Genomic DNA, 71,248 nt, shown 5'->3' on the forward strand with positions numbered 1-71,248 from the left:
CTTTATGATAATGATCACATGATTATCTACATCCGTGATGATATGAACTGGAGTTGGACTATAATATATGATAGTCGTGGGTTTTATAAGTCGTAAGACGTAGAAAGTTTTTCTTTTTTCTTCTGGATTATACAGACATTTCTGGTCTCCGCAGAAATAGGTCCAGACTAGTCACGTATTTACAGCCTACATTTTTAATTCATGTGTTGATTTTTTGTCCTTGACGATGCCGAAATATTAATGCCTCCATTTTTAGCCCACGTGTTCGTACAAGGTTTTCTTTACGAAGAGAAACAAAATAAGTACGTAAAAAGGTCTCGTCAAACTTCCGGATTTTCGGTATGTTCGTAGTTGTACAACTTTATTAATCTTTAGCTGCGATTGGTGACCATGTTTTAAGAGAAAAACTAGATTTTGACCCGCGGTTTTAAACCGCGGGATAATTTTTCGAAACAATCTAAATTTATTTAATATAAATTTGTATTTTTTATTGTATCTAAGTTTAGATGTTATAAATGAAACATTATATTGAGTATTTTAAAATCCGTCCCGACACGCTGTTAAATCGAAAAATTTTGTGGTCTCATATATAATCCGGTTTAGTTTTTAATAAAAAATATTTAAAGTTCCTATAAAACCCATAATAACAGCTAATACCCAGGATCTACCTATCGGTTGAACTAATAAATGACCCAATATGCAATCCGGTTTGACTTAAGTTATTATAGTTAGAGTATTCTAATATATATTCATGAATGTTTAGATGAATGATGGATATATAATGAAAGTGATGTTCCAATTTTAATACTATTTTTAGTCAAACTAAATTTTCATCTTGTTGTAAGCGTAATGGATCAATATTTGAGAGGATGCATATTAAAAATAAAATATATTTGAGCATCAACAATTTATATAGGTATATTACAATTTACTGATTTATGTTTGTAAATATAATTTTCATTTATTTAGTAAGTTTACTTTTATTAATCACATGTTATTAGATTTTTTTGATGTTTTGTTTATGACTTATGTTAAATTTAAAAGTTAATTTCATTAATCGCATTAATTTTGATTTATATTCGTATTATATATTAATTTTTATTTATATTTTTTCTTATATATATAATTATATTTTACAACTAATTAAACTATTGACACATACTCTCTTGCATCAATTTATATTTTATAAGTATATTGCATGTGTTTGAATAACCCGTAAAACTATGTTCGTAAAAATATAAATAATAACATGTTTCATCGTATACTAAATATTAATAGTATCAAACTATTACTATTTTTATCACATATATATATATTTATATATATATATATAATTTTAATACTCTAAATATATGAATTATATTTTTATATATTTAGTGAGGGTTTTGAAGAAATTGTTTTTTTTGCATTTGGATTAATATATAGCTGTATATATACAAATTAATAGATATATATCATTACTTATCACATTAATAATTAAAATATAATTAATTTATTATTAAATTTCGTATTAACTAAATTATATTCATTAGTTTAAAAATAATAAATTAGTTAGTTAGCTCCTTACTTTTAGGCATGATGTATATTTAATATTAATTAAGTTAAATATAACTAATTTAAAGTTACAAATAATTATTTTTCAAAAATAAAAAGATCAAATTATCATGTGGATTATAAATATATTAACAAAATTAGTTGATGTGATTTAACATTATTTTATTTTGTTATAATTTATTACAATTTATATATTACTTTTGGTTTATTTTGAATAAATTTTATCTTTAGTTTTCACATTATACATTCAAATACACATACATTTTAAGTCTTGATATGTTTTTATTTTATATCATAACTCTTAACTTGTTTAAAATTGTTTAAAAACTTGTTTTTAATATATTTTGTATGCGGAATGATAATGAAAACAAAAAAAACAAAGTTAAGTATTTTTTCAAATGTTTTTAAAACATAAAACATTTCTTATATAAATATTTAATCAAACCGATTTTCTTTTGCACGTATGTAGGAATCGGTTACATATCGAATAATATCCATTATTAATAGATACTTGTTAGATTAAAAAAAAACATTATGTGATAATAATTAATGTATTTATTTTAGTTGGACTGTTATAACTTTTTTGTAGTCCAAAACATAGTCGATAAATATTGCTCCAGTTTTAATAGTATTGATATGATAAATTTGTTATTCCTTAGGATTGATACCAAGTTGAATTTTTTGTCGAACTAGTAGCATGGGGACTCCCTTTCATTCCTCACTTTTCCTCATATAATTTTGATATGCAACGTTTGTTCCTCTCTTTTCATTTTTTTTTCCAATTCATTTCTTCAAATGAAATTTTATTCAACATTTTTTTCATTCATTCCATTCAATAAATGGTTACCAATTAGAGTCTTTAGTTTGCCCATAGCTGTTCATATATTTTGTTATAAATATATGAAAATTTAATGCATAAACATATGACAAACGAGAAATTAGATGCTAATTCACCAATTGGTTTAGTTCACAGACAAATATATATATATATATAAACAAAATAAATATATATTTTCAGATATATTAGTTAGAAAATAAGGTATTCTCAGCTGGAAAAAAACTAACATAAGAGAGGATGAGGATCCAAATGATCTCCAGTTCGTGGTGTTGATGCAACCTTTCTAGATATCCCAAATTTTGATTTGTCAAATCAGTTTCTAATGGATTGATCATTGCTTACTTAATGGCTTAGGGTTGAATTATAATGACCAAATTAATGTTTAATCATTTGAGATCCGATGATGCCACATAACCCTCTCTTGATTTTACATTGCCGAGATAGAAGGATTACTTTTAGCTATGATATGTTCGAAAAATTTAATTTTTTTTGGTTCGAATCGAAACTAACTGGTCATAGGTGGACATAAATACAAATCCAGCAGACTTACTTTCGACCTTCAAACTGGTTAACTAGATCCCCATATATCCTAGGGGATTATATTAGATTTCAATACCATATAAACATTTTAATCTAGATGAATGGGGATTAATACTTTCTCTCAATCAAAAAGGGTAAAATGTTTGTTGCATTAGTGCATATATACATGATTAGCAGTTACTCGGTGTATCATGTATTATATACAAAAGCTACAAATACTTTCTTTCTTTGAGAGTCTAAGAATTTAGCCACATCCCTGATTACCTTCTTGGCTAATTGTATTACTTAATTAGGCTATAATGTTGCACACTGACAGCAACAGCAAAAAGACTGCGAGTTTCAAACTATATTGTATGTTAATCGCAAGTGGCGAGACAAATGATGAAGGAACCTGTCTTTATTATTTGACTGAAGATACATCTCTCAATTTTGTAAACCTAAATACGTATAGAGGTCCTTCCTCTTTTCTTGCTCCTTCGATTATTGGGTCCACTTTTTATCAGAATTTTAGGCAACTTTTGGAATTAGCATTTTTTGTCCATACCTATAAATTTTGTAGCTAGATCTAGGCCATAACAAACATACAAATAAAGAAAAGAGAATCAATTCTAGCTAGGTCCAAAGCTATAGTTTGTTTAACGTATAATCAATGTCAAAAGTAATGGCATTGGTCAGTGTTTGTATTAAGTATTGCAAAACAAATTAATTAGATTACAGTTTACACATGTGTTCTATGCAGCATCGACTGCTAATATAATGTTAGTTATGATTTCACATAACTTATCCATTGAGGTCAAATACTTTTTCTTTAGTACATATAGACTGGTATCCAATGTTTTATCTTCCATAGCCATTGATTTAAGACAAGACATGATTAAATTTTCTGTATACCTAAATCAGCATGAATTTTATTTTTGACATCATTTAGCATTATTTTAACGGCCCTAGTACTTTATATATTTCCAAAACTCAAAACAAGAAACCACTACCGAAACATACACAATCATAAACCATCTATTCCACTAATCTAGACATGCACTATAAGTATACCTTACATATTTAGACCTTTTTTCCATCCTAGTCCTAGCTATTTAAGATCCAAGCTTTTTCGCGAGAAGTTGAGTGAATTCGTGACTGATAATGATCATGAAATTATTTTCATATTTGACCCTCTTTGCCATAGTGTTAGCTCTGTCGTCGAAACTATTTTTAAAACTCTACTATTATTATTATTTATTTTATTTTTGTAAAAGGAAAATACAAGATAGTATACAGATTAGTATATGAAGAGAGACATGTGAGTTCCAAAGAAAAAAAAAAAGAGAGACATGTATGGACGCGGTGCGGGTGAGATTTGGCTTGTAGTACAAACAGTGTATCCCGTGAACCCGTTCCTTATTTTTTTTGGTATACCGTTCCTATATTTTTTTGGTCTCTCAATATATGTTCATATACTTTAAATTGTGATATTTTTTTGTTCTTTTTTAAATAGAATGGGATGATATCACGTAACTATGACGAAGCTTTTAGCAAAACAGAAAAAAAAGAAGGAGAAGAATGAAACGTACATACGTTGTACTATATTATCGACTAAGGCCATTATTATCAGTGTTTTCTCAACTTAAAATTTCCCAAAATTTATTAATACTTAAAAACTGAAAAAATTATGAATCCCCTTCTTATTAATCAAGAAGCATTTTTAAAGAGTAATCTTAAATGTGTAAGTTATTTACATGAGTGTCATGCTTACGTGTTGGCACCATATTCACTCTCAGTCCATATATAGAATCACCCTTGATTCACTAGAGAAATTACAAAGGAATGCAATTGTGGTACCACTCGAATTTCCTCATATACATTATAGTTCAAAATGAATAATTGGACGATTTTGTGTAAAAAGGAAAGTCAAAGATCAGTGCGATTTCATCATTTCATGTTTAAGGAAAGTCAAAGATCATTACTATTTCTTTTAATTCTATTTCCCATTAACTCATTCCATGATTTCCTTTTCTATCAAAATATATTGTCATATATAAGGTTACCATAGATCATTGCCATATAATCTATTACGCAATTATTTAGTATAATGTTGTAAAATCTAATATATTTTTTTAATGCAAGATGTATCAGAAGCCATTTTATTAAGAGTGAACACAAATATCGTAATTCAATTTTTTATATTGATATTGTAATTTTTTTAAAAAAATAATGATGAGCATAACAAATATCAAAACAAGTGAACACAAATATCGTAATTCGATTTTTTATATTGATATCTTAATATCGTAATTTTTATATTAATGTAGGAAACGATGCTTGAAAGATCTTTATAGGAAATGGTTGAATTTACGAGAACCGTTTTGAATTTTCTAAACTATTTTATGATGGTATATTCTCTATAAGATAAGAATGTATATAGCCTAATTACTGGTGGTATACGTCATTTAAATACGACAGATGTGGCCATAATTATTTTAGGTTAGTATATATATAGTTTTGACTATTTTATAAACTCAAAATGCATTATATCACTTTAATATGGTAAAAATTTAAGGTAATTCCACTGATTAATACTCCATTTATATAGAATATAAATCAATGACATATATATGGTAAACATTGTTGTTCTATGCGTTGATATATGAGTGATTGACAAGCTAAATTGAACGTCTTAAAGGCATTATGATACGAATATATTCTCTTTATGACTTTTTTTTCCTTCTATATAAGCCAAGGGGATGTGAGTCATTTCGTCCCATTGCAAACCAAAGCAAAATCATTGATCCATACCCAAAAAAAAATCAACATGACTGCGATGAACCATATTAAAATTTGTTGTCCAATTTGTTTGAATCATGGTAATTTCAAGCCTCTGTTTTTTATGAATTTCTATTTCTTATGCTTACTTAGTTTTCGTTCTTATGTTTATTTGCTTAGGTTGAAATCATATATACAGCCTTTAGAAGTTTTCAAATCACCGTCCTGCAGTTATAATCTAAATTGTCTAATTTTAATGGTTTTTTGGCATGATAATAAACCAGCAGTTTAATCCTAGAGACGCAAGCAACATGAACGACACATTCACTACGAGTTAGCTAGACAGACTTCTATATTTAGACTGAGTTGAATACTAGCCTATGTTCACTGCATTTGATGGTAAATATAAATTTCTTGCTTTTTCCCTTAGTGAATCCATGAATATTGAAGATGATCCATTACAGAGAGATCATCAGTTAACATACATGAAATAAAACAGATCCCCAATTATGTTAGTAATATAAAAAAAACAGTAAATTGCTTGAAATTTACTAACCATGAGATTAATCTGTTTCGGATCAAGACTGTTTTTTTTCCGTGACATCTCTCATGCAAGCTATTTACACTTCTGCAGAGACACCAGTTGACTTCTGCAGAGACACCTGAAGAAGCAGCCGACCAGACTGAATTTGGGAGAAGTATCGGAGCAAGTTGATACGACACACATACTTGAAAAGGCCTGCAACGTTTAAAAAATATACAATCATTCATCTGTCTTGCTGTATTGTGAGATAATAATTTATAAACATAAAATTGAAAGGTTCAGATTGATATTTTACCAATCTCAAATACAAAGACTAAGTTTTCCCAAGAAGCCATTGAAATATTCTGTGTCTGGAAGATATACAATTAGAGAAGGAAAATATATCATCATGAGAAATAAATAAATGATTTTATCAATGAACGAATCCCTAATCGTTAAATATGAAAATTTCTAAACCCAAATTTTGAAAACCAAACCTTTATTTGAGTAGGTTGATTGGCTCCTAGAATAGAGTGAACTGTTTTGATAAACATAAAATCTTCTTTTGGTCTGGTTTTCAAATATGGATCTTCCAAACAAATTTCGGTCTGATAAACATCAAGGAAGAAGACTTAACTAAGACACACCGGGAAAGAAATAAAATACAAAAGCCTTTAATTTTTTTATGGTTTACATTATTTTGTGACTGGAAACAATTAGTTTGTAATGGACTTTATTATTAATACTTTAATGGGCTTTTTCACGTAAATGGTCCTTGCGTATTCAACTTAATTAATTGTCTGCCCAATTTAGAAGATGCTTTGGTTTTTATTAACTTAGAGGTTGGAAACTTTTATTTTGAAACTAAGTTGAAAACGTACATGTATTGATTATTTGATTGATAGTTGTTGTATGTATAGCAAATCGTTTAAAAGATATATACAAAGTAGTTGTTAGTCATATATTGCAACATTGTAGAATTGAGCTGAGTTCTTAAAAAACATTCGAACAGATAAAATTTAATGAGATAAACAAAAGAAGCAAAATTTAAGATGAGAGAAATGTATCTGACAAACCATTGGGACATAGGTTCCGATTGGTAATGTTGTAGTTTCAAAATTATTATTGTAGAAAAAAATCTGTAGACGTTTTACTATAGCTTTAGATTTTAATGCGGTATAATTTTATGGAAAGCAATAAAAATCGATTTGGATATTTGGCTCTGCAGAGCACTTCTACAGCTGTAGGTTATTGGTTTTAAAAAATAAATTAAAATTTGATTGCTCTGATTTTGGTGCTTTAAAAATAAATAGGACTGTGGAGAGCACCCACAACCACTATCAATCACACCCATAATCACCAATATTTTTGATAGAATTGAATAAATTATAATTTTCTAACTCTAATCTCCTTTCACACAAACTTAATGATGTTCCGGAAAAGGAAAATGTATGTTTTGGTTTTAGAAACATATGAAATAATGGAGTTGACTTATCTTTGGCTTTTGTTTAACATGTACATCCACTAAGATATGACATTCAAAAATATAATCCACTAAAATATATATTCATAGGGATTTCCCAATAACTATTTAAAAGTTTATTTGTAAGCATTTGATATTGCTGTCTCTTTGCATTTTTTTCAATTCTATTTATTATATACTTTTTCAATTTAATTATAACTCAAACTATATTACAAATATACAAGAAAAAAGACACCATGCAAACTACAATTTACTACTTTGATTTATCGTGTTTAAATATATAACGCAACATATTAAACATGTTATATAAATAAAATTGATGTAGAATATATACAAAATATTAAGTACATAATAAAACTAAAATCAAACTCTCACACCGCGCAAGGCGCGGATCTCATCTAGTTTTTAAATTAAATATTAATAAAATTATGGCATATATGTTGAGAAATCCCATGGATGTCTTCATACCAAAAATATTATATATTTGCACATATATAATAAAGAACCACATGCAGTTTCACATGCATGGATAATGGATCTCTGTTTGACAAGACCATCATTAATTTGTACTGAAACCAATGACCAAAATGTCAGGATTAGCTTCATTTCAAAATTAGTGTCAACTCTCCAATATTCTTCAATCAAGACAGAAGTGTCGTAAAATTGGTTTCACGAACTTGATAATAGAAACACACGAACATAACTTTGTAATCACACAAGTAAGAAACTCTCTTATTAATCTCTCGAAAAAAATAACTCAAAACTTTAACCTCTCAAACTCATAAAACTCAGTCATATATCATCTCATGATATCTCTATTTACATAAATAAGTTATCTTAATCTTATTAGTAATCATAGATTTAGATAATAAACTCTTAAATCTTTTTTGACTCTTATCTTCATATCTCAAATAGGATTATAATAACTTCTCACTCAAGCTTACTTTAACAATCTCCTTCTTAAACTTGAAGTTTCTTTTATCTACATCGTGGACACCAATCAGTTCACGCATCTCCTTGTATTTTATCCATGCAAGAGCCTTTGTTAGAATGTTTGCTTTCTGTTCAGTGTCTGGTACGTGCTCGGCCTCCAAGAGACCTTTCTCAATACATTCTCTTATAAAATGAAACATGGTATGTATGTTTACTGTGACCATGAAATACCGGGTTCTTCATAAGGGCAATCACTGATCGGTTGTCTATCCTAATAACTGTCTTCGCGAACAAAATGCCAATGACCTCGTACAGTAAGTCTTGAAGCCACATGGCTTGTCTTACTGCTTCAGTTCCTACCATGAATTCAGCTTCACACGATGAGAGGGCCACTGTATCTTGCTTCTGAGAACACCATGATTAGAGTGTTTCCAAAATAAAATATATGACCAGTCTTGCTTATTCCATCGTCCGGATCAACATTATGGCTACTATCACTATAGCCTATCAACCTTGTTGCACTCTTTCTCGTTCTCTCGAATGTTAAGCCGTATGATGTAGTTCCCTTAAGGTACCTTAAGCATTGTTTCATTGCGTTCCCATGTGACTCCTTTGGGTTCTGAATATATCGACTCAAAACGCCTACACAATAGGAGAGATCAGGTCTGGTATGGAGAAAATATCGCAGCCGATGATTTTCCTGTACCCTGTAGCGTCAATGTCCTTTTCCCCCTCAGATTTCTCAAGCTTCAGTCCGGAGTCCATTGATATGTGCAAGGGATTGCAATCCTTCATGCCTACTTCTTCTAATACTTTCAAGGCGTACCGCTTTTGGTTCAGTGTTATACCACCATCATGCTGCAACACTTCGAGCCCTAGATAGTAGCTCAACCTCCCGAGATCACTCATCTCAAGTCGCCATCTCTTGCTTGAATTTGTTTATACTTCTCGTACCTGCTCATGACACGAAGAGATTCCAGATATACCACAACAATAAGAAGACCATCACTCGTCTCTTTTCTGTAAACGGAAGGCTCCTTCAAACATCTTGTAAACCCGAACCCAGTCAGAAACTTGTTGAGCTTATCATTCCATGCATGCCCTGGGTGCTTGTTTTAATTCATACATAGCTTTGTTTCACTTGTAAACTTTATGCTCGCTCCCTTTAACTTCAAATCCTTCAGGCTGCATTACATAGACAGTTTCTTTCAGTTCACCATGGAGAAAGGCGTCTTAAAATCCAGGTGATGTATTTCTCAGCCATTAGTTGCAGCAAGATTAATGAGAAAGCATATCGTTTCTATCCGGGCTACTGGCGCAAACACTTCCTCATAGTCTATCCCATAGCGTTGAACGTATCCCTTTGCAACAAGAAGAGACTTATATTTGTTGATACTGCCATTAGAGTTCCTTTTGATTTTGAAGATCCATTTCAATCCTATGGGATTTGAACCGGGAGGCAGATTAACGAGGCTCCACGACTCAAGCCGTGTAATAGATTCAATCTCGTCTTTGCATGCTCGTAAACATTCCTTGAGCTTCTTGGCTTCCTCAAAAGTCCGAGGTTCATCATTCAAATACATAAGCAGCAATTCTCCTTCTTCTTCCGAGAGTAGTACATAATTGTCTAAGTATTTAGGCTTTGTGGAAACTTTTTCAGATCATCGCAGAGCTGGTGGTTCGTCGTCTTGAGACTCACCATGATCACCTTCGCTTTCTGTCTCGTGATCTTCTTCTAACACGTTCTCATGGCTCTCCTCTGTTTTTTTCTTTGAACCAGCTCAGACTCTGTTTCTTGTATACCGTGGTTACCGAATTCTCCAACTGCAATCCTAAAGCTCCCTGCACCGGTTTTATCATCCTTTCTTAATATTAATTATATTATTTTAATCCTACATAACAGAAAGTAGGCATGTATCAACACTATTGAAACAGAAGTCGTGATTTTTTTCATGTGTGACTTTTTTTAATTTAGATCATCTCTAAAAAATTATTAAATTTTACATATTTTAATTATGATATCTTTTAATATTCTTTATTTTTATTTGAAATACTAATAAATATCTTAAATAAATGTCTAACAAAATCTTCCAAATATGTTTTAGAACCTTTTTAAAATATGTTTTCGAAATTAGTTAATTACAATTTTAAATCAAAAGTATAATTAGAAACTAAATTTTAGTTTAGTTTTGATTGTAAACAAAAAACTAATAACTACGTAGGTTCAACTTAATTTAATCTCCACAGATATTTAAAATTAATAAAATGATATAAATCAGTATTGTTACATAACAATCTTATCAAAATAAATTTTGTTACAAAAATACAAAATTAGTTAAATCCAATTCAGTTTATTACTAGGTGATTTCCCGTGCTCATGCACGGGTATAAATATTTATAAAGTAAATATAATATAATAATTAATTGCTATTTACTTTTAATTTTATATTAATTTATAATTGTATGCATAATTTATATTAATAATGTTATATTACTTTAATTAGACGTACGATTTTAGATATATTATAGGTTGTCAGTTTTGTTGTATTTACAGTCGATTTAGTTATCATTTGAATATATTGGTTTGCATTTATTTATTTGAATTCAATTATAATATTTTTTATTCTAAATAGATTAAAATTTTGATTAATTTTCTTATTTACATTTAGGTTGGTTGGTTGGTTTTCTTATATATGCAAATATATATTATGATGATTATTTATAAATTAAGATATATTGTGCTTAAAATGAAATAAAAGATAACAAAAGTGTCGGATTCCAAATTAAATAAATTAATATAACGATGATATTACTAAGTCTCAAGCCTACATATATAAATTTTACAAAAGAACTAAACTGTAACAGTTGGTTAATATTTTATTTTCATTTGTTAATATATATTGAATCATCCTATAGTTTATGTTTATAAAATTACTTATTACCATAAAATTATATATTCTAATTGTAATTTAATCTATGATATTAGATATAAGTTGGATTAGTCGAGTTATTCATGTTCTGAGTATATTAAGTTGCATATATTTTTTCAAATTCAAACTGAAATATTATTATATTTACTATAGTTAAGTCACATCAAATTATTTTTATTTATCATTTAATGTGGATGTATTTTCATATATTTATCAATGATCAATAGGAAGTTACATACATAAGTAACTGATATATTTTTGGAACCTCATGAACACATATCAATATCTACAATAATTAAAGTATTTTATAAATTCTTAATAATTGTATGCCTTAGTTTATTGGAATGGTAAACTAAATTATTTTAAATAATCTTAAAAATCTGAATTCATATAGTATATTGTATTTTGATTATGGTTATGTTAAGTTCAACAAACATAAAAACAGAAAATTTAAAAGCAAATTTAATATTAAGAAAATATATAATTTTAATAATGATAAAATATACTATATCTACCTTGTTAAAGTATATCTTGTTATTTTAATTTAAAATATTTTGTAATTATTTGATCGAAAGATGTATACTGTTAAAATCTATTTTTTTTTGTTTTCTACTATCTTTTAAAAATAAATAGTAAAAATTTATGATTTTATTTGAGAAATTATATTATATAAGTAAAATATAATTTATCGATATTTTTTTCTATAATTGAAAGATATTATATTTAAATAAATATATGAAAATAATAAACATTTCAATAATACTAATTATAAACTATTTTAGTAAATTAAACATATATTTTTCTATGTTACTTAATTTTTTATGTAATCATCTAAGAAAATAGATAGATATATAAAAAGATTTCTATTATTTTGAAATTGTATTGTTTAAAATTCTGTTTTAAAATAAATAATATTTATTTTCTAATATCAAATTTATCTATGTGAAATTTTCTTTTATGAAATCACATTATATAAAAATATATATTTTCATCTAAGAAAATTTAGATATAAATAAAGTATTTATTACTTCAAAATTATATTTTTATGTTATTTTTAAACGGAATATTACTATTTTGTGAACTTTTGTTTTCAATGAAATCATATTATATAGGCATATATTTCGTTTTTTAATTTTCTTTTAAACTTTATAAATGTTTCCTTTTTATTATATATGTTTTTCGGACAATTTAGAAAAGAAAACTAAATAAACAATCAGTAAAAATATTTAACTGTAGTAATTTAATTCATTAAGGGTATCCATGTAATCAATTATGAAACGCGGCACATATGAAACTGGCTTCTCAAATAATATTATAGAGATTTAAACGTCTATACTAAATTGGTTTAATTAACCACTATATATAAAATTCTCTATTATGTAGGTTCAAATTAATTTACTTTCCCCATATATTTTAAATTAATAAATAATTTTTATGTAAATTAGTATTGTTACATAATAATCTTTTCAACATAAATTTTGTTACAAAAATACAAAATTTATAAATTTTATAGGAACAATATTATAAGCCACACAAATATTATTATAAAATTAGATAATCATAATACCAAATTATATTAATTTATTGATATATTTATTGCATAATCTAAAATATTTTGGTATTAAATAAAATCTACATGGTCGCGAATCAAGATCTAATATATGGTTTATGTTAGAAGTTTTATACTTGTTTGAATATGCTTAATATGGACTAGCTTGATGAAGAGAATCATTGTTGTGGTTACAATGGTCTTATGACTATCTAGTGATATTTTAGTAGTTGTAATAGTAAAATAAGCACATACCAACAAGTAAAAAACACCTAGTACTATGAAAATAAGATAAAATAAAATAAGTAATATTGGCTATTTGTGCATTGAAATTCATAAGTATTTGAAAATCTTGTTATCAGTTTTGCAATATATATATATATATCTATATGTATTTATTTAAAAGAGTGAATATTTAACTTTTTGTTTTTTACCATATATTTTTTATAATTTAAAATATTGAAACATTTTATTTTTAACTGTATCTGTTAATTATAAGTGTTCGCACGGGTACAGAACAATTTTTGGAAAATGGCAGCGTGAAGCTTATTTCGGTGTATGTGACAAAGAGATTTAGGGAGGGATTATTGGAAGATGAATTCATATAGAGTTTGTGAATCGTAAGAATTCATAGATTTTTAAAAATTATCTGGATTACGAAAAATGTATATAAATTGACTTATAAAATTCGATCACAATTTTTTTGGATTAATATAGATTTTCTCGATTACCAAAAAATGTTTCATTAAATAGGAAAACTTGATCTACATATATATAAAGAGTAAATTTTTTTTAAAAAAATTATTGAATTATATGTTTTCAAATTTTAACTTTTTATAAATTTTAGTTTTTTCAAAATTTCTTTTGAAATTTGAAAATGATTTTTCAAACTATTTTTAAAAAACTTATTTTCAAAATTTTAGTATTTCTAAATATAATCATATATTTGAAAATGATAAAACAATATAAATATGATTATATATTCAAAACTGTAAAGGTATATAATATGTAATGAATTATAGTTTTGGACATATAATTTAGATTTAAGGTGTAATAGATATTTTGTAAAAGATATCACATGAATTTTGAAAAGACATGAATACGTATGATATTTTGAAAGTTGAGTATTATTACTAAAAATGAATAGAATTATATGTCTCGATAACACTAGATTTAGTTAGAATTAGAGAATCAATAATAACAAAAAAAATTGAATAACAAGAGATTTGAACGAATTTTGAAAATTCTTAAACAATAATGATGGATTCTAATAAAGGTTTTGAAATCCAAGAACCAATAATAATAAAATTTCAAAATTTTCAAAGTTTACGAGAATTTACTTTATATATATATGTATATATCATCAATTTTCTGGAACGAAAGACGAGTTGAAACTGGATATATCCAGCGTGGCATAGATTGAAGTTTATGTGCACATCGAATTGGCATATAGTTTGTGAAAATATAGGATATGATTATATTAACAAAGTTTCTTTAGTCATTTCACCACCGCCGATATTTAAATTATAAGATTTTTTTTTGGTAAAATTTAAATTATAAGATTTAACGTACAATACTCTCTAAATATTTTATTTTCCAATAGCAGCAAATTAAGCAAACTTGCTAATGCGTTACATGGGTCCAAAGCGTTGCATTGCGTGTGGTGTGGATGAGCGAGCCAATGTGTTCTCGTGTAATCATCAGTTTGATAGTATAAAATATCCATATAAAACATGTAATTGTGGTTTCACAAAAAAAAAAAAAAACATGTAATTGTGAATAGAGGAAAAGTCTAATTGTCCGTGTCTATGACGACTTAACAATATTGTACCGTATGATGAGCCTTATCCGAAAAACTTCTAATCACCACTCTAATATTTCAATCAGTGTTGTCGATGCAAGCAGGACCGACCCAGAAGAAAAACCACCCAAACCATCGATTGGGGCATCCGATTTAAAAGGACATATTTTAAATTTTTTCTTATTAATGTTTATAAATAAAAAAAAATTTGATAAGAATCTTTACTTAATATAATACTAACATTTTCAGTTATAATAATTTGAAATCATAATATTTAAATTTGAAAACTTCAAAATGATATGCATTAAGAAATAATTGATGATAATATGTTTACATGACTAAATTTTTTATGAGAATCAATATAAAAAAAATTACAAAGCCTAGTAAAATATTCTTTTTTGTTAAAAAATGGAAGATTTTTATCAAACACATTAATTGCTTAATGTGTATTGCTAACTATTCTAAAACAGTTGCTGAGATTAAAATTGATATATACTTATTTGTGGTTTACTATGTTACACATGAGATTAAATGGATTAATTAAGACTGATATGATTAACGATTTATTAAATTACTAAATGATTTTGTAAGAAAAATGTAATTATATTTTTGGTTTGTTTACTGTTTTTTTTTTATAAAAATTTGATGTGATTGATTGTTTTACAAAAGCTTAGTTATTTTTATACTAATGTTTGTAATTTTAGATAAAATATGGAAGAGCATAATATAAAAGTTGGATTGGGGCAGTGTAAAATGTTAGACCGGCACTGGATGCAAGCTCAGATCTTATGTTATGGCCTTTCATAAAAGATGGAGGATACACTGTCAAATCAGGCTACTATTTTAGTCTATCCATTTACGGTGACCAAGAAGATCTGGTACGGTAGGGCCACTCCTACCAAGAGAGAGAGATCGATCACAAAGCAAGGTCTTCTCAGATTCTTACCAAAATCAATAAAGTATTTTGGAAAAGAAGACTGCAGATTTTGAAAATGGTTTCCTGAGATTCCAAAGACGTAGATTATTCCGTGTGTTTTAGCCTTTGAAGTATAACATTATTTAGATTTAACAAAAAAATCCAAATGTAATTGGTAAAAAAATAAAATCTTACCAATTTTGGCAGTTTTCATAGCATTATTCTCTAGAAGTCTCTCCTAGTGTATTATATTTAGCAGATTTATCGAGAACTTTGCTAAGAAATTCTTCTAGTGAAGTCCGAAGTCTAATATATTAGTCTCAGTTCTAAAAAACTTGCATATCAAAATGTTAAAATAACTTCAGAACAAATAAAACTTCAAAATAGAACTGGGTCTTGTGGCCTAGTAGTAAAGGACTCACAATGAATTCTGCCAGTTGGGTTTGAGTCTCAGCCACTGGTGGATTAACATGGGATAATCATCAGCTTTCCTGGATGTTTTCGGCGGACTCCCCAACGAACAAAGCCCAGATTTCCGGTAAACGGTCTTTAGATGCTAGTCGGGAGTCCCATTGTTCATCCGGATACCAGGGTCATCCAAAAAAAACTTCAAAATAGAAAAATTATGCTTAAATAAAATAATGACACTTATTTGAATCAATAATTTTATTCCAATCTACACTAACACACATAAAAATATATATCTAAATTTTATAGGTCTAACATTTTAGGAGGGGAAGATGAACATTATAGAATGAAAAACATACAAAATATAAGATAAAGTTGTGAGAACAAAATGAAAATTGATATAAAATTTTATATCATCAATGATACACTATAATTGTGTCTTATCTACTGCAAGCTAACAGTGTAGATGTAGTATTTGAGATTCACTTCCTGAGGACCAGTTTACATTTTATCTTTATGGGATCAATACTTAGCTAAAACGATATGGAGATTTTAAAGTTTGAGAAAATAAAAAGCACGCAAGCAACAGATTGGTCTAGGTTTCAGATTATAAAAGATGCTAAGTCAAGGGCGATGGATCAGGTGTCAAGCGATCATGAGTTACAAATAAATTTCATGTGGAACTCTCTCTCTCTCTCTATATATATATATATATATATATAACTGAGAAGAGATGAGAATAAATTTTCTTTTTATTTTGATCATATATAGATCAGATCCTTTTGGTTTTTGTTTAAATTTTGATCAATAGATCGAATTTCATCTTCTTTTTCGTCGGATCTGTTTTTGTTTGGTGATTTTGGTGCAATGGAATAAAACTTTAAAGTTTAAAACTTCCTCTTTTTAACATCTCACCATATTCAGGTCTATACTGCTGATCATCATTGATCTATATTCAGGTCCGGCCCAAAAATGATAGATAATATAAGCCATTGCTTAGGACATATTGGCCATATTTCAAAAATTTACATTACAAAAGTTTTCATGTATTTTTGTTATTATCTTATATTTTAATGATTAATAGTTTCATACTCATATATAATTATTTAGTTACTTTATTGATCTGATCCATAGTTCAACCATGGTCGATTCAATCTGACTAGCTAGAAAGTAATCCGGTTTAGTGTTGCATCTCACACACTCATGGTAATGGTCTTCCTCAACTCCGTTATTCAGCAATCAATATATTTACAACACACCCCTATCATCAGAAGCCCATTGATTATGCACATGATGCAATTAGAAGGCATAAGACATTATGAAAACGATTGCAAATAAGCTGTCCTCTCATATAATGATTGATTAAATTATATTTATGCATATAATGTTAACTGAAATGATAATAGCTAAGCAAAAAAAAGAAGAACAAGAGTACAGATCAAAATAATTCAGAATTCATCAAACAAGCTTTTCATATGGTCATCAAAGAATCCACCAAAGTGTAACAATCACACTGACCGTACACCCCCACCGGCTTGCAAAGCTTCTTGCAGAGATGTCACAGCGCCTTCGTAGTTTAAGAAACCCATGAACCAGAACCCATGATTGTCTACATGGGCGTTCAAATATCCGTTCTGGTTCGGGTCGGGTATTTCGGATTTTCGGGTATTTCGGTATAGGGATATGGAACCCGTTCGGGTATTTCTGTACTTCGGGTCGGGTTCGGATATTTTTAGTTCGGGTTCGGTTATTTCGGATCGGGTTCGGATATTTAGATTTTAAAAGAAATAAAAAATAAAATTTTCATTTTTTAAGTTTCTTATATTTAAAAATATAGATTTCACTTAACTGATTTCTTTTTTTTATAGATTGAATGATTAATAGATTTGGAGATAATATTTCAAAAATAAAAATATTAATTTGGCTATTGTTTTTAAACTTTTGGATGTAACTTTTATTAATATATGAAACAAAAAGTTTGACATGCATTTTAAATGAATATCAAACTATTTTCTCCATAATTATATATATACTATATGATTTTAAAGTATGCGTAACATCAATATACATATTTTAAATAAAATGAGAGATGTAAACTAGAAATATAAAGGTAAGTATACATATGTTCGGTTATTTTCGGATATTCATTCGGGTTTAGATATTACCCGTTCGGGTTCATATATCCAATCTCTCTTAACTTAATACCCGTTCGAGTATTTTGCTACTTCGGTTTGGATTTTGGTTTGGGTTTTTCGGGTCGGGTTCGGGTGCCACTTCTCTGCAGGGTTCACTATGCTTGTCGATGGATTCACTGCTTTGAGTTGATGTAATGGTATCACTACCTGTTTAGCAAACAAGACACCAATGTCTTAGTTACTCATCAGCGTAGCAAAGTTAATTGAAATATGAGTAAACAAGAGATGAAAGCTGATGCTTATCGTATTACTACTCTCACAATCCTCCACAAAAAGTACAATAAAATCATCACGAAGGCAGCAAATTTCTAGATATAAATATTTTTTTTATTTATTTAACATAAAATCGACTTACAAATATTTAATATATACATATATATGTATATATTAAACTAAACACTTACATGTCAAATTTTTATTTCAAAAATATATTTAAGATTCCAAAATTTAATTTTAAGAATATTAATACTACTTAACATATATTACCAATCTACCAGTGAACAATCATGACTACAATCTATATTCACTTTTCTATACGGAAAACAAATCAAATTTATTAAATTTAAATCTACATGCTCTAGAATTATTTATATTTGCTGGATTTCAATTAATTTTCACTAAAATATTTTCCAAAATTTATAAATTAATTTTAATTAAATTTAGATATATGAGTAAACTTCTTGAGAAGTGTTCTGGTAGACTTCTAGAAAAGTTTTCCTAGGGTATAACCGTGAAAATGTCAACAGTTTTTTTTTGTTTAGTCATGAAGAAATAATTGTAATTTTATTAGTTTTTAGGTTACTTTACATTTGATTAATTTAAGATATAAATTCGCATTCAAATTCAAAATTTGGGTTATTTGGGGCAACTGCCCCAAAATAATAAGTGTGTAAATAATTATCAATTTTGGTTTTAGTTTGAGCCTTTAATTAAAGTTTGGTTGGGTTCTTTTCTCCATTCCTTGACAGTATGCAAATTAGTACTTATTAATATTGATCATCTTCTTTTATTGAGAATTTTTATTTAGTACAGTAAGGTAGACAGGCTCCTTATCTATGGAGCAAGTAGTATGAGGAGACATGAAGATGATCTTGATAAAGTGGTTTGGGTATTTCATGCATCTGCAAACTTCTTCTTCTTCTCAAAGGTGAGGCTGGAGCGGAGAAAATCTTTCTTGGGAGGGTCCTTGGTGGTGATGAACTTCTTATACCATTTGCCAGACTGTTTGAGGTCTCTATCATTGACATTATTCCAATCAACGTAACTGAGTCCGAATCTGACAGTAAATCCTTTGCAGAATTCGTAATTATCCCCAAGAGACCACGCAAAGTATCCTTTCACGTTGACACCCGTATCCCTAAAAGCAAGAACAATGAATCATTAGAGGTCATACGTACGTACATATATATAACACTGGGATGAGAATAGCATCAACTCACTTGATTACTTTACTGAGAGAATAGAGATGACTGCAGAGATAATCAATCCGCTTGCAATCCAACTTAGCTTCCTTACGGGTTTGATCACCGGGTGTACTGAATCCTAATTTAACCGTCATAGCATACAAAATTCCACGATATTTTTGTGTCAATTTCTTGAACAAAATTTAAATTACATGTATTGATGAATTTAGAGATGAGTAGTCAAACTCACCGTTCTCGGTGACATAGATTAAAGGGTCACTGTAATTGGTTTTGAAGAATTTCATTACGTCATAAATGCCTTGTGGGTAGTAATAGGTGTTTTTATTCTTGTCAACTTTGTCTTCAGTGAACTTGGAAATGGAAGCAAAAAAAAGAATAAATCAGAAAAACTGAATTTTTGCTTAAAAATGAATGAAAGAATAGGGGTGGATGGATCGTATGCATAAATTACCAGCGGACCAATGGGATCACCATTTACATCAACATCTGTAAACACAAGGATGATATAATTAATGGTCACAAATTACTTAAAAGGAAGGATGTAAATAATTGAAAGTAATTGATTGCTAGCTACATGTGAGCGTTGCGCCTGCGTCCATCATGGCAGTGTGAGTATCCCAATCATCAACATGAATAGGACTTGGCTGGACATACTGAGTGACATAATAGTTGAGACCAAGAAAATCATATGAACCCTTTACCAGCCTGGATTCGTCTGGAGTGAACGATGGAAGCCGCTCACCCACAGTGTCTATCATACTTTGAGGGTATGTACCATTTGTTAGCGGCCCCATGAACCTGGTGTACATACATTTTTATTCATCAGTTTATATATATAACAGATGTTAATGCTAAGAATATAGTTTGATTTTATAAACATATACCATCCCAAGAAGAATTCTTTCATCCTCTGGGTCGCAGCTATGCTGCCTGGATCAGTTTTATCGTATGGAAGAAACCATCTAGTTATCATCACAGGTCCAATCTTACCTCCATGATGCTGTGGTCAAGCATATGTATACAAAATGATGTGATTAAATCAGAATCAGATATGTTAGTCTTGTTAGATTACTATTTTGATAACTGATAAGTCAGAATCAAAATGATGTGATTACACAAGTCACAAAGATGGAGAACTCACCGAATATTTTTTCCTGTAAAGATCAACCACCGTGGCATGAGCAAGAAGCTGGTAATGTGCAACTATATAGGGTTCAGTTGAAGAATTACCGCGCTCGCATGTAGGGTCAAGCGCTGGAGAACATCGACCTGGTGCATCTGATCCAAATCCATAGCCTCTAGTAGGCACTGTGTAGAGCTGGTTGATCGTGATCCAGTTCGTTACATTAGCACCAAATTCATGGAAACATACATCTGCGTAATCTTTGAAATCATCTCTGCAAATATTACAGAATCGATCATTTCACCAATCCAACAACAAAGCTTTATATGTTGTCATCTTTCTTAATAAACAGATCGGCCTACATTATCTTGGAGCTCAAGAAACCTTCATACTCATCTTGTAGTGCTTGAGGAAGGTCCCAGTGAAAGAGCGTAACAAAAGGAGTTATGCCCTTCGCAACGAGGCCATTTATGAGTCCCTGGTAGTATTTAATACCTTCTTGGTTTACTCCCCTGCTCTTCTTTCCTTCTGTTCATATAAACGTACAGTATATTTACTTTTTCCAAATAATCACAATCGAAGATTACTATATATACATACATGTAGTTTTTTATTTGAAACTACATACATGTAGTTTTTTATTTGAAACTACATACATGTAGTTTTTTATTTGAAACTACATACATGGATCTATAATGTTTACATACTTGGAATGATTCTTGACCACGCAATTGAAAATCTGTAGCCAGTAGCATTGAGTTCGACCAGCGCCTCTATATCTTTCTGCAGTTAAATATATTCAATCGCATGTCAATGCACACATAGCTGGTAGATATAATTCAATGAGTAATATTAGTTCGCACAAATATATATATATATGACTCATGTATATATTGAGTAATTTACCTCCCAGTACGAGTATGAGTCGCAAGTAGTGTCTCCATTTCCATGATCTGGTCCTGCTTTATCTGATATTAAGCAAATACATTACTAAAAGTGCATGGAGAAATATACCGACATTATATATATATATATATATATATATATATAGATGTGATGTGGAACCATGCAAATAAACAAACCTGGGTATCGGTGAGTGAAGCCATCCCAAATGTTAAGTCCACGACCTAAGCTACCTTCAATCTGAAATAAATAAATAAAAAGAAACAACCATGCAACGTATAAGTGTTTGTAATGATTTTCTATATACGTCAAATGTGAAGTCTGTGAACACAATAATAATTAATGGTTGATTTGTCACATGCCTGGTAAGCAGAAGATGCAACGCCGAAGATGAAGTCTTTTTCGAAACTGCCACTGTTGAATTTATCAGTATGACCACATTTTGATACTGTCTTTTCGCAAGTAATTTCTTCATCAGCTTTGCAAGTCGCCACAGCTAGTAGAAAAACTAATATGAGCCCAATGTGCTTCATGATTATAATTTGTAGATGTATGTGTTGTGTTGTATGGAACATTGTGCCAATCTGTGGGTTTATATAGCCTTCGCAAAGAAGAGTGACGTGTGCATTTTCTTGTCTTATAGAGTCTTGATTGATATTTTGGGAGAGGTTTCGCTGACATGGAACCCGTGGCTTTTTACGGTGGCTTGCTCTTCAAATCATTTCAGTTAGAAAAAACGTTGGATTGTTTGTCTCACTAGTGTGATTGTTTTTTTTTGTTTGATAACAAGTGTGTGATTGGTTCATTACTATCATTTAAAAAAAATTAATATTGTAAATGGCAATGAGGTAGATTTTATTTAATAGAACGACAAATTCCTAAGTAGTGGGGAATGAGTTTTAGCTTGTTATTTTTTTCTAGTGGGGAAACCAGAAGATGTGATTGTAGTAAAATTAAAAAGTTCATCTAGAGAGTAGATTGACGTATGCAAGAAACATGCATTGGCAGTTTTGGTTTTTTTAGTGACAATATCACAAGTTTTGGTTTTGGACCAATAGTAGCCTTGAGACTTAGTAACACAATGGATAAATCTTTTGGCCTAGTTTTTTGAGAGAATGCACAGAAAAGAAAAGTTAGACGAAGAGAGGTGTCTAAAGGAGATATGCAAGAAAGGAGAGAGGAAAGTAAGGTGAGAAGAAACAGATTTGTTTGGGTCTGTGAAGACAAAGTTGTGGGGCTTAAACGTTTCATGATCTGGCTAATATATTGTGGGAAGTTTCGTGACTTAGTTGGTTTAAAATTCAAGAGTGAGATTTGTGTTTCAATGGTTGGTTTCTCGAGAATCTAGGTTTTAGCGTGGCTGGTCAGGACAATCCGTCAGTATGTGTTGTTTTAAGTGTTTGAAAATTCATTGGTGAGGTTTTTTCTGATTGATACAAAACTAGGGAGATGTACTTTTAACTCGTCTATCTTGGATTTTTACGGTGGGATTAGTTTTTGATTTATAGAATCCTTCTACGCTAAGGTCATTTGTGGTTTTTGTTGAGTTCTTTGTGTGTTGAGAGGGTGCGCAATATGAATTTGTTCTTATGAAACATGGAGGAAGTCGTTGTACTCATATTCATTTATAAAGTGGACTTTGAGTAGAATACAGTTCTGTGGTATTTACTCATCACATCGAATGAGTTTTTCACTTAAAAAGTTTGGTTTGATTTACTTGTTCTGCTTGTAAAATATTATGCTATAACCAAAGTATTTCCATTCTAAGACCACCCACAACGCGGGGTCCGTGATATCAAATCCCTTAAGAAAAATATTAAATTATTGGCTTTTATTGGTTTCTGTGCTGGTACTGATCCAAAAACTACGTAAATAAGGATTCATCTCAGCTGTGGTTCATCACTGTTTTGTGGGCCACGCCGCACGTGGCGGCCCACAATTAGCTCTCTTTTTTTTTTTTTTTTTTTTAATGGGATGAAAAAAAAATAAATTAATAAAATAATAAAAAAATGTTTTTGAAGGATTCCACACACGGTTTACCGTTGTGGATGCTCTAAGTTCACACAAGTGCGGGGAACAGTTACTTCTGCTGCGCCGTTGTCGCCTATCTTGACCGTTTCCCAAATAGTATTCTTATAAATAATTTACCTAGTTGATATTATACCCCAAATATTAATATTACAGAACTCCAAGATAATAGAATACATGTTTTTCTAAACACTGATTTGTTGTGATACATTATAACTATGAAAATGATTACATAAACAACTCTATAATCAAATAATTTTATCAGTTTAATATGAAAATTCACGTCTGACTGTATACTTAATGACTAATCGGGTTTACTTAATCATTCTACATATCTTTTGTAAGTCTTTCTTCTGTTAATATGTGTACTTGTTTGATAAATCATTGTCTTTGGAACTCGAATATAGACCGTCTGGTATGAGAGCTTTAATAAACACTTGATCAAACCGAAGATTAAAGGAATTTTACAAAACTATATTTTTATTTTTACCACTATTTCCTCCGTTTCAGATTAATTGTCATTCTAAAGTTCAAATTTTATTTCATTGTAAGTATCATTTTATTTTTTCAATGCATTTATTTACTATTTTCCAGTTTTATTCCTAATCTTTTAGCTCATTAATCAACGAAGTCAAATAAAACAATGTACTCCTATTAATCAAGAACAAAACAATAACTTTAATGATTTTCTTAATCTGTGTGAAAAAAACTTAGAACGACGAATAAAGTGAAACGGAAGAATTATTAATTTATATAGTATCAGTGTTAAGATCCTAATCCATTTTGAAGGAGAAGATACAGATTGGTCGCATATCTTTGTGTCTATGGAATGCATGATATCTTTCGTAATCATGAAGAAGCATAAGCCATACTCTCAATATGAAGATGATTGTGGCTTAAGATTATTGACGAGCGCATTGGTATTATTTTGTATAAATTGGAGTTTATAAGCAAGGACCTATTGATGGTCATTCAAAGTAAAAAAAAAGATTATTCAAAGTTCTTTTTAGTGATGATGATATATTCATATCATCCTTGCTAAGATTATTCCTAACTCATTTCTATATTTGATTCTATAATAATATTTAGAGACTAAATAAAGATTATTATATTTTCTCTGTTTATAGAGAAACAAATAACATTATTTTATATTTTGTTCTGTATTTGGAAATTTTTATTTTAGAAAAATATGTTAGGGTAAATCTTGTTTTTATTATAGGTTTTTTCTATTTTAGAGGACAAAATAGCAAAATACATGGCATAGTCTAATAACAGCTTTTATTTGACTTCTCATTCTTGTGAGGTTTTTTTTCTTCTGTTTCGTAATTTTAGACACTGCAATTTCGATTTTCGTTTTTTACTATTTAAAGAACCGACTTGTATAAACATTGTTGACCCTATGACGGATATTAACATCGCAGACCCTGCGAAGGATATGTCGTCGACCCTTTAACCAAATATAAACGTCGATGATGACTGGAGGCTGGATTTTGAAGTTGATTTGATCCTATAACCATATTAGTTTTTTTTGCTAAAGCTATAACCATATTAGTTTAGAATTTAATCGATTTATTTTCTATATAAATATATCTAGACAATAGGATTATTTCTAAGAGTCTAATATATTCTCTACAAATATTTGTTGTTATTGTCTTTCATCAATACTCAATTTATCAGTTTGCGCAAAAGTGGAACAACATGCAAAATCCCCCAAAAAAAAGTATACATTGAAGTAGATGATCCTTAATGCCACTTACGTTGACTTGGAGTTAGAAATGACGACACAGTTAAATGAAAAAAACTATAGGAATAATGTTAAGTACTCTTACAATATTTTATTAACATGTTAATTAAGTAATAAAATTTATAATCAGAAGTAAAATTCTCTGAATGAGAGAATATTTAATTTTTATCAATTTAAGTATGATACATATTTAAAAAAAAATATTTATGTGTGTTTATATGGTATATATTTTAATTCAAAAAATATTAAAATAGATATCATTTTAGTCTGAAACGTCAATTAAATGAGAGTTTCTACTCATATAGTTTAATGTTAATTTGTATCTTACTATAAGAAAACATTGAAAGCATTAATCACATAATTTTGAATATGGAACTTCTAATATTTCTAGTAATTTATAGTTGTTTATAACTATTCAACATGTAATATATACAAAAATATTTTAACTTTTTATTATATAGTTAATGAGATTGTAAATCTTTTTAATAATATAAATTAAAAAAAGGAAAAGAGCATAGATAAAATCATTATTTAAAATCATTATATATTTTAATTACATTAGGTAATGTTTTAGTTATTATTTAAGGAAAGAATAAAAATTATAGTTTCTTAGATTACTAATTAGTTTTATGGTTAGTTTAATGAAAAATATACTATATATTTAAATAAACCAATATATTTTTCTCTCTTTTTTGGTTGGTCAAAACCAATATATTTCTCTAAAAACTATCTTTGTGATAATTCACATGTTATAATGTTTTTAATTAATTAATAAATACGATCTAAGAGACGTTTTTTAGTCTTACTCTTTCCTACTGTTTTAATAGTCATTTGCATTTTGTTATAAGAAAAATTTGAAAGCATTGATCACATAATTCTGAATATAGAACTTCTAATAGTTTTAGTAATTTATGGTTGTATTAACTATTGTAATATATTCAAAAAAAGTTAACCTTTTATATATATAGTTAATGTGATTGTAATTGTTTTTAGTAATGTAAATTAAACAAAGGGAAAGAGCATATATAAAATACATATTTAAAATCATTATATATTTAATTACATTAAGTAATTTGTAGTTTTTATTTAAGGAAATAATAAAATAATAATTTCTTAGATTACGAATAAGTTTTATAGTTAGTTTAGTGAAAAGTATACTATATATCATAAACCAATATATTTTTCTCTCTTTTTTTGGTGAAAACCAATATATTTCTCTAAAAATTCAAACAAACTATTTTAGTGATAGTTCACATGTTACAATGTTTCTTAATTAGTTAATAAATAAGATATTTTTAATTGAGAAACGTTTTTTAGTCTTCCTCTTTCCTATTGTTTTAATATTAATTTTTGTAGATAGAAACCCATCAGTATACTCCTCTGTGTTGTAGCGAGTTAGCTTAATACACACATATAAAATTGTAGCGAGTGGCGACTAGGGTTTTAGGCGAAGAAGAAGGCGATCCCCAGATCTAGGGTTGACGGCGTACGTAAACGACCTCTAAAACCCTTACCTCTTGCCCAAGGTAGACTAGCAACACTTCTTGACGGCGGGAGTAGGGTTTTAAGGAATATATATTCTCTTATACATCTAGCGCCTTGCTAAGTTCTCATCCATCATTACTACTACGAGGCTTTTGCTTTACTCTCCCTCTGAGCGTGAAGCCCTTTCCGTTTCTCTCTAGCTTGTGCTACGTTTCCGTTGATTCGAAACTCAATCACGTCTACAAGAATGGTTTCTCAAAGCGATCTGATCCGCCAAGGGGGCTCTTCGTCCGCAAGACGTTTGGATCTCACTGTAGAAGATGAAATCATACACCTCCCACCGTGCGATCTGAGCACAGCAGCTGAACGCTTCAAGAGAACCCTGATCGGCAGAGTCCTTCACAGAGGGGGACGCAGTGTTGGAGCGATGATGGCTCTCCTTCCTAGAGCACGGATATGGAATGTGGAAGGAAGAGTCCGAGGGGTTAACTTGGGGAATGGATGTTTCCAGTTTGATTTTGACAAGGAGGAGGATCTGGTTATGGTGCTAAACAAACGCCCATGTCATCTCAATCACTGGATTTTCGCGCTTGAGCGCTGGGAACCTTCTACAAGTGCTAACTTCCCCAACACGGTATCTTTTTGGATTAAAGTTACCGGAGTTCCGGTCCACTTCTGGAATGATCAGACCTTCGAGGAGATCGCGAAGGCCTTGGGAACGCGACTGAACCTAGACTCTACAAATGCACGTCTACAAGTATCCATTAACGCGGATCGACCATTGCAATTTGAGAGACGAGTAGGCTTCCCAAATGGTGATACTGGCAAAGTCCACTTCGAATATGAAGGCCTATCCAGACCCTGTTTTGGCTGCAACAGAATCACACATGACATCCACTCATGCCCGGAGCTGACACAAGAAGAACGGGATCAGAAGATCAAAGAATATCGGGAACTTGATAAGAGCGCCTCGCTGCCCCAACACCTCAGGAACCGATCTACACTGAGTACCCGCAACAACAGTATCACAAACAAGAGACCTCGATCACCTTCTGATGATGGTATCAAGAGATCGCCGGGAAGACAACATCATCCTGGATTTTCCAGAGGGGAGAAGAGGAGGAAGGACTCAGGAAGCTATTGGTCTACTAGGAACTATGAGGACCACCGGGTAACAACGAGATATGTAGAGGGGAGACAGGATCACAAATTTGAACGTCCTGCCTTGAGGAACGAACCAGTCTGGAATCGTCTAGAGACACGTCCAAAGGAAAAGACAAGGGAAGTCTCTATTTCCCAGTATCAGAGCAGAGGTCAAAACAGAGCTAGGGAGGTTCCAAGATACAGGTCAAATGACCGTTACCCTGCTCCCAATTCCCGACATTCCCAACGTGTTTGGAGACCCAGAAGCCCGATGACAGTATCTAGGAACAACACGCAAATCAGATCAGTTGCGCTTTCGGGGAACCAAGCCCTTGAAACAAGAGAAGGAACAGACTCTCAGAGGACTCTTTCAGAGGCTCCCCCGAGGCGAGAGAACAGAGAAGCGCGAGGAAATGGGGTCATGGTGGTGCATAGAGATGAAACTCCGGAGGAAAGAATGAGGCGTATAAAAGGAAAAGCTCCCATGACAGCGGAAGCCTTGGAGAAAACTCCTATGTCGGCGGAAAAAGGAACACCCTCGGGTCTCCTTCTACGTGATAGAGGTATCATCAGAATCAGGGAGGCGGAGAATTCAGTGATGCCACAGGAGCCAAGGTATGTGCCGATGGTAACTAGATCAAGCCCGGAACCTGAGATAGATAACTTGGAGCTAGACAATCTGATAAAATCAAAACAAGTAGAAGATATGGTCTTGACTAGGGAAGATGAGGCAGAAGTTGATAGACTTGTTGATGACTTTGGTGATGTGGTTATGGATGATGATACGATGGAAAATGATGATCTTCTTGTGGATGAGCCTGGTTTTGATGCAGAAAAAATAGAGGCCATATCGCAGCTATCTCCAGCTAATGCTGTGCGCAAAGATATGCGAAGAGAAAACCACGGAAAGACTATTGAGAAGTCTGATGCAATACAGACTGGAGGGCGCGAGGATAACATTCTTGAAGCTACAAGGAGCAAGGCCCCGGGTGGAGCCCAAAGCCCGGAATGGAAGGGGACGAACAAGCAGAGCAACCGCGGGGGAACTCCGGTAAAGAAGAGACAACCCCAAAGCCCGCTGGGGAAAGGAACTCGAGCCTCAAAGAAACTGAACTTACCAAGAGGTCGACCATCCTCCAAAATCCCAAAGGCTGTGGGTACTGCTAAGAACTCCCAAGCTCACAATGTCCCTCGTATTGAGGTGTTCCCTTCTACTAAGCGTAGGAATTCTTCTTCTGTATTAGGTTCGGTGGTGTCCCAGAAACCACCCAGTAAGAGAATATGAACACCATCTCATGGAACTGTCAAGGGGCTGGAGCCTACTTGACCAAGAAGCATCTCCGGGAGTTACATCGCTTTTTTGCACCTTCTTTTCTTTTCTTATCTGAAACAAAAAACAATCGTTCTTTTTTGCAAGAGTTTCAAGTTGGTTATAATAAATTGTTCACCGTTGAGCCGGAAGGTAAAAGCGGTGGACTAGCACTTTTTTATATGGATTCCTTTGATGTTTCGATTCTTTACTTTGATAAGCACATGATTGATATCGAAGCTACCATTGACGGCAATCAGGTCTTTATAACTTTTATTTATGGTGATCCGGTCGTTGAGTGCCGTGGATATGTTTGGGAGCGCTTGACGCGCATGAGTACTACCAGAACGGGAGCATGGTATATGAGTGGAGACTTCAATGAGATTGTAGGGAATCATGAGAAGAAAGGGGGAAGAAAAAGACCAGAGACTTCTTTCCTCCCCTTTCGTACGATGCTGGCCGATTGTGGTATGATCGAGTTCCCATACAAAGGTAATCGACTATCCTGGGTGGGTTATCGCAGTTCTGGAAAGGTTCGGTGTAGACTACACAGAGCCGTAGGCAATGAGGAATGGCACCATCTCTTTTCCCACACAAATGTGGAGTACTTGAAACTATGGGGTTCGGATCATAGACCAGTCCTAACTCGTATCCAATCTCAGGAGGTGAGATTGCGTAAGTCTTTCAAGTTTGATCGCCGTTGGCTCCTAAAGGATGGCCTTAAAGAAGCAATAGAAGAGGGCTGGAAACCGCAGGATGAATCTAACGCAAGGTCTGTCCAAGTTAGAATTGGAGAGGTACGCCGAGCTATAGCAAGATGGAAACGTAATAATCCCTCAAATGCGGAGAAGAAGATAGAGGCTATCAAAGAGCAACTGGAAAAAGCACAGTCGGATCCAAGTATCCCGAGTAGGGAAGTCCTAAATTTGAAATGGAACCTTTGTGCACCCTTCCGAGAAGAGGAGTTATATTGGCGACAAAAGAGTCGAGCTCTGTGGCTCAAAGATGGAGATCGGAACACAAAGTTTTTCCATGCAATAACAAAGCAGCGACGGGCAAGGAATCGTATCATCAAACTAAAAACCCCACGAGGGGGATGGGCAGAGAATGAGCCAGCGATTGAAAAAGTAGCATTGGAATACTTCCAAGGTATTTTTAGCACATCGCAACCTGGTGATTTTGAAGAAGCGCTCCGGTACGTTAAAGCTACCGTTACTCCTGCGATGAATACAGCTCTCGTGAAACCTCCATCCGACCAGGAAATCAAGAAAGTTGTTGATGAGATAAACCCGGATAAAGCTCCAGGACCGGACGGCATGACAGGCCTTTTCTATCAACGTTTCTGGGAGGTCACAGCTCGAGAGGTGATCGCAATGGTAAAGGATTTATTCCTCTCAAACTCTTTTGACCCGAGTATGAATCAAACGAACATATGCCTGATACCAAAGATGGAGCGCCCGATGGAGATGACTGAATTTCGTCCTATAAGCTTGTGCAACGTTAGTTACAAGATCATCTCGAAGATTATCTGTTCCCGTCTAAAGAAGTTTCTACCAAAACTCATCTCCGAAACTCAATCCGCCTTTGTGGCGAGACGTCTTATATCTGATAATATACTCCTGGCACAGGAAGCTTTCCATGCCCTGCGCACGAACCCCATGTGCAAAGCGAAGTATATGGCGATCAAAACCGACATGAGGAAGGCATATGACAGAGTAGAATGGTGCTTCCTGGAGGCCCTGCCCTAAAGATGGGTTTCGCAGCTAAATGGGTATCATGGATACACTGGTGCGTCTCTTCGGTTTCATACCAAATCCTCCTTAATGGAGAGCCAAAAGGGAATATACAGCCCTCCAGAGGGCTCCGACAAGGCGATCCTCTATCTCCCTTTCTTTTCATCTTGTTGACTGAGGCTTTAATCTCTCAACTCCGAGGCGCTGAGGAGGAAGGTAGGCTGACAGGATTAAAGATAGCTCGAGCAAGCCCAGCGATCTCACATCTCCTCTTTGCCGACGATAGTTTATTTTTCTGCAAAGCAGATGTCTAGCAAGCTGCTGAGCTGATAAGGATTATCAATCTATATGGGAGAGCTTCGGGACAGCTTCTAAACCCAGTGAAATCGTCCATCTCTTTTGGATACAAAGTAGGACAGGAAGTAAAGATAGCAACGAAACAAATCCTGGGTATTACTAAAGAGGACGGAATGGGCATGTATCTAGGACTACCGGAGAAAATATGTGGATCGAAAAGACAGGTCTTTGCCTTCATCAGAGATCGTCTCAATGACCGGATCAACTCCTGGTCTGTCAAGCTATTATCTAAGGGCGGAAAGGAGGTTCTCTTAAAATCAGTTGCACAAGCTCTGCCAACCTATGTGATGTCGTGCTTCTTATTACCAAAAGACATCATTAATAAGCTGCAGGGAGCCATAGCTAAATTCTGGTGGAGCACAAAAGGAAACAACCGAGGTTTGCATTGGATTGCTTGGGAGAAAATTTGTGTACCATTGGAGAAAGGAGGACTAGGTTTCAAAGATCTTCTAAGCTTTAACCTAGCGCTTTTAGCAAAACAATTATGGAGGCTGTTACACCATCCCAATTCTCTTCTTGCCCGTGTACTTAAAGGAAGATACTATCGGCATATCAGTCCAATGGAGGTACAGAAATCTAATTCCCCTTCGTATGGGTGGAGAAGTATTCTAGCAGCACAGGACCTGCTAAGAGAGGGGCTACGAAAAACGATCGGCTCAGGCTATAACACACGGGTTTGGTGCGACCCGTGGATCCCGACCATCCCAGCCCGCCCGGCCATAGATATTGGAGTCTATCGCGACCGGGACCTGTTTGTAAACAAACTGATCGATCAGACCTCCAAGCAATGGCGACCAGAGATGCTTGAGCCACTAATAGACCCGGGAGACATCACTTTGATTCAAAATATTCGTCCCAGCCATAGCTTTCGAGACGATGGGTATTGTTGGATCCATACGAAAACGGGCCAGTACACAGTCAAGTCGGGGTACAAGCTAGCAACCCAAATGAAAGAAGAGAAACAAGACATCATAGCCCACGAACCGAGCATCAATCCCCTAAAAGCTATGATCTGGAAACTAAAGGCACCAAGGAAGATCCAACACTTCCTATGGCAAGTGTTGTCGGGCTGCGTTGCGACTTGTAGCCGGCTAGTGGATAGACATTGTGGGATCGATAGGTCATGCCCCAGATGTGGACATGAAGATGAATCTATAAATCATCTTCTCTTTCTCTGCCCCCCGGCACTCCAGACATGGGCACTATCAGATATCCCTACCTCTCCGGGAATTTTCCCGAGCGAATCTCTATACGGAAACTTGGATTATTTACTCCTGCGCGCAAAAAAGAATGGAGCTCCGGAAGACACTCTCGCTAGATTTCCATGGATCGCATGGTTTATATAGAAAGCTAGGAACGAGAAGACTTTCAACGGCAACCAAATTATTCCTCCGGATACAGTACTACACGCTACTAGAGAGGAGGAAAACTGGAGAATAGCACAAGTTATTGAGAACAAGGAAGGTGCAGGGGGAACCCAACCCTCAAATGACAGGAACGAGGAGGACGAGTCACATTTCCCAAGATGCCAAGTGGACGCATCATGGGTGACTAATTCGACAATTTCTGGAGGAGGTTTTGCTATGGATCTGCCGCCGGGTACCCATTTATATGGGTCCATAGGTATGGACCAAGTCCTGTCTCCTATGCATACGGAGTTTACTATCTTGCTTCATGCAATGACATACTCCCTACAGCTAGGAGTTACATCGATGTCCTATCAATCGGACTGTCTTCAGCTAGTCAAGCTGATTAACGATGAAGAAGATTGGCCAGCTATGGCTTCGGAATGGAATGAATTTTCCCATTTACTCTCTCTTTTTACTGATTTTTCAATATCTTTTATCGCAAAAAAGCGAAATGTAAGAGCGGACACCCTTGCCAAGAGAGCTCACTTGAAAAACTCTATTTTCTCGCATGTTGACTCTGTAATTCCGGAGTAGTTAGCCCACAAAGTTAACATTTTCTTTCTGAATTAATAAAACATGGGTTTCGATGTCAAAAAAAAAAAGAAACCCATCAGTATAAACACCAATGCTGGTGATTTAACAAATAAGGCATTCGTTAAGAAAAAAAATGATTATCATGTGCTCCAAAAGGCCACACTCACCAACTAACCTCACCGCTCACAGTCACCGCATATCTTATTGATTCGTTGCTCGATGCTTTATCACATGAAACGAGTGACTATGTCTCTCCAACCGATGAAAGAAAAGTAAGGCCAGCGCATATATATTTATATTACTTTAAAAAATTATCTGCAAAATAGTATCCTTCGTAGCAGTTTTTTTCTGTGCTTTTCATAGGTATATAAAGAAGAAACATATATGAAGAAAAACACAGATTTTTTCAATAACTCAAACATCGAGACTTGAATGAGCTACAATGAGAAATAAGAACACAGATTTTTATATACTCGTCGTACAACCAAGTAATATTCCTGTTGAGCTACAATGAGAAATAGGAATCTTATGGGGTATTTAGACAGTTTTTAAAGAGCTTCCTCCATATTTCATCTCAAGGCCAAGTTCATATAATGCTCATATTCGAATGCAGGTCCCAAATCCTCTGTTGGAGTTATGTACGGTAATTACTTTTGGCAATTTTAACAGGAAATGCGATCATCAAAATTCACATACAGGTGTGGAACCTCGTACATCTAAAAGATTTGATAGTCAAGAAAACCTTTTCTGCGGAATCGCATAATCATAATAAACCTCTTGCAGTCTCATAATCCAAATTCTATAGATGAATAAGCCCCCACTCTTTACCAAAAAAAAAAATCCTTTTTCACTAAATCATCCGGCAAAAACAAATCCAAATCCAAAATAAGTTTCATTTTTGGTAAAGTCTGGAAGTTCGTGAAGGAGCCAGTTTAAAAACATGCAATTTAAGTACTTTCAACTAAATGAAAGCAAATATGTAAGAGTTCTCTCAAGAACGAAAAGGTTGGTTTGTTGCTTACCAATATTATGAGATGGTACTATACTTCTTCATGGCGTAGAGTTTGACTCTGAGTCCACGTAACGCAGAAGCCAAACGGGGGACTTAAGTATCCGAATAAACTTATTCTCCATCCAATCGAGCAGTTGGTGATTACAAAAGAAGGTAATGTAAGAATATTTATTCCTATATGTTTTATATGCATCTGTCGGTTTAGTTATATATGGATCAAGTTCATACTAAATTTATAAATTCAAATATTGAAGACTAACATTAATATGATGAATCAGTTTTGATAAAGGGGAAAATGTTCATTTACATTCTTCAAAAAAAAATGTTCATTTAAATCACGAACTTTTTAATTTGATTGAAAATTATATTTTATTTATTCACTATTTATTTTAATAAAAAAATTCTAGCTACTAAATAATTTATTCTAAAAGTTAGATAATTTGTATTTGGATCAAAAAAATCATCAACTTTAAAAGCCATTTAAGACCCTACTATTAGTCAACTATAATTGTTGACTAACGATAGAATTAAAATGATATGATCAATGAAAGTTTATGACTAAAATGGCTTATCAATAAAATTTGAAGCTTTAAATGGTCCAAGTAAAAATTCATGTTTTTTTCAACCAAATTTGAAAGTTCGTGATTTAAATGATAGTTTTTCTTTTGATAAAGTCATTAAAATCTGGGGTAGTGATAACTCTCTTTTCTTTGCCTTATATATGCTTTTCTATAACCGTTTGCAATATGTATATGTTGATCATATATAATGTAAGTTTGTGTCCATTAACAGAAATGCCATAAATTAAAAATCTATACTATATTAAAAGGAGAATACTCTCCAATTCTAAGCTATCCACGTCAGATCAATAAATCAGCCAATGAGCACATTTCATTTTTACACGTCATACGGGCTTTAATAGTTGGGCTTACGTATGGACTGGCTTCAAGAAAAACAACAAGAACCCAACAATATTTGGGCTTACGTCTCTAAACATACAAAAGGAACCAGACGGCGGAAGTCATGAGGATCTTCCCTCTACCTCTTAGTCTTCTCCACTTGAAACCATAGCCATTGAGTTCAATCGATCCACTTTTACGCAATCAAAACTCCACTTTTATTTGATCAATCAATTTCGTCTTTATGATTTCGTTTCATCTTCCTCTGTTCCTCCTTCTTTATATGCTGATCTTCTTTTCTTTGTACAAACCCAAACCCTAGCAATCGCTCTAATCCGAATCCATGGCGTCGAAACCGAATGGGAAGTCCCATGTCTCATCTGCCTCTGATGAAAACGTGATGTTCTTCAGAGATATCTCTCTGGGTCCCCACAAAACTCAGTTACGCTTCCGTCTGATCCACTTCTGGAAAGCTTGAAACCCACTTAAGAAGACGCTTATCAGCCTTGAGATGCTCCTCATCGACGAATAGGTTACGTCAGATCTTTTTGTAATTTTGTTCCCACCTATTTAGTTCAAAACAGATGATCTTCTTCGTTGATGTTCTGTTTGTTATATCTCTCTGAGTCCCCACGAAACTCAACTATGATAATTACCAAATTGTAGAGATAGTTTACAGTTTATAATTATGTCTTTGTAATAAGATGAAATTCTAGGGTAAATGTTTTTTTAATAAACCCGATTAAAAGATCATGACCAAATTGTAGAGAACCTTTGATGAAGTGGATAACATGTCATGTAAGATTGTCAGAATCTCACAATCTCAAAATGTCACTTTGCTTTGACTATATGTCACTTCAACATTTTATACTCAGATGTTCTGTAAGATGTCATCAACAGAAATAGTCATATTTAGAAAATTTGGTTTCTTTCTTCTTTTTCTTTGATGTGTTGCAGTTCAGTTTTTTTAAATGCAGATTTAGTTGTAGCAAGGTCGGAAGAGGATAAGAACATTTACATATGTGGCAAAAAATGATTATAGGTTGGGAATTCAAAAAGATGAGAATAGTTTATAATATTTTGCAGAATTCTAAATTCGAGGAGCAGAGGATTAACCGAGAGCGTGATGTCATCCTCAAGGAAATGCAAGAGGTAATGACATCATTACTCTGTTTTCTTAAAAATTCAAACTTTTCATGTTCTTTTCTCGATGGTTTTAGTTCAGATGTTGTATCATAGTTTATTTGTGTGAGTAATTGTGAGTCTTTTGTTTCTGTTTCTTCACTCAGTTGCATCTTCTTAAAAATTCGAACTTTATCTGATTAGTTGTGAGACGAGAGTTTGAAGAACGATGTGCACAGTTCCACGGCTTATGGTGATTTAGAGAAGCTTCATAGATTGGTTGAGTGTGAGGGTTGCTCGGTTTCTGACCCTGATGGTCTGGGCTACTATGCTCTTCAGTGGTCTGCATTGAACAACCGCACCGCCATTGCTCAGTACACTATCGAGGTAACAAAAGTTCAATCCTTTTTTCTAATCTGGGACTTTGTGTGTTTGTATTGGTGTGTGAACCGTTAAGCATCAACATTGAGTTTAAGCTCACCACACATACTCTTTTGTTAGTCGAGAGACAAAACAGAAGCTATAATCATAATTAAGTAAAATTAGCAAGGAACCCAACTTCAAGAATCTACTCTTCAATTGGCTCCATACACTCTGTAATCACCTTCTTCTTCTTTTTCCTTTTGTTCATGCGGGATTATAAGATTTGTATAGTTTCATTGATACTTCCTGATTTGTTTATTGAAGGAGCTGAAGAAAACAAAATCATTGATGAAGTCAGGGAGATAAATAATCAGGCTTTTAAATCTCACAAGATGGATGAAGAAGGTGATTAATTCTTTAGCCAAGTTCACCCATTTTAAAAAAAAAAATAAGAGGAGAATCGAAATTAACAACCAGATTCTTGCAGTCTCCATTGAAGATGCACCGGATGTAAAAGAGGAGAGCGCTGTGCTTGAGTTTCGCCTTAACCTTCTGCAAATGATTCATTTATTTAAGTATAAGGGTTGAACTCTTGTGACACTCAGATGATCAGTATAAAGGTTGAACTCTTGTGTTCCTTAGAAAATGATTACATATGAACCAAAGTTTAAGATGATGATAGATGAATGCAATTGCAGGCAACTATTAAATTTATAAAAGATTAATGTTTCTGTACACCATGTACATATACAAACAACCCACAAACACAAAAACAAACTTGATTTCAATTTTATATTTTATAAAATGATTTTCAAACTCTGTGGATCATATGGGAGATTTGATACAAGTCTCAAGGTGGATTAAAAAATAACTCTATTGTATATATTACATTAAACTTAATTTTGGTTTATCATATCAAAACTTTTGACAATTTAAAAATCTAATATAACATGTCTACATTTGTATGTTTAGTAATATTTAGATAACTTTGACCACCTTTAAAGTTTTTACAAATCCTGATCATATTATTTCAATCTTTATCATAAAATATACAAGACAAATGATTTCTAAAATTAAACAAGAAATTTGAGACATGGCCTGATTTAACTCATATTTTAATGAAAGCATACATTTATATTTAACACTACTTTATTGTTACCAGAAAATTATAATAATAACGTTTGCTTCACTTATATAAATCTAAGACTATGATGTTTCTGTTTTTCACTTTTTCTTTAACTCAATGGTGTTGCTTTTTAAAGGAGGAACACATCATATAATTTATATTTGAAATTCTAAATGTACATAGAATTTGAGAATAATCGAAGACATATTTTCCAACATTTTTACGATTTATTTCTACACAAGTGATGACAAGGAAATTATATGGGGATAATTAGTCAAAGGTTCATGAATCTAAATCTTAAACTCATTTTTGGCTATACAATTCAAATCTACCCAAACTATAAAGTTAGTTAGATCTTTCACCACTCTATGTTTCAGATGACAAACAAATTCATAGGCATAAACTAAATTAGTTTCCAACTTAACATTAAACAAGTTTATATTTGCTAGACATATAATTATATTTTCAATCCATAAGATCACTATTGTAATGTTTGTCATCAAAAATTAACCCGAGCGTAGCCGGAAAACACCCTAGTATGATTATAAAGACACAAATGAAAGAGCGTGATCATAAGTGTACAATAACACCTAAATACATAAATATGATGGTGGTTATTTGATGTAAGTATTTGGTGTTGCACTAGTAGAAATCTCGGTTATATCCACAAAAAATGCCACAAAATTTTGATGGCAAAACAAAAAAAAATTGAATTTGCTGCAATAAGCCACGAAAAGAGAAATGTGACAATCCGTGAGTAATTCGTGGCAAAATCAGCCGCGAAATATATAAAAAACAAATATGCCAAATAATAGCCACAATTCTTCTACATAAGTACCGTAAGCATATTTGCAACAAAAGAAACTGTGGCAAAACATGTGAAATATAGCCACGCGCTGTTATGGTATAAAAGTGTAACATCCTGATTTCTGGTATATGTGAAAAGATTTAAGAGAATTAATTTGGTTACATATATCACCAAAGTCGGCTTACTTTTTTGATCAACCATCCATTTAGAACTCCAGAGTTAAACGTGCTTAGGCTGAAGTAGTGGAATGATGTGTGACCAATCGGAAAATGATTCGCGATATCGTGCGAGTGAGGCCAAAGCACATGGAAATGTCATGTGGTGATTGTAGGATCAGTAAAAAATTATATCGAGCCTTCGGAAAATTAACGTACCTCCCGTCGGACGGGATGGGCCCACGGGCCAAGTGAGTGGGAGTGGGTGGTCTACTAACTGTGGACGGTCGAGACGTTACAAAAACAGTCAATCGGCATCTGCATTCCACACTTCTACTAAGGGAAGAAGATGCACAATCAGCATGGGCATACACGAAAGGGCATCATCAGTGGCGAATCTAGAAATTTTATTTTGTGGGGGCATAAAATAAACAAAAGAGAAGTAAATGGAACAAGAAGGGATTTGAACCATGGTGTAGAGGGGACAAACATATGATTGAAACCAACTATGCTACATAAAACTTGTTAACTCTCATGCAAATAAATTTATTTCTAGATTTTTGTGGGGCAACTGCCTCCTCTTTGCCCAACGTAGGTTTGCCACTGGGCATCATATATGGTCTTGGCAGTGATCAGTTCAAGAATTACAGCTCTTCTGAGGCTATATTTGTCACACTGAAGAAAAGCTTGGACATGAAGCTGTGCATTAATACCTTGGAGACCAACACTGAGGAAGTCAAGACTGAACTGAATAACTTGAAGCCGGACTACAAGGAATATATGGCTGCGCTCAACATGATTTTGCAAGCTCTTCAGCCTTAAAGTCTCAAGCCTCAAGCATATGTTCCTACAGCCTCAACTGCACCACCAATTCAGCCCCAAGAACATTGTCGAGGTCAATCTCATGATCCTGCTCAAGCTTAAGGGAAACATGAACATCTCCTCACCTTTGACCAATCCGATTTATATAGGTGGTGTAACGAAAAATTGCAAGAAATTTTGTATATAGCTGCAAATCACCTATATAAATTTTTTGGCTACAATATTTGATCCACAAACAGCCACATATTTAAACATCTCAAAATTTGTGGCTATTATGTACATTTTTGTGGCTAAGTAGCTATAAAAAACTTTTTGTGGATATCCGAATAATAGAAGCTGCAAATAAATTTGTGGCAATTTCAACCCTAAACATCATACACACTTACCCTAAACTATAAAACAAAATTATAATTTCCATACTTATAAAATGAAATCTAGTTTTTAAATATATTCTTGTTAAAATATATTTTTAAGTCTTAATCTTAACCCCAAATCTTTAATCTAAACCCTAAACTCAAACTCAAACATCAAACCCTAAACATAGATTGCAGATAGAGAATTAGAGGATTCAACTATTGATTGATTTTTTAATGTTAAAAGACCGTTATATAAAAGTATATGAATAGTATTGATTGGTTAGGTGGATACAGGAAAGTACTTATGTATCAGCTTATTTGTGTGGAGATTACGGGACGTACATGGAAGCACTTCTGTACCACATATGACATGCGGGGGTACATGAAAGCACTTCTGCGACATAGAAATTGCTTGTGTGGAGTTTACAGGACGTACATGGAAGCACTTCTGTACCACATATGACATGCGGGGTACATGAAAGCACTTCTGCGACATAGAAATTGCTTGTGTGAAAATTTTGGGACGTACATGGAAGCACTTATTTATCATGCATGAGCTGCATAAGTATAAGGAAGCACTTCTATATTACGTAGGATTGTGTTGAGGAGAATGTAGGAGTACATGAAATCACTTCTGTACTAAGCATACTTTTGGTATACATGAATATATATCCGTATAAGCAGACTGTAGAGGGCAAAGAATAGCTATGTACTAAGCGCATTGGTTGTTATGTGTGGTGCATTAAGTGTTGTGTTTTTTCATGTTTAGGACTAGGTTCCTCAATGGTGTAGTACTATGTAATGAGTCAATGGTTCGTGGTTTAACATCTCATACATCTCTATTGTTCCCTCCTCCTTTCCTTCTTTCAGATGAGATTGACGAGCATGGTGAGCATTTCGAATCAGTGCTTTTAGACGTTTTTATTTCTTTCTTTTTAAGACTTCTGGTTTTATACTTTTACCGATATTTTGATATTTTTTACATTTTTTAGATTTATGGTATTAGAACGATTTAAAAAAATAATAATAAATGGAAATTTTTGGAAATTATTATTTACTATTTTATAATGGAAAATTGGATGTTACACAATTATCATAGAACGATCAGGGAGAGCAGTTTTCAAAATCATGTAGACAGATTTAAATTTTTGCAACATCAAATAAATTAACTTTAACTGATTATTAAGATAAGATATGCACCTTACGCATAGTGAATTTATATGAAAATTATTTAAGAAATATTGTGTGAAAAAATAAAATTTATATTCTTGATCAAATTAATATTTTTGGCCTTTACAAAAATTAAAAACTTTTTTGTTAATTACATAATTTGTTTACTGATGATCTGGTCATTTTTAAAAAGAAATATTTTAGGTCAAAAAATCACTTATCGCATAAGAACATAATGTTTAGGCCGAAGAATCTCAAGCATACTATTTGGTTACAATGAAATTATGTCAGCTTGGTTTATATCATGATTTAGCAATTTAAAAGTTAATTATGGTTATAAGAAGTGTATGTTCATGTGTCAATCCTATTTATCTTCAATATTTTCTCTTTTTTTTATATCGTCTTTTCATTTTGGTTATTACTCGATATAAATATTGATTTTGTAGTTTATTCTCATTTTGTTTTTGGCCTGAGATTTAGAAATTTTAAGATTTAAAATTATTAAACAGATACATACTTAGGTTAAGATCTGTGTCTTGTGCAGAATAAATATTTTATATTTATAACTTATTTTATGTTTTCTGCATATTGTGAAATAATAAAATAATAACTATATATTAAATAACTAAGAAATCAGTTACTATTATGTAATAAAATTGGCGTGTGCATATAAATTAAACGATCACTCTTGTTTGTTCGCAATTATTTTAGGATAAATATATCAAAAAATCAATCTTATATATGTATATGATGTATAATTAAATTTAAATGATATATAATATACATTTAATATGAATATTTATTAAATGAAGTTTTACTTTGTGTGACAAAAATTTTACACCAACGAATTGTTTTTTAATGTGGGATGTTTAGTGGTTTTCAATAATTTTAATCATCTAAGAAAAACAATGAAGATTTCAAAATTAAAATACTAACTTTTCCATATATGTTCAATGCAAATATCAAAATATAAGTATGTATTTTCATATGATGTATATTTTAATTTAAAAATAATATATATATATATATATATATATATATATATATATATATATATATATGTATATAAACATAAACACCAATTAAAATAAAATTATTTATTGATGCGTTATCATAAGCAATGGAGTGCATGTTAAAGCTATCGACTTGTCAATCTTTTGGCACCGACCATAAGGATTTAACTAGATTTTGACATGCGCTTCGGAAGCGCGGATATTATTTTTCACTTTTATGAAAAATATTATTTGTTTGTAATTATTGAATGTATTTATCTTATTAAAACTTTCTTTATAATAAATTCGACATATTAGAGTGCCTCTGGTAAACTATGTGTTTCTCTGACTTTATTTTATTCCCTTTTCAATCTATATATTTATTTGGCTTATTGTTAAAATAAATGATTTTAGAATATAACTGTACAATACTTTTACATTGATATTTTGTTTAAACAATGTGACATATTTCTATATTAATTAAATATTTACATTGTAATTTTTATACAATTCAACATATTTGTCTAGTTTGTTGTTAAAAGAAATAATTTTGAATTCAAATGTACAGTACTTTTATATTGTTTTTTCTTCAGTTCATATAATTTTTTAAAATAAATTTCTTTCAATATAATTTATATCAAAAATTAGTCAACTAAAGAATCTATAAACAATTATTTACATAGCAATATAACATATTTTTATATTAATTCAGTTTAATATATAAATTATTTATTACTGCCATATTTAAAATGAAAGTTTATTAATATATTTTTAAGTTGCTACAAACCAACCCGGACCAAAAATGATCCAACTCGAACCTCCTACGTATTTATAATATTCAAATGATATTTATTTAATTTAAAAATCTAGGGTAAAAATATTGTATAACACGAAAACATATATGATCAATTAGTAGTTTCCTAAAATGTAGGAAGTTTAAATGGATTTGCTGATTTTATTTGGATAGAGATATTTTTTTAATAAAAATACAATTCAAGTTTCCAAACAATTTTTTTAACTACAATCCAAGTTTCCAAACAAACCTACTCTTTATAAATGCTATCCAAGTAACCAAACACTGATTTTGAATTCAAATGTACAGTACTTTTATATTGTTTTTTCTTCAGTTCATATAATTGTTTTAAATAAATTTCTTTTAATATAAGCTATATCAAAAATTAGTCAACAAAAGAATCTATAAACAATTATTTACATAGCAATATAACATATTTATATATTAATTCAGTTTAATATATAAATTATTTATTACTGCCATATTTAAATGAAAGTTTATTGATATATTTTTAGGTTGCTACAAACCAACCCGGACCGAAAATGATCCAACTCGAACCTCCTACGATATTTATAATATTCGAATGATATTTATTTGATTTAAAAATATAGTGGAAAATATTGTGTATCACGAAAACATATATGATCAATTAGTGGTTTCTAAAATTGTAGGAAATTTAAATGGATTTGCTGATTTTATTTTGATAGAAATATTTTTTTTAATAAAATACAATTCAAGTTTCCAAACAATTTTTTAACTACAATCCAAGTTTCCAAACAAACTTATTCTTTATAAATGCTATCCAAGTAACCAAACATTCCAATTTTGTACTTAAGTTTTAATAATATAGATTAGTCTCGATGATCCTGGAACCTGGCGAATGGCCAAACTTCTCAACATAATTAAAGGAGCGGAAGATGCTGAAGGACAGATTCACAGAGTTTTCACTAGTTTTTATCGCTCGATCTCGAAATGTATCTTCTGATTCATTAGCTAAGATAGCAAAGTCATGTAACATGGACTTGTACTTTATCGATTGTTCAATTTCGGTCTGGTTTTCTAGACCACCTCAAGTTTGAATAATAGAATTACCGTTTAAAGAAAAAAAAATATTTATTCATATGATTTTATAATCATTGTATCTTATTACATAAAATAATTTAAACTTTGATCACAAAAGTTTATGTGATATTTCTAACAGTTTAGTAATTTATATTTGTTTTGAAAAATTCAAAATACAACATATACAAAAATCTTAATTTTTATTATAAGATTAACGTAATTATGTAATTTATTTTAATAATAAAGAATTAAACAAAAACGATAGAAAGTATACAGATTTTTAGCAAATCTTTATTATTTAAAATCATTAATTACCATATATATATATATATATATATATATATTAATCACATTAGGTAATCCCGTAGGTTTATTTAAAGAAATAATAGATAGTAAATTTCAATTTGATATATGAATGATCTATCTATCTATATATATAAAGTAGACTTCTCTGGCACCTCAGCCCTCCACGTCATCAGGAAGCTTGGGGCGTTTTGGGACACCTGTCGCTACTAAACACGACGACGTTTACTCAATTCAAGTTTTCTCATCGTCCTGAAATGATAATTCCAGAGCTCAGTTTTTCACATTCCCCCAATTATATCCAATCCCATTCAGTCTACCTCTTCGCATCGCCCACTAAACGGCTGAAAGTTCGGTTATAAATATCCCACCACAACTCAGCCGAGATCCAGAAAATAGTTTGTTTAAGCAGTCGATGGCATCTTCATACACTCTCTTTACCGATTTGACAACCGGGCGCTGCTCCGGAGGTTCATCTGCTGAGGTTTGGAAGGCCAGAAACGTCAACAAAGGCATGGAACTAATGAGTGTTGACATGTTGCTCATTGATGAGAAAGTAAGAACCTTTGTTTTCGATTTACCCTGTCGACGCTTAGATTCACTCTGATTTACTAATATATGTTTTACCCCTTTCCAACAGTCAACACTTATTCAAGGGTCCATTGGTGCGATTCGACAGCTGAGATTCAGACAACGACTCACAGAAGGCCTGTGGAAGATGTCTGGAGTATGGGTGTCATCACTTACATTCTGCTCTGTGGAAGAAGACCCTTTTGGGGTAAGACAAGACGTGATATTGAATGAGTTGTAGGAAAAAAAGCTAGGTAATGAGAACAAAAACTGACTTCGAAACAAACACATGGCCAACGATATACAAGGGAGCCAACGATTTTGTGAAGAAGTTGTTTGTATAGGAGCCATGAGCACGGTTAACAGTAGGTGAAACACTATGTATATTCTTAACAGCCAATGTTTATGTTTATAGGTTTACAGTTCTTTTGGATTTGGTTTCTTGGGCGTTTAGCAGCACACGCATGGGTGAGAAATTTTAATAGGCATATCTGTTCTTGTCAACCCGTCAGTTTCTAAAGTTAGCCGGCTTAAGCAGATTGCTCCGAAGGTAATCAAAAAGAAACAAAGACATAGATGTGTTTCATATTCATATGAGTTTTAACTCAACCGAAGTGTGTTTTTGAAAGGTTCGGCAGACGACTATTGATGATGATGAGCTGGATGATCTCATAGACCAGTTTGATACCATTGACAAGAAGGATTCCATTAGTCTTGTGGAGACGAGACAGGTAAGAAGATAACAAAACTTGCAATACAAGCAATTCAAGGCAGTAGTGCATAAACTCACTAACCATTTTTCACAGGCTCTTACGAAAGATCTTCCTTGGAAGCTCAAAGATGCAAGATTAGCTGCGATTATTCAAGCAGTAAGTCTGCTCACTTGACGCTCCCACGTTAATAAAAAACATCTGTCTTTGCAGATAGATAGCAACACCGATGGGTTAGTGAACTACGCTGAATTTGTGGCCTTTACTTTATACATTAGTCAACTGGATCAGCATGACTCTGATCAGTGGGAGCAGAGGTCAGGAACAGCTTTCGGGAATTTTGACATGGCCAGAGATAGGTTTATAACATCTGAGGGAACCAAAATTGATCAATCTCATATTTCTTATATTCACCTTGCTTTTTATTATTGTTTAATCAAGTTTCCACCTTTGCAATAAACGAGTTTAACGCTCTATAGAATCACTTCTTGCAGAAGCTGATGTTGATGAAGATGGATAATCAGCATTCATGAGTTTAGCAGCTTTCTCGAAAAATCATTCTGGTTACCAGCTTTCTCGAAAAATGTAAATCACTTTTTTTTATAAGTGAATTATCCTAAAAATGAAGCATTGTTTTGTACATGTACAAAAGGTTAAAGTTAATAAATCATATAATACCAGAAAAAAAAAAGATAAAAACATCAGAAGATTTTCTAGGAGAGTTTTTAAAAACCCAAACAGCACTAACACATAACTACGAGAATCTCAGCCAAGTGGGCATTAGAGAATGGAACTTCTTCCTCCCCTTCCTTGCTAGAATCGTGTTTTTAATATGATGATCTATTCCCTTGAAGATGGGGTCTGTAAAAGAGCAGACTGCATTGTGCAAACAGTTGTTTCAGCAGCCAGCTTACGGAGTGTCTGAGGGCAAGTAGAAATCACTTTCGCAATTAGAGATATGAAGATTATATTTTCTGCTCATAAACAAAAGACATTTTTTTACAATGACCATATGATTCAAGAAGATCTTATACAGGCCAGATGTGATTTTTGTATTTGATATCAAGGAACACCCATATGGTCAGAAGGTTTGGGATTGTTTTCCCTGAACAGATAATTTTGTATTTTTATTTGCTTGTGATGATAAAATACATAATTACACATAATTCAGACTTTTACTTGAAAGAGAATTCCAGAGCTTATGGTAAATCAAAAAAGAAATAAATGGAATATAGAGGAATGTAATAAGATGATTGAAATGCAGTAGAAAAAAATGGAATATATTCATTCTATTTATTTATTTGATAAAATTGTTATGGAATGGTTTACTTTGTATTTTGTTTATTTTCTTGTGGAATTGATGTTGGCACATTCTACATACTGTCCACATGATATTTAACAATATAAGTATGTTCTTTAAATTAAACATAAACTTTACTTTATGTTTACATTCCAACAAAATAACTCTCATATGACTATCAGCTTTTAATTTACTTTTATTGAATCAATTAGTCACACTCATTTTTGCCAATCCACTTCAACTAAGAAAAACTTCAAAAAAATAAAACACAACGATCGTTAACCAAAATCAAATAAATCAAGGGAAATATCATTTTCTTTCAACATATTTTAGTTTTCGTATTTTTAAACATATTTTCTTTACTAGGACCATAAAAGAATTGCAAATTCATGTAAGAATAAAATATATAAACCCGGCGCGTAGCGCCGGAATACCACTAGTATAATATAATATTTTTTAGCAATTTAATTTTGAACTAAAAAATTCTCAATTGATTCTCAAATCGCCACATAAGCAAAATTATCATTCCAATTACATGACAATTAAGCATAACACTTTTTTAATTAATACAAATCACATGTTATAATTTTTTAAAAAACATTCTCTAATATATAAGGGATATAATCAAAACCGCTGTTGGTGAATTTATGAATTTAGATTGAATTGAATATTGTAACGGCTTTTCTCAAAAAAAAAAATATATATTGTAACGGCATAATATGAATAAAAGAAAAAAGTATTGAAGATGCTGGATTCGGCCGTGCGCACTGTACAATATATTCCTGCGCCGATCGCAATATCAGTCTTCCAACGGTAACTTTTCGGACATGAATTATTTGGTTATCCATTTATTATAAGACACGTCTCCAAAAACATGACCCCAACGGTCGTCTTTCTTCTCGATCTTCACCCAAAATATAAAAGGGGACCCAATGATTCAAAGAAAAGCAAAAAAAAAAGATTAGACAAAAAAAAACTAAGAAGCTAAGCAAAAATGGCGAGAAGATGTCAAGAACAAGTAGAAGAAGAAGAAAAGGAGAACTTTCCTCTTATTACAACAAAAACAGTCGAATACTTACAACCAGTAATGCGCCGAGAGCTACTCCTCAAATTTCCAGACAACTCTGCTTTTGGATTCGACTACGCACAGAGCTCTCTCTGGTCTCCTCTCTTGCCTCTAAACTACGCAAGCCCTTCCGATCTTGACTCGGACACTTTCGTTTGTCGGAACCTTGAGCTAGGAGAGTTTCTAGAAAGCAAGAAGAAGATGAAGATCGCAATGAAAAAGAAGAAGAAGAAGAAGAAGATAGTGAAACTAGACGAGTCAGATTCTCCTAAACTTGGCTGCTTTGCTATTCCGACCAAAGTACATTACATACATATACCTTAGATGATATTCTTAGCTCTATTTTTATATAAAAATAAATCTATATTAATTGTGTTTATTGTTTAGGGATGGGACGGTTTGCTAAAGGTAGCTTCAAAACACTTCAAGGAATCGAAAAATAAGAGAGACCCAGTCGCTGATGTCAAGCTTCTCAACTTTTGCAAATGCTGAAAGTTAATATGCATACCACTTCAATGTTAGTTCTATGTTGTTGTTGTTGGTTCTTTTGCTCATATGTTTCACAAGTCAACAATATTTGGATAATATGGGTTGATTTTATTTGTTTTGTTTTTATTCGTTTTATCTGTTAGGTATGGTCTTCAACATGTAAACCATTGGAGTGTTTGATCATATACACAGTAATATATCACTGGCTGCTTTGCTTTAACTTTCTGCTGCATTTGTGTCACATAGAAACAAGTAGAGAGAGTTTTGCTATATTCACTTGACAGAATAAACAAAGCCTTAATAATGCCATTACCTGTGGAAATTCTTGAATCAATTTTGTCATATGATTTTCTTTTTTTTGTCAAACAAGTCATATGATTTAAAAATCACTTTTAAGAAGGTAAAAAGAATAACAAACGGCATTGCATTTATACAGGTTTGTGTTCAAATTTTCTTGTTGGGTTATGTAATGGGCCACAAGTGGGTCTGAAAAACTTGTGGTGAAAATTAACAATAATCAATTACCGTAAAAATGAACACGTGACAGTCTAGTCACGCATAGTCTTTGGTAAATGCAATCCGTGTCGTCAGACATGCTTGCTGCTTTGTTGTGGTGGCCTATGTTCAGTGGTAGATAAGAATTTACCCTATAAAGAACAGAAAGTATGTTCTGTCTTCCTCAAAAGTTTACAACTTTCCGGTTCGTAAGAAGATGGCAGCCATGTCTTTCCTTTCAGCTGCCCCTTCAAGCTCCTTCCATGGTGGTGGTCTTCATCTGGGCAGGAGCGATCCCTGCCTCTTCGGTTGCTACGGCAATTCACGGAGACCTTCTCTTTCCATCAGGTGGGTTTAGTTATCGATTGATATGGTTAACTGTAGATGTCCCTGGATATAGCTAAAGTCGATAGCTTTATGGTGGATATGTGAAAAACAGAACCGGAGATGACACAAAGTAAGAGACTTGTGTTGTTAGTAATAATGGAGTTTGGTTTTTTTAGGTGCCAATCGACTAATACCAAGGAGCCAAAGACTAATAATAATATTCTGGACAATGCGAGCAACCTATTTACAAACCTGTTAAGCGGTGGAAGTTTGGGGTCAATGCCCACTGCTGAAGGAGCTGTCTCTGATTTGTTTGGAAAGCCTCTCTTCTTATCTCTCTACGACTGGTTCATTGAGGTATCATCTTAGTATGAGTTTACATACTTGAAGTTTATCTACTTTGTTTTGATTCTTTTTGATGTTCTTGATTCTGAAGCATGGAGGAGTGTATAAACTTGCGTTTGGTCCAAAAGCCTTTGTTGTCATCTCAGATCCGATTGTTGCAAGGCATGTCCTCAGAGAGAACGCCTTTTCTTATGACAAGGTAAATGGAGTCAGCCAGTTCGTTTTGTTTTCTTTTTGTGTACCATCATCAAGTAACTTTCCTTTGTGTTTTGGTTTAGGGAGTTCTTGCTGAGATTTTAGAGCCCATCATGGGAAAAGGGTTGATACCTGCTGACCTCGATACCTGGAAGTTAAGAAGAAGAGGTAAGTAAATCTGTTTTTTTTTTTTTTGTTAATAATCTCTATATGTTTATGGCCATTGATGACCTCTGTGTTTGCAGCTATAACTCCTGCGTTCCATGCATTGTATCTGGAGGCCATGGTCAAAGTATTCAGCGACTGTTCTGAGAAAATGATATCGAAATCTGAGAAACTCTTAAGGGACAGCGGAGGGGACACGATTGAGTTGGATCTTGAAGCAGAGTTCTCGAGTTTGGCTCTTGATATTATAGGGCTTAGCGTCTTCAACTACGACTTTGGCTCTGTCACAAAAGAGTCCCCTGTCATTAAGGTTTTTTTATTTTTTTATTTTTGATTTCTTGAATTTGTCTATTAAGCAAGCTGTTGGTTCCTTCTTGATTGTGTCTGTTATACTACATTGCATTGCAGGCGGTTTATGGGACTCTTTTCGAGGCAGAGCATCGGTCTACTTTCTACTTTCCGTATTGGAACTTTCCTCCAGCCAGATGGATAGTTCCGAGGCAAAGAAAGTTCCAAAGCGATCTCAAGATTATAAACGAGTGCCTTGATGGACTCATTCAAAATGCAAAAGAGACAAGACAGGTGTTTCACCCCCCTCCCTCCTTTTCATATTATAAGATTTCTTCAAGAAAATTATTAATTTCTTTATTACATCCCTAATTAATGCATTGTTTTATTTGATTTTGTTAATTAATGAGATAAAAGAATATGGACAAAATGGGGAAATTATCAAACATTTGCATTTAAAATAAAAAAACTAATTGTATAAGGCACTTAAAATGGAATGGAGTGAGTATTTTTTTGCTCTTTATTCTGCTGTTAGTTTCTTATTTTGTTATCTCTTTTTTTTTATCTCAGGAAACAGATGTAGAGAAGCTTCAGCAACGTGACTACTCTAATCTCAAGGTTGTGCAACTGTACTAAAGAATCTCTTCTTTCTTTGAAAAGTCTTTTGATTTTTGTTTTCATTGGATCTCCCACAGGATGCAAGTCTTTTACGGTTCTTGGTGGACATGCGGGGTGTTGATATTGATGACCGGCAGGCAAGATTATACTCTCTCCGTTTCATATTATTTGTCGTTCTAAGTCTTTGCACACAGATTAAGAAAATATTTAATTTTACATATTTCCAAAATAAAAATAATATTACCAATACACATCAACCAATATAAAAATAGAATAGAGAATATTTTCAATAAATTTTGTATTGAAAACCGAAAACGACACTTATTTTGAAACAAAAATTTTGCTCTAGAACGACATATAATTTGAAACGGAGGGAGTAATAACTTACTGTACAGCAATCTTTTCATCATCTTCTGCTTATGAATTTTTGGGTTCAACAGCTGAGAGATGACTTAATGACTATGCTAATTGCTGGTCACGAGACAACCGCAGCTGTTCTTACTTGGGCTGTTTACCTTCTTGCACAAGTATGCACTTAAGTTTCTTATTCCCATTTTTTTTTCATGACTGTTTATTAAAAAGCAAGCTCACTGTACAGTTCTTTAGCATTCTGCTTCTAAACTCGCAGAGTCCTGCCAAAATTAGGAAAGCTCAAGCTGAGATTGATGCTGTGCTTGGTGAAAATGCACCTACCTATGAATCATTGAAGAAGCTTGAGTACGTAACTTAGCATCTTAGATCTTTTCTTTTGGTCTGTATTTCGATCATTGACTGCTTTGCTGAATGTTTATGCAGGTACATACGACTCATCGTTGTTGAATCCCTTCGTCTATATCCTCAGCCGCCTCTGCTCATCAGACGCACTCTTAAACCAGAAACCTTGCCTGGTATGTATCAAGTTGTGTTCATTAGCAGACAATGATTACATACCTCGATGTCTCTCTACTGCTTGCGTATGCAGGAGGATACAAAGGTGAAAAGGAAGGTCATAAAGTTCCAAAAGGGACTGATATCTTCATTTCCGTAAGTGGTATCTTTCTATGTTCGTTTATGATTCTTTCAATGGAACCTGCTTTTGTTTATATTTTTACTGTCTTTTTTTAACATTCAGGTGTACAATCTCCATAGATCTCCATACTTTTGGGATAACCCACAAGAGTTTGAGCCTGAGAGGTTCTTAAGAACAAAGGAGAGCAACGGTATTGAAGGCTGGGCTGGGTTTGATCCATCTAGAAGCCCTGGTGCACTCTACCCCAACGAGGTGAAGAACAATCCAAAACTTGCAAAATCCAGTCTTAGCTCTCTTTTGTTTTGTAACCAAGACTATTGTCTCCTTTGTGGGGTTGGTGAGTGAGAACAGATCATAGCAGACTTTGCATTCTTACCATTTGGTGGAGGGCCAAGGAAATGCATTGGAGACCAGTTTGCACTAATGGAGTCCACCGTTGCACTAGCTATGTTGTTGCAGAAATTCGACGTGGAGCTGCGTGGACCGCCGGAATCTGTTGAGCTCGTGAGCGGCGCTACGATCCATGCCAAAAATGGGATGTGGTGTAAACTTAAGGGGAGGTCAAAATGAAATGAGAGAAGCAGGAGAACCCAATTGTGTTTTGTGTTGGTGAAATAGTAAAAACTTGTAACTTACAAGAGCGGGAATCAGGATGCATTATTTTGATACAATCCCATATTTAAATTGCAAATTCAAGATCAAAAGCAACCTTCTAACCCAAAGTCAAAACAGTTGATTAGAGGTTCATCAACGCTCCTCAGTACTTGATGAAATAAGTTTTAGGGGGATGTATTCAACTGAGAGTTTCAGGTGATTTGTATTAAAATGACAAATCTACTGTTATTCAAACATGAATTTTAAAAACTCATTTAAAATCCACTGTTATTGAACTTGACATTTCGTAAAATACTCTGAAATCCACTGTTATTGAAAATATTTTAAGTTATGGGATTTTAAAGTTTTGAGGTGATTTTAGGGTGTTTAGGTAGAGTTTCTTAGTTAAAATAAATAAAACTCAAATCCCATTGTTTTAGGTGATATTCTAGAGTAGTTTAACAAAAATCACCTAAATCTCTGCAACTTATTAAAATCATTTAAAACTCCATTAAAAATCAAATCACATCAAATGCTAAATTGAATACATCCCCCTTAGTCAAGTGGTCGGAATACACAAAGACTTATAGATAGAACTGGAAAGAGGAAATAAAGGGAAATTGATAGCTTTTGTCAAAAGGAATGAAATTCATCAAAACGATGTCAATTTTAATATTAAAAAGAATCAGTAATTCATTTCCAATTAAGCAAAAACTAATCTATCTTATTAAAACAAAAACATACTATTGGACTTAACATTTATTTTGTAAGTTTTTAAATTAAATACACCTTTATACTTTATATACTTTATAGTTAAACTTACATTAAATCATTAATGTTTCTTTCTTTATACTACTATCTATGTTTCCAAACAATATATTTATTTCTTTATACTACTATCAATGTTTCCAAACAATATTATTTTTATACTATTATCAATATTTCCAAACAATACAATAATTAATCTTAGTTATATTATATCTATCATTTTCTTTTTAAAATTTTGTAGAAACATCATAATTTCATAAATTGTAAAATAATGAACTTTAAAATTTGGAGTATAAGATTACAAATTATGAAATTATTACAATTTAAATCAAATTAGATTACATATCGGTCATCCAACAGTTCAATCGGTTAATCTCAGGTTTTAGTAATTTTTTTAATATGAATATTTTAAAAACCTAAATTGAATTGTCATATCTCCGAATTAACCGGTATAATCACAATCGGGTTGAATTTAAAAACGCTGATTTAAATGCAAAAATATTTTAAATACACACTTTTAAAAATTACCAAAATATTTGTTAAGTTATTAGTGAAAAATTTCATCGTAAGATATTCCGCGCTTCCAAAGCGCAGGTCAAGATCTAGTTATATTTATGACGGAATCTCGAGCTCGAGAAAATAAACAAGCAAAATATGATGGTAAAACATACACTCATACGTAAAGTAGCGGACACGGACTGAATATTACCTATTGTTCAGTATTTGGAATTTGTTACGTACTCCACGATATCCTTATTCCGTACTCTACGGATATCTAACTTTTCCAAATGTTTTGCTTCGAGAAAATATATAAATATTAAATTTTATGAATATACAAAAATTTATGGATATTATTTCAGAATCTTTACGAAGGGATATCTATTCTATTTTGTTCAATATAAGTAAATTTAGAAAATTTATACACTTTTTAAAGACAAAATTGTTTATACAAATAAAAGATAAAGTAAAGATCAATGAAACTATTTATTTTATAAATTTCTAAAATTTCTAATATCTCTTATAAAACAAATCTTTTAGAAAAATATTAGCATTTATAAAGATTTTATATTCTTTTCTTAATACAATCTTTTATACGTATTTTATAAATAAAATTATATGATAAATAATAATTATGTAATATTATACATTTAAAACTCTATTTAACTAGAGATATAAATCTATATGTATAAAAGTCGGAGTGAATCGGATATCCGTCTCTAAATTTTTTAGTATCTATGATTTGCTTCATTTATAACGTGGATATTGGTTTTTAATATTTGTTTTGCTTCGAAGACTTAAGACTTACGGATATCCGGAATTTTCAGATTGAATATAATCTTAACGAATAACGAATCAAATTAAATTTAACAGATAAAATGTTTTACTTTTCACACAGAGATCCATTTAAGTTTAGAACAAAAAAAAGAAGAATATCCATTTAAGTAAACTTTGAGAAGGAAAAATCGATCTATTCTATCAAAATAGAAGTCACGACTTATTTCATATATGATTTTTTATGTTGGACCATCCCTGAAAAAATTACTTAATTGAATTTTTGAATACATATTTAAATATTTTAACTATTTTAAAAAAAATAGATATTTCTATATTTTCTCTGAATTACATCTGAATAAAATCTTTTCATATCTTACAATATAAAGATATATGATATTTTCATTAAAGCAAATATTTTTAAATATTTAATTACTTTCGTTTTTATTTGTAATATAAATGTATATTTCATTTCTGACTTAAAAAAAAACTTTTTAAATATTTAATAATGTTGTATTTATTAAAATACAAATTTATATTTTATTTTTAATAAAATACTTTATCTATCAACTCTATTAAAATAAAAGTCACAAATTACTTCATGTGTGATTTTTTTAAGTTGTACAATCCCTTAGAAAATTACTTTATTGAATTTTTGAATACATATTTGAATTATTTTAATTATTCTGAAAAAAATCAAATAGATATTCCTATATTTTTTTCTGAATTACATCTGAATAAAATATTTTCATATCTTTTTTTTAGAATATAAATATATATGATATTTTTAATCAAAGCAAACATTTTAAAATATTTAATTACTTTCGTTTTTATTTATAATATAAAAAAGCTAGAAAAATATGGCGTTGTTTAGACAAAAGAAATAGATTTTTATTACATTATGTACAATATTTTTCAAAAAACATATAAATTATTTCCTATTATTAAAAAGGGCCTTGTTTTTGTTTTTTGAACAAGACGATCCTGGATGAGTGTGATCTTATTGTATTTCCTGTGCAGGGTCAAATCGATTTCAGGCCTCCTCCCAGTTTCACTGACAGTTTACAGGTCTCAGCTCGCTGGGAAAAATCTCAAGTTGCTTTACATATTGACTGTGATTGATCTGTTTGTGTTTTAACAACTTTTTCCTCCCAGGACGAGCATTTGAGATCTGCCCAGTTGCCTGGTAGTTCATCAAGACAGCTATAGTAACATGTCTAGATTATTTAGGAGATTAAGTTTTAACTCTCGAAGCAATTTGGTAGAAGTTGCAATTGTGAGGTTTGGTCAAGCCCATCGCACTTGTTCATCGGCTGGGCCGAGTTGCACAAGTTACGCTAGACAACCTATGGGCCTAATCGATAAAGCTCATTAGGTTAAGTGCTGACAATACAAAGAAGAAGAGATCACGACAGAGATCTCTAAGCCAAGCTTCTGGGAGGCAGCAGCCTCAAGCATCCAAAGGAAGCTTCCATGGCGTCTCTTAGAGAGATAGAGTAAGCTAGAGATGATATTTTGTTCTAGTCTTAGTTCTTAGCCATGTACTTCTCTTGTAATCTCTTTATACTCTCTAGGATTTGCATACCCAGGAACAGAGAGAGTAATGATCTTGTAAACCACATCGGAGGTGTTTTCCGATACTTCATAGTGGATGTTGTGGATCCTGGATCCACCCCAGATGTAGTGTGCTGCGGCCGCGAACTGGATGAAAAATTCTTGAGTCATGAACAAGGATTGAATCAATGGGAAAGATCAAAGGGACTAGGGGATTGTACAAATCCTACAACAAAGTTCTTGTTAGAGTTGTGATTGACTCTACAAGTGGTATCAGAAGAACCACGAATTCCGCAACAAGTGGTATCAGAGCATAGGCTCATTGATTCATGGAGTCCACGTCTCTAGGAGGAGAGACATATGAAGTTGGTGGTCACGTGGTTTTACCTTAATCAGAGTAATACACCGAGATCAGATCAGGTGAAAGAGATTTGTCGGTTTACAAGAGAAGAAGGAAAACTGTTCGACGTTCTTCGCTGCAGTTGCACAAGTTGACGGAGGAAGTATTCACAAGTCAGTTGAATCAGTTGAGATGATTTCGAGTTTATGAAATCAGGAGTTCTCTACAGTTCTCCAGGGGTGCACGAATCTGCTACTATGTGAGAAGGGTTTCAGGCTACTCACAAGATGAGATGGTGGCAGGCTGTTAGCGTAAGAAACAGAGATTTTCAGAGCTGTCTTCGATCTGCAGTCACAAGGAGTGTGTGACAGTCACAAGGCGTGTGTGACTATATGCATTGGAGTTTCGGATTTCTTCATATTCTGCAAGTTATTGGAGTTGAGAGCATAGTGGAACACAAGGGATTTTCGCACTGGTTTTGTATGGGATTGTCTGAAGATTTAGTGAGGGATTTCACGGTATTCTTGGGTTATCTCTACATGGTATATCAGTCGCAGGTGGTGTGCTAATCTATGGGGTTATTTCAGCTCGGTATCTCATGGAATTCTTGGTACTAGGGGACGCCATAGAACCTTGAATGATATGAGTGTTTCATGGCTGTCCAGATGGTATTCTTTAGTCAGTGTGAAGGGTGTTGTAGAAAGGTTTGAAAGAGATCGACTCATGCGGGTTCGTCTATGGATGATCATGAGAGTCTACAGTTGGGTAGAGGTTCAGAGAACAAGATACTACAAGGCTGTTATTTACAGAGGGAATGCAGTGTGGTTTTCTAAGCAGATATGTGTTTGGCGTAACACATAGTTTTCTGCTGGAATGGATCTGCCAGAACGAGGAGTTACTTGTTCAAGGTAGTGTTCGGCTGAACAGGTGGCAGTATCAAATCGAGATTGATTCAGGATGGAAACAAGTATGTTTCGGGTTTTTTCTGTATGGGATTCAGTAGTAGTTTGTTTTGGCTTCTCAGGCATATGAGGGGGAAACAAATGGGTCTACAAGGTTTTACGGTTGCAGAGGTAATGATTTGTATGAGCAGAGGTTGAGCAGAGATTCTTTGTGTCGAAAGTCTTCTTAGCAGGTTGAGCTAAGCGGCGGGTTCTGTTGGCAACATCAGCGGTTCAGAGAGATGTTCAAGGAAAGGTGTTCAATCAGATTGTTACAAAGAAATTCTCAGGATAAGGAGTTAGTGTCTACATGCTGTTGAGGTTGGTTGAGGATTTTGAGTCAAAGGGCTTCTGGTGTGAGGCAGTGGCGATTCAGGTTCTGCAAGAGCTTCAAGTTAGCATCGACATCAGCTAGAAATTCTGGAGAAGAAGAATCAGTAGATTTGTAGTCACAATCACATGATTATTTCAGGGGTGACGAACCAATGATGATGCTAAAGGATAGGGAGCATCAGAGAAGAAGCAGATGACGTTTGTATGTGGTAGACAAAGACAACGTCAGAGACAGAGGAAGAAACATTCACAGTGGAAGATCTTAATGCACGTGATGGTTTCAGGTCTATGAAATCATGATGAGAGACTTGCAAGGGATGCAGCGGTTGTTTGCAAGAAAGGGAAGACTCGCGCAAGCTGCAACATAACAGCTGCACAGGTTGGCGTGTTCGTGATCAGAGTGTTGGAGATTGATTTGAGTCGTCTGGGATGGAGGATATCTCAAGGGAATACAAACTCACATTAAGTCAAAGCTAGGCTTAAAGGAGAAGGAATCAAAGGTCATCAATCTCACAGGGACTGAAGGTTTTCAGAGATCACAAGGAATGCAGGATGTATTTGCGAAAGATGATCAACGGATCTTGCAGCTGCAAAGGTTGGTTGTCGTGTGACAACAATGTGACGAAACAGGGGTGATTCTGTTTTGGGTCAGTACAAGTCAGGCTCGTGGGTGCATGAGAGGAAAGGTTTTCTGGCTGGTAAAAGAAAACCAGAGAAGTCACCAAGTCAGTGTGACAGGAATAGGTTGTACCTCCACGAAGAAGAAACTAGAGTATGGGATAAGTGTGTAAAAGCCTACACAAGGGTATGTTGGAGCAAATGGCTATTTGTGGTAACAACATGCAGAAGCTTTAGTGAGGTCGTGTGAGTGACGGGAAAACCTAAAGATAAAAAGGTGATTCAAGGTTAGACTTGGCTTGAAGATTCTGGTCAAAGGCAGAGGAAAATGCGCAGGCGGAATCGGGTTGAACAGGTTGTTACGACAGGTTGTAATCCTGAGGATAAAGGGTATAAAACAACAGTCATCAACACTTGTTCAAGAAGCAGAAAGTCGCTACCACAGCTAGGAGAAGCGTGTGTGAGTTATACCTTAGAGGAATCGTCATGGATGTCTGAGTCGGCAATTCCAGATGAATAGACTCAGAGGAGAAGTAAAGGACGCCGGTTTTGGTGTCACGACCACAGTGGTCAAGGTGGAGCTCTCGGATAAGAATTGAAGCTCAAAGGCAAAAGGAGAAATTTGCAGACTTAACCAGGTCGGAACTTCGTGCTTGAACAAGTCAGGGTTCGAGTATAGTTACAGCTTGAGAAACTCGTCATGGGTTCGAGTTTGACACGACAGAAGCTGTAAAGGGAGTATCTCAGGAGCATCACAGGCATGGATGATGAGAGATATGTTCAAAGGCCGACAGAAACATTGAACAGTTGCAGAAACTTAGTTACAGAGACATGGTACTTCTAAAGGGTTATTTGATTCAGGTGGAGCCACTGAGATTATATAAGGATTGATGCATCAGGGGTATATATAATCTGATTCCAGGTGGAGTGAGTCACTGGTTTAGAAGATGTCTTGATTGGTTCAGCTGAAAGGTAGAAGTTTCGGGTTAGCAACTTTGTCAGCTCAAGGGAGTAAGAGCTGAAGGGGAAATTTTATATCCATGATAAGGGGCTTGTGGATATGTTCAGAATGTCAAGGCCAGGAGTGTCAGGATCAGTTAACAAGTACAAGGCGCATCAGAAGGAGATTTGTAAGAAGAGTCTTACATAAGGTTACTTGTAGGCGAGACAAGTAAATCGGCATTTGTATCATGAGTACACTGCAGTGAAGTTGATACAGAGGAACACAGAGCCAAGTATGATGCAAGGGAACACGTGGTGAAGTACTTAGTTAAACTGAAGGGAAGCAAGTATCAAGAGATACTGAAGTATTGAGCAGTGAAGATGAAGAATGGTGAGATGAAGCAAAGTAAGAAACTGTTAGAAGACATCGCAGGGATTGCAGGGAATTGTCTTACAGTTTGTTCATCTCAGGAAGGGTAAGACTTGTTCTCCACAAGCAGGCTCATCTTAAGCTCAAGTCGTGGAACTGAAAGAAGTTTCATGAAGGTTTAAATGCAAAGAAAATCCGATTGCATTTAAGGGAACATAACAAGTGCAGTTCTAGAAATATGGTCGCATCACATGGAGTACTGAGGAAGTTTTCTTCAAGGAAGTGCATTGGCTAATGGCAGGTTCAATGACTAACAGGCGTGTTCAAGTCGTTGATGGTGATGCACAAGTTTCGGTGTTGGATACATCTCAGTACAAGAAGGGTATTGAGGAAAGGAATTCACAGCTGAGTAAAGGAGAGATATCAGACATTCTAGATAGATATCACAGGCAGCTAGTAAGGAGAGCCAAGGCGTATCATGGTGAAGATGGTATGAGGCTCAGTTCATTTAACTAGCAGTGGGGTCTAAATCTGTTAGTGGGGTTCTGTAGTTGCAGAACAGGTTGATCAGATGGTGGAGCAAAGATGTTTGTGTCGAAAGTCTTCCTAATCAGGTGGTGTTAGGCGGCGTGTCCTGCTTGTGCAGCGGTACAAAGTGATGCTCAAGTGCAGTCTGTTCAAGAACATCAAGGGTAAGTCAAAGACTGTTTCAGAGATATGGAGCATGAGTGACTTCAAGGGTTTGCGGTTGATTCAAGGAGAATTATGTGGTAGCATATTATGTTAACAACATGAAGGGTGAACCAAGGTTGTGTCGAAAGTCTGTCCAGCAGTGATGGTTGGATGGCAGGTCCTGTTCAGAGTAACAGCGGTACAAAACGTGTTTAAGGCTGGAGTGTTTTAAACAAGTAGAGAATAAGAGGTTGTTTCAGGTCTGAAGCAGATATGGTTCGAAGGTAGCTGCACATAATTCAGGATATCTGGTTCAAGGCTCAGTGCACATGAGTGGAATCGGAAGTCCAAGGAGGAAATCAACTTGCAGAAAGATGTTCAGGTTTCTGTTCAAGCACTTGAACAGCTTCGTGGTTTTTGACAGCAAGGTTGTGTTGTTGATAAGTTCACGAGAAAAACAAGATATGAAGTAGCACGACTTCAATGAAGAGTTGAGCTTGACACTTGGAGTGTAGCAGCTGGGTTAGCAACTCAAGATAATGTATGAGGTGATGGAAATTCAGAATGACAATGGGATTGTCACATACCCTTCATCAAGCATGATGTCTATTTTTCATTGATGGGGCTAAGTGGATTAAAGTGTTTAATCTACTTTAGCAGTTGTGGTGTATAAGTGGAAGCTTATGCAGGTTTCAAGAAGATCATGAAGGGACTTCAAGCTTGGCTCAAGATGGAGCTAAGAGAAGTGAGAAGAGATAAGAGAAGAAATGGAGATGCAGAGGATGAGCAGATTTGCTCAAGTTTCAAGAGGTGTCGAGCACAAAGGAAGGGTTATGGACTTGGACCAAACAGGTGGAGATTGTGAGGTTTGGTCAAGCCCATCGCACTTGTTCATCGGCTGGGCCGAGTTGCACAAGTTACGCTAGACAACCTATGGGCCTAATCGATAAAGCCCATTAGGTTAAGTGCTGACAATACAAAGAAGAAGAGATCACGACAGAGATCTCTAAGCCAAGCTTCTGGGAGGCAGCAGCCTCAAGCATCCAGAGGAAGCTTCCATGGCGTCTCTTAGAGAGATAGAGTACGCTAGAGATGATATTTTGTTCTAGTCTTAACTCTTAGCCATGTACTTCTCTTGTAATCTCTTTATACTCTCTAGGGTTTGCATACCCAGGAACAGAGAGAGTAATGATCTTGTAAACCACATCGGAGGTGTTTTCCGATACTTCATAGTGGATGTTGTGGATCCTGGATCCACCCCAGATGTAGTGTGCTGCGGCCGCGAACTGGGTGAAAAATTCTTGAGTCATGAACAAGGATTGAATCAATGGGAAAGATCAAAGGGACCATGGGATTGTACGAATCCTACAACAAAGTTCTTGTTAGAGTTGTGATTGACTCTACAAGTGGTATCAGAAGAACCACAAATTCCGCAACAGCAATTGATAAGAATAAGAAAAATCTTTTATATTGATTCCTGTGTAATATGGGATTCCCTTCTATGAATGAACAATATGGCTGTGAAATGTTGTATCTCTAATGTGAGAGCTTTATGTCATTAATATAGAAGCATCTTTCAACATTTTATCTAAACACACACAAGCTAAGCCTCCTCTGTGTGTTGTATGTGACTAAAAAAGATATTTTGAATTCTCTTCATATCAAATTAATCAAGTAAGCTACATCCAATCAAAACACACTTGACAATTTCCTCTGGAAAGAAGACAAATGGGCGATTTAAATAAACAAACAAGACCTCGATAAAAATGAGTTTTGTGGAAATGATGAGTTATTAGGTAGTGGATTAGGTGGGTGGGTCCTTTTGACACGACAGGTCAAAAATAATTGGGAGGGTACAAAGGGAAGAAATCGAGGTGGAGCAGAAGAAGAACAGAGAGATTCAATGGAGAGAGTGAATCAAACATTCTTCTTGTCGCATGGCTCTCCCACATTGAGCATTGATGATAAGTTAGAAGCAAGACAATTCTTCCAATCATGGTCGGACAAAGTCTTTCAACACAAACCCAAATCTATTTTAGTCATCTCTGCTCACTGGGACACCGAGTTTCCATCAGTCAACACTGTTCCCCGCAACTCCACCATCCACGATTTCAATAACTTCCCTGATCCCATGTACAAGGTCTCTCTCTTTCTCTTTCTTACCAAAAAAGAAACCCTAACTTTTGTAGTCTTGATCCTCAATCTTAGGGTTTATCCTTCAAGAAATGCATCAATAGCTTTATGTTTTACCAACTTGATTCTTGCAGCTTAAGTATGAAGCACCAGGAGCTGTTGAGCTGGCGAAAAGGGTTAGAGAGTTGCTAATGGGAGGAGGAGGAATGAAGCGTGTTGATGAAGATACAGAGAGAGGACTTGATCATGGAGCTTGGGTTCCTCTCATGTTGATGTATCCCGAGGCAGATATACCGGTTTGTCAACTCTCTGTTCAATCATCTCAAACCGGGACTTACCATTACAACATGGGCAAAGCATTGGCTCCACTGAAAGAAGAAGGCGTTCTTATCATTGGATCTGGAAGTGCCACTCATAATTTGAAGAAGCTTGACTTTAGTATCACTGATGGATCAGCGGTTCCTTGGGCTTTAGAGTTCGATCATTGGCTCAGAGACTCTCTCCTACAAGGAAGGTATAAGTTTTTTTTATTAGTTCCAAATCTTTTTTTTTTCCGGTTAAATGTTATAAGAATCATTGATGGTTTATGATTTTGCAGGTATGGAGATGTGAATGAGTGGGAAGAGAAAGCTCCAAATGCGAAAATGGCACATCCATGGCCAGAGCATTTCTACCCATTACACGTTGCAATGGGTGCAGCTGGTGGTGATGACGCCAAGGCAGAGCAAATCCACACAAGCTGGGAACTTGGGACTCTGTCTTATTCTTCTTATAGCTTCACTTCTTCCCTTTGAAATATTTCATCTTTACCTCCTTTCACTTGCCGTGTGACTACTTTTAATGTAAGCACTGTGTAAGGCTATATGGAGAAAGATCGAGAGTGTTATGTTCTCTGTATAAATACGTAATGGCCAGTGTTGTGTAATGCAAGCAAGTGAAAAAATCAGTTTCTCTCCCACTTCACTCTAAGCTTTCAAAAGTCCAAAAACGTTTTTTCTTTTGTTGAACAAGAACACAAAACAGAGTAAATAGAGAGAAAAACAGAGTCTTGGTGCTTGGCATCTTTGTGATGCGTCTGTCCACACTATTCTTTTCCCTTGGAAGACTCTTTTTGATGCTTCAATCTGGGAGCAGCTTATGTGTCGTCACATAGTTCCCAAATTTCAGCTGGCATTGCAAGAGTTGCAGATAAACCCTGAAGACCAAAATATTAGTCCCGGAGGAGCTTTCAGGAAACAAGAGGATCAGAATCTAGTTCAAGCGTGGTTTAGATATGGCAAGGGGCAAGGGAGAACATAAGTTATCACAAGGCACAAGAGCAGAGGCTCTTATTGAAACCCAAACAGCACAAAATGCACAACGGTCTTCAGGTTCATACTAGACTCGGCAAAACCTAAGGCTCTAAACTGTTGCGAATAAATAGAAAATGAAACTTATAAGTGAAGAATTGCATCTCTTCATTGAAGTGTTCTGTTACTACTAGTGAAGAGTTATATCTGTTCACCAATTATCCAAACTTACTCAGAAAGTCACAGACACACTTCGCTTAAATCAATTATAACCAACAAATCCCTGCTTTAAAAATATCAAATCATAAGAAAAGGAAACCGAGGACTAACTGCTCTTGAATAAGCTGGAACGAGAACTTTAATGTTTCTTCGAAATGCAATCATATACTATTCGTCTTGCCGTTCAAAAAAAAAAGAAAGTACTATTTATCCAAGTTGGAAAAAAAAATCTGACAATAGGCATATAGATATATGTCTACATAAATGCATATCAAATCTTGTTTCGCCATCTCAAGTTTCTCCTCTTCTTGTTGACAAAACGACGGCCGAAACAAGATTGTGGCAGCCTTTAAGCAGCGAGCATTTCTCAAGATATATTTCACCAGATCTATCTCTTCTTGTGATCCATACACCAATGTCCACTTGAAAGTCTCAAGACTTGCCAATAAACATGTAGGAACACAATCCAGTTGATTCTGCCAGGGAACCGGTGCATCCACTCTAGAATATGTATGATCCTAAGATTGAAAAAAAAAAAAGAGTTCTGCCTTAATTAAATATTACAGTAAACTATTACACCAAAAAGGATAGGTCTCTATCGAAGAAATTAACTTACGTCATTCAAATAGACCTCAAGGTCACGTAACAAAGGAGAATCTTTGAGTAACCGGGCAAGTAAATTTGACCAGTTTGGACCACATGAACATAGCTTTAGATGCTGAAGCTGGCCAAAGACAATACCCTCATGATATAAAGCCTGCACACAATAACAAAGGCTTCATCGTCAAGAAAACCTGGTTTGGTGTTCTAAAATATTGAGATTGATAGATGGATGGAAACATGTTACCTCCTCATCAGCATTGACTCTAATGCATAGTGAAAGCCTCCTTACAGATCTGATTGATCTAACAAACTTGTTGATATCAGGGTATGTCGATTCAATATCTGCCTCCTCCAACTTAGGGGTGTCTTCAAAATAGTAGGAGTAACTACTATCTTCAAGTTTATATTCCTCTATATAATCCATAATTTTGAAATACTTCAAAGAAGGAGTGTTTATCACAAGCCCTTCAAAATGATTTCCTCTAGATATCTTTAGGGTTAGTCTCTGCAAGGACGGGACAATTACACTCAATGTAAATGTTCTATTATTGTCATCATCATTTCGTTCCACAAGTAGATCCTCAAGAACAGGGCAATGAGAAAGAAGTTTGTGAAGAGATTTTTTAATCTGAGTACCACATACGTCGAAGGATCAAAAATTTCAGGGAGGGGAGAAAAACCGTACGAGGAACATGCACGTAAACCTTGCCCGTAAGTTCCAAGATCACCAGCGATTTACAGGTAAACAAATAACTCGGTACTTCAGCTAAGTTAGCTAATTTATAATGCGTAAATGCAAGTGTGACACGTAACTCTTGGACGCATCTAGACACTGCAATTAAAACCCAGTTATTGATACCGTTGACTATACCTCTGTCGAATACGTCAAAGTTGAGACGTAAGCTTTCTATGATTGGAGCTTTATGTAATGGCAGATTTAAATGAATGAAAGGACTTAATCTCCAGGATTTAGACTCTGAGGAGTAGCTGTACTCAAGTTTAGGCAACCACATCCAAAGAAACTCCCATCGCTTAGATAAAATACTTGTGCTTACAGCAACTTTCGTGGGAAGACACAATAGTACCTTCAAGAGCAATTCATCAGGTAATTGACTGATCTTGTCGTCCATAACTATCTTGACAATGATCACCAGGGTTCTCTTATCGTCCAGAGAATACGAGAGTTAGGTTTTGTCCGATGAAGCCACAAGCAAGAGCAAACGCAGACTAATATAATAGATAGATAGAGGAACGGAAGAAAAATCTTAAAATCGTCTTCACCAGGGCCGGCTGTAATATTATATTTAGGGCCAGAGAAATATATTTAGGTCTTCGATTATTACATTTTTTTTTTTGCCATCTTAAAATTTATTAACAAGCAAGGTCCAACAAGACCCAACCTTTAAACTATTACAACAAAGCCCAAAGGACTCATTCAACCTTTGATTCAAACAAAGCCCAACAACCAAAACCCTAGCCCTACAGGCCCAAACAAGACATGTGACGCCCTAATCTTCTTCCTTCTCCCACCTTCGGAGAAAGCATGCGGTGGCGCGTCATCGGAGCACAGATCTATCATCTCCACCATCCACGGCTGAGCCTCATCACGGAAAGCTTCATCGATCACCATCGAGATCAATCCGGAGCCACCAAGCCGTCCAAACACGGGACTAAAAAAACTCCAAACTCCATCCGTTTTCTTTCTCAGCCTTGCTTCCTCCGAGAGCTTCAACCCGAACAGATCGGGATCTCATCAAGATGAAGCTAAGCCGAGAACTTAAAACGTCGTAACCTAAAAGTCGCATCCAAAAGGACAGGATCGACAACCAAAGCCGGCGGCGTGAGGCACGAAACACCTCCACTCCCCGGAGTCAAAGCCGGTGACGATTGAGCTACGGAAGCCTCATCTCCCGGAATCATAAAACTGAACAGAAAACTAGGTGGGACACAAAGATTCACTCCCTAAAAACATGCAAATCGTTTAAACCGAGAAAATTAAAAACCAGAAAGCCGGACCGGCGGTGGCTATGGGAGTCCACTCCGCCGGCCGGAGTCGATAAAACACAGCGGGTCTCTCTCTCTCAGCTTCGCTCTCAGAGTTTTTAGTCAGTTGTTACTCTTCTTTGTAATATCTTCGATTTTTTTTGTGCAACTAATATCTTCGATTATTACATTTAAATTAAGGAAAACTTCCTTGGGATATTTTAACTAATTCTTATGAGAGATGAAAATATAAAAAAAAATCTAAATTAGTAAATTAGGTCACATCTTTAAAATTAATGACAATAGATTTATTATGAAAATACAATCTTTAGTACTGTAATTTATTATCCACATTTATAATTTAATTATTAATTTCTGTTTTAAGATCTATATTTAGCCATATGTTTCTTTATAAAATTAAGAAAGATATTAATAAATATGTATAGTATCTTCACAAAATTTAGGAAAACTTTCATAAATGTTACGTTTATTTTAAAATCAATATTATTAATTCATGATCATTACTACTTTTTACCCCTATTACTACTGGGTATATTACTTTTTGTCATTAAACCTACTAAATATTAATCTAATTTTAACTGTCTAAAGCTAATGTAAATATTCCGTAAACATTATTTTATCCCAGAATTGTCGGATTCACTTCTTCTTCTTCTTTTTTGACAATGAATCCACTTCTCTCCAATATATAGTTGACAGTTTTGATAGCATATGTAACTATGACCTCGTATATAAGTAACTGAACCATATCAATTGTTTTATACTATAGTTAATTGACAGTATTAACATGCTATTAATAACTAACACCAATATGATCACAGGACAGAATCCAAGATCCGTTGTTCTTTTGCACCAAGCCATGGTAGCTAGGACGATTACAGGACAGAATCCAAGATCCGTTGTTCTTCTGCCTCAAGATTCTTCATCTGGGAAGCCTCCTCAACCGCAGCAAAGCTATATCCTGGTCCTGGATACAAACAGCCTACGTCCTAAACCTCTACTTTCTCTTCTTGTCAGCATGTTTTGTATCACTCACTCATACCCTCCCTACAAATATATAGCATTACAAGTCTCACAGTTTGTGAATCTGACTGTAACCTCTTCCGGTGTTTCTAAATAATTTTATTATTCTTACAAAAGCTCTGTTTCTCATCTCACAGTAGGCTCTGGTTTAATGTTAGCTCCAGTAGCTATTAGCATTGCCGCTGGGTTCTCTGGTGCCATTGCAGCTGCAGCGTCTCATAGCTTTGAAACAGTAAAAACACATTCAGAGCGTGTAATATTGCTTTTTCACATATTCTTACAAATCTGTTTCTCGTTATCTTCATGTTTGGTTTCAATCATACAGACGGAAGCTTATTGTTCCGAGGAAATGGGATTAGGATGGCTCGAAGCTCCGTTGCAGCTACAGTTACTGTCAGAAGCCGTCGATTTATATGTTCCCAAGTGATAGTACACTTGTTGAATCGATAAGACAAGCAATTCCTAAGTTTTGATGATTTGTAAAAATGAGAAGCATTTGTGTGCTATGTATGTGACATTAACAGACAAATAATCATTTTGAGCTAGGTATGTGACATTAACAGACAAATAATTACAAAATTGGTTGTTAGTATACAAATTCAGGAGACTCATTAGCATTAACAAAAGTCATACATTTGCTGCTTCTATATAACGAACCAAACACAAGCTTTATAATCAAACTCAGCTAAGAATGAAACGCAAACTGAATGACTTGTGTTCCTAATCCTTCTCTAAGGAGACTTTAACCAATCTAATATGAAATGATCTCTAGAGAAAAAAGTCTATGATTAAGTTCAATCACCAGAATCCTAAATATGTGAAAACGACTATACTAAACATTTTGTAACCTTTAACCAGATCATTCAAAGGAAATAAACAGGCCATAATCATAATAAAATAAAAAGAAATTAATTTAGAAAAAAAAAGATCTTTCATCTTCCAAAACAAGATCCACATTGTTCAACCTTAATAAGAAAAGCAACAACAATAATAAAAAAAAAGAGAAGCTCGAAACGTCTTCAGAACCTGAGCTTGGTGAAGAACCACCTGTTCTTCCCGGTCTTGAACCTCTCCTCGAGCTTAGCCTTGGCCTCCTTGAGAGCCGCGACCTTCTTGTCCTTGGACGAAAGAGCCTCGAGGGTCGCCACTTCCTTGAGATCCACGTCGAGGGTGTAACGCGTCGGCATCAGGTGCTGGTAGTTGACGACCTTGATGAAACACTTGACCCTAGACTTCTTCGCTGTCTTCTTCGCCGAGTCCTTGCGGATGACCTTGCTCGGGTACTTCTTGAGCCCGGCGACGAGGCAGTGGCCGTAAGGACGCTCGCGGTTCCCGTCGTCGAAGGAGCGGATGATGACGGCCTTCTTCCCGGCGTATCGGCCTTGGAGGAGGATCACGGCCTTGTTCTGCTTCAAGAACTTCACCATTGTTGCTTCGCTTTCTCTAGATCTCTGTCTCTCTCTCACTCTCTCCTATCGCCGCTAAAAACCCTAAGTGGCTAGGCTAACTCTGTGTAAATTCTAGGTTTAATAAAAACTCCATGGAGGAGAAACCTAGCCCAGTGAAAGGCCTCGTGGGCCGTTACGTTAGACCCATTTTAATTTGGGCTTTGGGTGTTCTATAAGTGATTTAGTTTCAACTTTACGACAATTAAGTAATCTGCTGCATAAGTTTGCTTATTTGACTCTACTGTCATAAACCCCGAAGAACCAAACTCTTTTTAGCTTTATTGATTCACTAGATTTTGATCCGCGCTTTCAAAGTGCGGGATTATTATTCCTCTATATATTATTTGGGAAGCTTTAAAAAGTTATAACCTCATTTTTGTATTAATTAAAAACTGTCCCTTCCTACGTGTCAAACAATTAAGCACTCAATTAATCCTACGTGGCAGCATTATATTCAATTGGAAAAATGGTTGGTCCAAAATTGATTTTAATTATTCGCTATAAACATTAACTATAAACTATAGTGTATCCCTTATATATTATTAACGTTAACAGTAACATATTCACTTTTTTTGTCACAAAGTAACATAGTCACATATCTACAATGTTAATCACTTAATCTTTTAATGTAACCCTTGACTCTGCTCATCCCATAAACTTATGTCATCTTTCTCACCAAAAATTAAAAAAAAAAATATCTTTTTACTTCTTCTTCGTTTCCGGTGAAACAAGTCCGTTCACCATGGCTATGTAAGAGGTCTTTCCAAAATATAAATATAAGGTCTAGATATTTGATGGTCAACCTCCTCTAGAAACAAGTTAATTAGTGCTCTAGAGACTTCAAATAATTACTATGAGCTGTCTGTCTAAAGACTAAATGCTTTTTTCTGATTATAGGAACACTGAGAGAGTTTATGTGACAGAGCTTCGGATGAACTTATTATATTTTCCGCAGATGCCTTTGGTCTCAAGGTATTAATTGGGTTTCTAAACATCTTGGTTGGTTTCATATTTCAAGTTTGGATCTACATTTATTGGTTTGGGTTTCGCTGTGTCTCTGACAAGAAAATCTTACACCATCGCTAATTATTTTTTAAGTTTTAAGATGTTTATTAAGTAATCTTAAATTCATCTAACCTTGGATGAAGTTCTATGCGAGACGCATCCAATAAACACAGCCATAGTGCAGTTTTGATGGTTACAAAAAGAAAAAAGATGGAATGTATAAAGTCTCTATCTCAGCGAGACGTATGTAATAAACATAACTACATAAGAAATATTTTTTTTGTATGAATAAGGCATGTATCTAAGAAGTGTATCTAAGAAAGACAGCATACAATTAAGATGAATGTATTTTGAAATATCCAACATTATCAAATATGGAAGAACCGAAACTGAATATTCAGTGGTGTGCAATTCAATTTCTATCATCAACAAGACACATTAAATTAGTGATAAAAATATATGTATCATCGATTTTGATCAGTTACAAAAATAAAAATTACTAATATCCCCTATATATTATTTGAAAATCATTTAAAAAATATGAACCTTAGTTTTGTAAGAATTAAAAAAGGATCCATCATATGTGGCACTTGTGTATGCCTTCCAAATCTTATTTCAAAGAATTCAAGAACACCTTATATAAACTATAGTCTAAAAATTATACTCTAGCATTGCATTGGTTACATATATCTTTCCTTAAATAAATCTACGAAATTACCTAATGTGCCTAAAATATATATACGACAATTAATAATCTTAAATAATAAATATTTGATAACAATTTGTATACTTTCTATCATTTTTGTTTAATTCTTTATTATTAAAATAAATTACACAATTACATTAATCATATAAAAATCAGATTTTTTGTATATGTTTGTATTTTAAATTTTTCAAAACGATTATAAATTACTAAAACTGTTAAAAGTCTCATATAAACTTTT

General features: G+C 33.6%; 9 protein-coding genes, 2 long non-coding RNA genes and 1 pseudogene across 14 annotated transcripts in view; 6 read left to right on the top strand and 6 right to left on the bottom strand.

The window, feature by feature from the left end:
• The window catches only part of LOC108819503 (36.4 kDa proline-rich protein), a 1,077-nt gene extending 1,029 nt beyond the window's left edge, over positions 1-48 (bottom strand). Inside the window, exon 1 of the mRNA XM_018592555.2 lies at positions 1-48. This exon is cut by the window's left edge and continues 1,029 nt beyond it. The gene's annotated coding sequence lies outside the window, so the exon portion shown is untranslated.
• Positions 49-8,612: 8,564 nt separating this feature from the next.
• LOC108820077 (uncharacterized) lies at positions 8,613-9,537 on the bottom strand. Its single transcript, XM_018593060.1, has 4 exons — positions 9,335-9,537; positions 9,204-9,270; positions 8,844-9,033; positions 8,613-8,794 (listed from the first exon to the last, which is right to left on the bottom strand). Exons 1-4 carry the CDS (start codon positions 9,535-9,537, stop codon positions 8,613-8,615), a joined length of 642 nt encoding a protein of 213 aa, XP_018448562.1.
• Positions 9,538-9,884: 347 nt separating this feature from the next.
• On the bottom strand, positions 9,885-10,211 carry LOC108820078 (uncharacterized mitochondrial protein AtMg00820-like). The gene has a single exon (XM_018593061.2). It carries the CDS (start codon positions 10,209-10,211, stop codon positions 9,885-9,887), a length of 327 nt encoding a protein of 108 aa, XP_018448563.2.
• A 9,192-nt stretch (positions 10,212-19,403) lies between these two features.
• On the bottom strand, positions 19,404-22,439 carry LOC108819024 (myrosinase MA1). The gene is made up of 12 exons (XM_018592007.2): positions 22,240-22,439; positions 22,057-22,117; positions 21,881-21,942; positions 21,682-21,757; positions 21,337-21,502; positions 20,993-21,248; positions 20,736-20,851; positions 20,426-20,649; positions 20,303-20,337; positions 20,081-20,201; positions 19,867-19,969; positions 19,404-19,784 (listed from the first exon to the last, which is right to left on the bottom strand). Exons 1-12 carry the CDS (start codon positions 22,408-22,410, stop codon positions 19,541-19,543), a joined length of 1,635 nt encoding a protein of 544 aa, XP_018447509.1. The 5' UTR covers positions 22,411-22,439; the 3' UTR covers positions 19,404-19,540.
• An 8,370-nt stretch (positions 22,440-30,809) lies between these two features.
• Positions 30,810-33,619, top strand: LOC108820079 (uncharacterized; annotated as a pseudogene).
• A 413-nt stretch (positions 33,620-34,032) lies between these two features.
• LOC108821524 (uncharacterized) lies at positions 34,033-34,879 on the top strand. Its single transcript, XR_001944585.2, has 2 exons — positions 34,033-34,152; positions 34,233-34,879. It is a non-coding gene; the product is annotated as an uncharacterized LOC108821524 (long non-coding RNA).
• A 9,987-nt stretch (positions 34,880-44,866) lies between these two features.
• LOC130498367 (uncharacterized) lies at positions 44,867-46,921 on the top strand. Of its 4 annotated transcripts, none has more exons than XR_008937270.1 (5): positions 44,867-45,158; positions 45,243-45,722; positions 45,802-45,903; positions 45,979-46,041; positions 46,161-46,921. It is a non-coding gene; the product is annotated as an uncharacterized LOC130498367 (long non-coding RNA). The 4 variants fall into 4 exon arrangements; XR_008937269.1 differs by having other exon boundaries at positions 45,243-45,426; positions 45,588-45,722; positions 45,979-46,917; XR_008937268.1 differs by having other exon boundaries at positions 45,243-45,380; positions 45,588-45,722; positions 45,979-46,911.
• Positions 46,922-48,121: 1,200 nt separating this feature from the next.
• LOC108820801 (uncharacterized) lies at positions 48,122-48,957 on the top strand. Its single transcript, XM_018593810.2, has 2 exons — positions 48,122-48,548; positions 48,636-48,957. Exons 1-2 carry the CDS (start codon positions 48,177-48,179, stop codon positions 48,738-48,740), a joined length of 477 nt encoding a protein of 158 aa, XP_018449312.1. The 5' UTR covers positions 48,122-48,176; the 3' UTR covers positions 48,741-48,957.
• Positions 48,958-49,346: 389 nt separating this feature from the next.
• On the top strand, positions 49,347-52,883 carry LOC108822223 (cytochrome P450 97B3, chloroplastic). The gene is made up of 14 exons (XM_056993178.1): positions 49,347-49,580; positions 49,736-49,916; positions 49,996-50,103; positions 50,183-50,267; positions 50,345-50,574; positions 50,673-50,846; positions 51,123-51,170; positions 51,248-51,307; positions 51,611-51,697; positions 51,799-51,887; positions 51,966-52,057; positions 52,132-52,193; positions 52,282-52,431; positions 52,531-52,883. The coding sequence occupies exons 1-14, from the start codon at positions 49,450-49,452 to the stop codon at positions 52,747-52,749; spliced, it is 1,716 nt and encodes a 571-aa protein (XP_056849158.1). The 5' UTR covers positions 49,347-49,449; the 3' UTR covers positions 52,750-52,883.
• Positions 52,884-62,426: 9,543 nt separating this feature from the next.
• LOC130498509 (extradiol ring-cleavage dioxygenase-like) lies at positions 62,427-63,674 on the top strand. Its single transcript, XM_056991931.1, has 3 exons — positions 62,427-62,723; positions 62,851-63,230; positions 63,315-63,674. Exons 1-3 carry the CDS (start codon positions 62,487-62,489, stop codon positions 63,508-63,510), a joined length of 813 nt encoding a protein of 270 aa, XP_056847911.1. The 5' UTR covers positions 62,427-62,486; the 3' UTR covers positions 63,511-63,674.
• A 685-nt stretch (positions 63,675-64,359) lies between these two features.
• Positions 64,360-67,001, bottom strand: LOC130498611 (putative F-box/LRR-repeat protein At4g15060). The gene is given in 4 exon segments (XM_056992112.1): positions 64,360-64,742; positions 64,841-64,981; positions 65,072-65,452; positions 65,454-67,001. Coding segments are annotated over 4 exon segments (1,341 nt in total). The 5' UTR covers positions 65,958-67,001; the 3' UTR covers positions 64,360-64,427.
• A 1,762-nt stretch (positions 67,002-68,763) lies between these two features.
• On the bottom strand, positions 68,764-69,366 carry LOC108822225 (60S ribosomal protein L27-3). Its single transcript, XM_018595257.2, has one exon. The coding sequence runs from the start codon at positions 69,276-69,278 to the stop codon at positions 68,871-68,873; it is 408 nt and encodes a 135-aa protein (XP_018450759.1). The 5' UTR covers positions 69,279-69,366; the 3' UTR covers positions 68,764-68,870.
• Positions 69,367-71,248: the final 1,882 nt, after the last annotated feature.

The sequence above is a fragment of the Raphanus sativus genome, chromosome 8 (genome assembly GCF_000801105.2).
Source record: "Raphanus sativus cultivar WK10039 chromosome 8, ASM80110v3, whole genome shotgun sequence".
Taxonomy (NCBI): domain Eukaryota; kingdom Viridiplantae; phylum Streptophyta; class Magnoliopsida; order Brassicales; family Brassicaceae; genus Raphanus; species Raphanus sativus.

Bases quoted from the DNA above. Each gene is read 5' to 3' on its own strand.
- LOC108820077 (XM_018593060.1), bottom strand. From the start codon at position 9,537: ATGAGTGATCTCGGGAGGTTGAGCTACTATCTAGGGCTCGAAGTGTTG. The intron at 9,271-9,334 runs GTACAGGAAAAT...CCTATTGTGTAG, and splicing joins AAGGACATTGACGCTACAGG to GCGTTTTGAGTCGATATATT. The intron at 9,034-9,203 runs GTACCTTAAGGG...TGGTGTTCTCAG, and splicing joins GCAATGAAACAATGCTTAAG to AAGCAAGATACAGTGGCCCT.
- LOC108820078 (XM_018593061.2), bottom strand. From the start codon at position 10,211: ATGTATTTGAATGATGAACCTCGGACTTTTGAGGAAGCCAAGAAGCTC.
- LOC108819024 (XM_018592007.2), bottom strand. From the start codon at position 22,410: ATGAAGCACATTGGGCTCATATTAGTTTTTCTACTAGCTGTGGCGACT. The intron at 22,118-22,239 runs GCATGTGACAAA...TATTTATTTCAG, and splicing joins TTGCATCTTCTGCTTACCAG to ATTGAAGGTAGCTTAGGTCG. The intron at 20,338-20,425 runs GTAGCTAGCAAT...TTGTGTTTACAG, and splicing joins CGCAGGCGCAACGCTCACAT to ATGTTGATGTAAATGGTGAT.
- LOC108820801 (XM_018593810.2), top strand. From the start codon at position 48,177: ATGGCGAGAAGATGTCAAGAACAAGTAGAAGAAGAAGAAAAGGAGAAC. The intron at 48,549-48,635 runs GTACATTACATA...TTTATTGTTTAG, and splicing joins GCTTTGCTATTCCGACCAAA to GGATGGGACGGTTTGCTAAA.
- LOC108822223 (XM_056993178.1), top strand. From the start codon at position 49,450: ATGGCAGCCATGTCTTTCCTTTCAGCTGCCCCTTCAAGCTCCTTCCAT. The intron at 49,581-49,735 runs GTGGGTTTAGTT...TGGTTTTTTTAG, and splicing joins AGACCTTCTCTTTCCATCAG to GTGCCAATCGACTAATACCA. The intron at 52,194-52,281 runs GTAAGTGGTATC...TTTAACATTCAG, and splicing joins GGACTGATATCTTCATTTCC to GTGTACAATCTCCATAGATC.
- LOC130498509 (XM_056991931.1), top strand. From the start codon at position 62,487: ATGGAGAGAGTGAATCAAACATTCTTCTTGTCGCATGGCTCTCCCACA. The intron at 62,724-62,850 runs GTCTCTCTCTTT...TGATTCTTGCAG, and splicing joins TCCCTGATCCCATGTACAAG to CTTAAGTATGAAGCACCAGG. The intron at 63,231-63,314 runs GTATAAGTTTTT...ATGATTTTGCAG, and splicing joins GACTCTCTCCTACAAGGAAG to GTATGGAGATGTGAATGAGT.
- LOC108822225 (XM_018595257.2), bottom strand. From the start codon at position 69,278: ATGGTGAAGTTCTTGAAGCAGAACAAGGCCGTGATCCTCCTCCAAGGC.